Source organism: Salmo trutta, chromosome 40, assembly GCF_901001165.1.
Source record: "Salmo trutta chromosome 40, fSalTru1.1, whole genome shotgun sequence".
NCBI classification, from domain to species: domain Eukaryota; kingdom Metazoa; phylum Chordata; class Actinopteri; order Salmoniformes; family Salmonidae; genus Salmo; species Salmo trutta.
In genome coordinates this window covers 14,470,270-14,541,040 of record NC_042996.1, presented here as the reverse complement: position 1 = coordinate 14,541,040, position 70,771 = coordinate 14,470,270, and the positions used below count along the sequence as shown (strand labels likewise).

General features: G+C 43.9%; 4 protein-coding genes across 6 annotated transcripts in view; 2 read left to right on the top strand and 2 right to left on the bottom strand.

Moving 5' to 3' along the window:
- Positions 1–12,923, bottom strand: part of LOC115180313 (inter-alpha-trypsin inhibitor heavy chain H5) — a 13,690-nt gene extending 767 nt beyond the window's left edge. Inside the window, exons 1-14 of one of the 2 annotated variants that reach the window (XM_029742313.1) lie at positions 12,685–12,923; positions 12,531–12,575; positions 11,776–11,939; positions 11,052–11,162; positions 9,770–10,044; positions 8,014–8,183; positions 7,412–7,528; positions 5,874–6,045; positions 5,264–5,576; positions 3,554–4,236; positions 3,350–3,403; positions 877–993; positions 384–761; positions 1–241 (exon numbers count right to left, since the gene is read on the bottom strand). The exon at positions 1–241 is cut by the window's left edge and continues 767 nt beyond it. In XM_029742313.1, the coding sequence (XP_029598173.1) occupies positions 1–241; positions 384–761; positions 877–993; positions 3,350–3,403; positions 3,554–4,236; positions 5,264–5,576; positions 5,874–6,045; positions 7,412–7,528; positions 8,014–8,183; positions 9,770–10,044; positions 11,052–11,162; positions 11,776–11,939; positions 12,531–12,575; positions 12,685–12,816 (2,972 nt within the window). In that variant the 5' untranslated portion in view covers positions 12,817–12,923. The remainder of the gene's footprint in view (positions 242–383; positions 762–876; positions 994–3,349; positions 3,404–3,553; positions 4,237–5,263; positions 5,577–5,873; positions 6,046–7,411; positions 7,529–8,013; positions 8,184–9,769; positions 10,045–11,051; positions 11,163–11,775; positions 11,940–12,530; positions 12,576–12,684) is intronic. The other variant, XM_029742314.1, reaches the window with a different exon arrangement.
- A 4,357-nt stretch (positions 12,924–17,280) lies between these two features.
- On the top strand, positions 17,281–27,897 carry LOC115180379 (inter-alpha-trypsin inhibitor heavy chain H2). Its single transcript, XM_029742429.1, has 20 exons — positions 17,281–17,712; positions 17,996–18,025; positions 18,617–18,655; positions 19,620–19,792; positions 19,922–20,026; positions 20,243–20,405; positions 20,574–20,810; positions 20,928–21,044; positions 21,253–21,421; positions 21,622–21,747; positions 21,928–22,109; positions 22,311–22,496; positions 23,195–23,334; positions 23,508–23,680; positions 23,860–23,994; positions 26,326–26,439; positions 26,519–26,720; positions 26,872–27,044; positions 27,218–27,329; positions 27,527–27,897. The coding sequence occupies exons 1-20, from the start codon at positions 17,620–17,622 to the stop codon at positions 27,675–27,677; spliced, it is 2,820 nt and encodes a 939-aa protein (XP_029598289.1). The 5' UTR covers positions 17,281–17,619; the 3' UTR covers positions 27,678–27,897.
- Positions 27,898–27,901: 4 nt separating this feature from the next.
- Positions 27,902–33,988, bottom strand: LOC115180380 (DNA/RNA-binding protein KIN17-like). Its single transcript, XM_029742430.1, has 12 exons — positions 33,749–33,988; positions 33,353–33,447; positions 33,135–33,178; positions 32,892–33,014; positions 32,611–32,795; positions 31,268–31,316; positions 31,086–31,143; positions 30,838–30,955; positions 30,607–30,726; positions 28,765–28,864; positions 28,536–28,636; positions 27,902–28,393 (listed from the first exon to the last, which is right to left on the bottom strand). Exons 1-12 carry the CDS (start codon positions 33,860–33,862, stop codon positions 28,331–28,333), a joined length of 1,170 nt encoding a protein of 389 aa, XP_029598290.1. The 5' UTR covers positions 33,863–33,988; the 3' UTR covers positions 27,902–28,330.
- Positions 33,989–34,052: 64 nt separating this feature from the next.
- LOC115179991 (ATP synthase subunit gamma, mitochondrial) lies at positions 34,053–38,565 on the top strand. 2 transcript variants are annotated; one of them, XM_029741822.1, is made up of 9 exons: positions 34,053–34,146; positions 34,748–34,782; positions 34,966–35,097; positions 35,510–35,717; positions 35,851–35,994; positions 36,195–36,259; positions 37,214–37,369; positions 37,657–37,753; positions 38,354–38,565. In XM_029741822.1, exons 1-9 carry the CDS (start codon positions 34,106–34,108, stop codon positions 38,355–38,357), a joined length of 882 nt encoding a protein of 293 aa, XP_029597682.1. In that variant the 5' UTR covers positions 34,053–34,105; the 3' UTR covers positions 38,358–38,565. The 2 variants fall into 2 exon arrangements, with proteins under 2 accessions (XP_029597682.1, XP_029597683.1); XM_029741823.1 differs by lacking the exon at positions 38,354–38,565 and having other exon boundaries at positions 37,657–37,757.
- Positions 38,566–70,771: the final 32,206 nt, after the last annotated feature.

The following is a 70,771-nucleotide window of genomic DNA, read 5'->3' as shown; positions in this document are numbered from 1 at the left end:
AACAGGTGTGACACCACATAGTCCTCATACTGTCCGTCGATCAGCTTGGCTGCGTTGTTCCTGGCGAACCAGCAGTCCACGCTCTGACGTCCGCTGTAGATACGCCGGGTCTTCTGGACCACCGGCACTGAACGCCCTTTGACCTTCAGGATGGGTGACCGTGAAGACGTGCTGTGGTCTCCTGTTGCTGTAGCATTGCCAGAAAGCTCTGCGAGTCCCACTTCCTCATACAGGAACTGACCTGGAAGTTGAATCACAGAGGGTCAGAATGGAACAGAACCACAGAGCTATAGGAAAACCAATGGTAATCCTCACTAGGGCCTAATTCCATTTCGGCTCAAGCCCCCTTCCCCCACCTCCCACTAGTAGTTTCTGATACCTACCCAGTAGTCCATGACAGTCATGTGACAGCCCTTTGCTGTTGGAGATGTAAAATCCCAGGTGGTTTCTCTGATAGGGAGCAGGGTTCTTGTACTGATGCACCAGTATGACAAAACTAATGGTTCCTCCTATGGTTACGGTCACGTTGGACTTTCCCACTATCGTCACCGCAAGCCCGCCACTCTCCACGGAGACTGTGGTGTCACAGGGCAGGACCAGGCGGTCCTGTCCATCCAGGATGACCTTCTTGGGGGTGACCTCGATGTAGGAACGTTTAGGTCGGTTCACCACAATGGTAATGGTGCTGAAGTATGTCCTCTGCTGTTTGTGGCTGCCCGCTGGCGCCGGGGCGCCTATCAGCTTACCGTTTACGGTCACACCTAGACTCACATACACACGCACGACCGCACACACAAATAGACCACATGAATCAAATGAAAACACATAACCGAACATCTAACATAAAGTCAGAATCTCTTGAGAGGACAGTCTTACCAGAGTGCTTGTGGTCAGATACCATTCTGAGAATGTGTCCTGGCTCTCCGTTGATGTTGAAACACACAGTCAGTTTACTGAGGGGGAACTCCACCACAAAGTGGGGATCGCCGTCCGCTGTGTCAAGGGAGTTGGTGTGAGAGAGACGGGTTAGAGAGTATTGAATATGAGGAAGTAGTACATCTATGCATACCTGGATTCAAATACATGTGTATTGAAGTATTTGTTATTTAAATAATTGTTTTTGTGTATTTGAGTATTTTCAAATACACACCCAAAACAAGTACTTTTATTTGAGTATCTGAATGGTTATTAAAACCAAATAGTCGACCAAATTGTATTTGAAAGTATTTTAAAATACTTATTTAAATGCTATTTTCAAATACCTGGGTTAAATGCATGGGAGTATGTCTGAGTCAGTGTATTTGACAATCTGAATACTTGTTTGGAAATGTATTGAAAAGTAGATGAAATACATGAAATAGTATTTGAACCCAGGTCTTTTAAATACAAGTTTCTGTATATTTCTGTGGGTGTGAAGCACAAATGACTATACTGTATGTATAATCAGATATCACCACGTACCAGTGTCGGCAGTTAGTTGTCGGCAGTTAGCTGTCGGCAGTTAGCTGTCGGCAGTTTGTTGTTGTAGGCAGTTAGTTGTCGGCAGTTAGCTGTCGGCAGTTAATTTTCGGCAGTTTGTTGTTGTAGGCAGTTAGTTGTCGGCAGTTAGCTGTCGGCAGTTTGTTGTTGTAGGCAGTTAGTTGTCGGCAGTTTGTTGTTGTAGGCAGTTAGTTGTCGGCAGTTAGCTGTCGGCAGTTTGTTGTTGTAGGCAGTTAGTTGTCGGCAGTTAGCTGTCGGCAGTTTGTTGTTGTAGGCAGTTAGTTGTCGGCAGTTAGCTGTCGGCAGTTAGCTGTCGGCAGCTTGTTGTTGTAGGCAGTTAGTTGTCGGCAGTTAGCTGTCGGCAGTTTGTTGTTGTAGGCAGTTAGTTGTCGGCAGTTAGCTGTCGGCAGTTAGCTGTCGGCAGTCTGGACAAGAGGAACACCTATGTAAGAATGCTGTTCATTGATTACAGCTCAGCATTTAACACCATAGTACCCTCATTAAGCTTGAGACGCTGGGTCTCGACCCCGCCCTGTGCAACGGGGTCCTGGACTTTCTGACGGGCCGTCCCCAGGTGGTGAGGGTAGGAAACAACATCGCCTACAGAGAGGAGGTGAGGGCCCTTGGAGTGTGGTGTCAGGAAAATAACCTCAACGTCAACTAAACAAAGGAGATGATCGTGGACTTCAGGAAACAGCAAAGGGAGCACCCCCCTATCCACATCAACGGGACAGTAGTGGAGAAGGTGGAGAGTTTTAAGTTCCTCGGCATACACATCACGGACAAACTGAAATGGTCCACCCACACAGACAGCGTGGTGAAGAAGGCGCAACAGCGCCTCTTCAACCTCAGGAGGCTGAAGAAATTTGGCTTGTCACCAAAAACACTCAAACTTTTACAGATGCACAATCAAAAGCATCCTGTCGGGCTGTATCACCGCCTTGTACGGCAACTGCTCCGCCCACAACCGTAAGGCTCTCCAGAGGGTAGTGAGGTCTGCACAACACATCACCGGGGGCAAACTACCTGCCCTCCAGGACACCTACACCACCCGATGTCACAGGAAGGCCAAAAAGATCATCAAGGGCAACAACCACCCGAGCCACTGCCTGTTCACCCTTCTATCATCCAGAAGGCGAGGTCAGTACAGGTGCATCAAAGCTGGGACTGAGACACTGAAAAACAGCTTCTATCTCAAGGCCATCAGACTGTTAAACAGCCATCACTAACATTGAGTGGCTGCTGCCAACATACTGACTCAATCTCTAGCCACTTCAATAATTAAAAATTGGATGTAATAAATGTATCACTAGTCAGTTTAAACATTGCCACTTTATATCATGTTTACATACCCTACATTACTCATCTCATATGTATATACTGTACTCTATACCATCTACTGCATCTTTCCTATGCCGTTCGGCCATCGCTCATCCATATATTTATATGTACATATTCTTATTAATTCCTCTACACTTGTGTGTATAAGGTAGCTATTGTGAAATTGTTAGATTACTTGTTAGATATTACTGCACGGTCTGAACTAAAAGCACAAGCATTTCGCTACACTCACATTAACATCTGCTAACCAGATGTATGTGACCAATCAAATTTGATTTGATTTGAGTTAGTTGTAGGCAGTTAGTTATTGCAGTTAGTTGTTTCCTGCGTTGAGTGGGCCTGTGAGAGCTGAGCTAAGTAAAGATTCAGGAGATGAGAGAGACACAGTAATGACAGGGTCATAGATATCATCTCACATATCTCCTTTAGTCTACTGACCTCTCTCAGTCTCAGTCTCAGTCTCAGTGTGTGTGTGTACAGTACCTTTCTCCAGTCCCCCTCCCTCTAACAGAGCCTCAGAACCACTAACCTGATGTTTTGGAGATGGTTACAGATTTTCGTGCTGGCCTCTTCACAACTTTACCTATAGACAAAACAGACTTGGATTTGTACAGGTTTTCAGTGGTCCAATACTTCCTCTCATTTTCTATTTGTTGGCGTTGGCATCGATAACAGGACGCATTTGATCAAACGGATTAAGTCAGAAACAAAAGCCTCAATCAAGCCTGCTAACCCGTTGTCTTGGTAATTCTGGAACTCTGTCCGCCTGGCTGGTCTTTCTTCAAGTGCAGGCTCTGGGACGTGTCTTCCTCCCCTTCGGTCTCATCCGACAGGTCATTGTCTGAAGCATCCTTCTTATATGTCTCTGTGGTTACAGGGGTGGGGGTGGGTGTGTCCTCGGCCATGGTTCCGTCGGCCAGCACCTGAGGTTTTTCCACCATCAGGGAGGTGAGGGGCGTGAGGAAGTGATAGGTCAGGGAGAGGTCAGTCGCCTGCTGGGTATGTCCCTCTCTCTCCCTGCTGGTCTGGCTCTTCAGCCTGGACCTCAGCCCCTCCTTCACACTCAGGAAACCCCATACGCGCTCCACGAAATCATCCGCCACTGACCCTGTCGTGCCCGCCCCTGTGACCCCTGACCCCACCCCAGCCGCCGCCTCCTTCACGTGCCTCTCCGTCTCCACCTCCCTTTGCCGTAACGCCACGTCTGTCTCCAGGACGATGCTCTTGTCGCTGTTGCTGGCGGTGACCTGGACGTGCAGGGAGTCTGCACTTTGATTGGTCAATTTGCCGGCGATGACGATCTCTGAGCCGTTGAAATAGTTGGTGAAGAGGTGCTGGGTGACGTACTGGACCGAGTCCTCTGTGTAATTCACCCTGATATCAGAGAGCAGTGGAGTGCCTATTTCATCATAAAACCTAGAGGAAGAGAGAGGGAGGGAGGGACAGAGAGAGAGAGAGAGAGAGAGAGAGAGAGAGAGAGAGAGAGAGAGAGAGAGAGCGCGAGAGAGAGAGAGAGAGAGAGAGAGAGAGAGATATGGAAGAGTGAAAGAGGGAAGTGTTACCATGTTATAATATGTTTTTAATCTAGCACCCAGTAGAGGTCTATACCTCAGCTACTTCACTGCATCATGGACACAAGAATCAAGACATTGTGTGTGCTACTCTCTGATATGCTCTAGGGGCCTCAAGTGTCTGTGTGACTGTGTACACACACTCACCCCCCAGAGATCAGGTTAGGGACGGTGATGTATTAAGGAGAGTATGCCTGCGTCCCAAATGTCACCCTATGGTTCCTGGTCAAACGGAGTGCACTATGTAGGGATTAGGGAATGGGGTGCCATTTTGGACAAAACCTGTGTGTGTTTGTAATCTGTTGGTTTTCCAGCCAGGCCTTGAACCGTAGCACAGTAAACCTCCTCACCTCTTTAACTGTGTGCTGGCTCCACTTGGTTTCGCCTCTGTGATTATCTCAGGAGGCTATCAATTAACCCCTCAGACATACCCAGACGGCCCTTTCACAACACAGTCACACACATTCCTCCCCTCACTACTAAACAAACACTTCAGAAAAGTGTCCGGTAAGAATGTCGCCGAATGTGTGTGTGTTTGGTTTGGTTTGAAAGATTGCAGTTCAAGACTCTGAAGAGCCTTCTCTCAGTATGTGTATCATTTGTTATTCTTTCACTCATTCCAATTCCTTTATCTCACCCCCTGACGTTCTCTATACCATTTGATTATAATGGATTATAATGAATCAATTCTAACCACTTCTGCCTTCCCCTCTGTACTAGCTGTATACTGGACACCTCTCTCTCTCACACACACACACACACACACACACACACACACACACACACACACACACACACACACACACACACACACACACACACACACACACACACACACACACACACACACACACACACACACACACACACACCCTTTGAGCATGGTGCTGGCGTCTGAATCCTCAGGTATCCTCCTCATCATCCCACAGTTTTCCAGGGCCATGCGTTCCAGAAGCCTGTAGTCCACATCGTTCCCCATCCCGATGGTGAACACGCAGAACTGCTCATTCACCGCCGTCCGCGCGTTGCTGAGGATGCTGGGAGACTGCAGCTCGCCCACCGTGGGCCGCCCGTCTGTCAGGAAGATGATGAGAGACACACTGTTGTGGTTGGCGTCCGGATCGGCGTTCAGATAGCCGCTTAGCAATGAGGAGCCCGTCTGTATGCCACTGTTGATGTCGGTGCCTGGTAGAGGAGGGATGGAGAGTGAGATTGATCTTGGGAAATAGTGATTAGTACCAGATATATATGTAACTATGCCTTTAAGCAAGGCATTTAATGGTGACCCTGACCGTGACCCCACTCCCTAGGGCTGTCTCGGGGAAAGTTGGAAATGCAAGAAACACATTTTCATTACACCCTTGAAGAAGTGTGTAACAGGACAAATATAAGCACCCCTAAATGACTCTGATTAGGCCTAGTGGTGAAATAACTCATCTTCCCCTATCCCAGAATGCACTGCTGTGTCTCTATCTCCCTCACCTCCAGTGGGTTGGAGCATGTAGATGAACTTCTTGGCATCTCGGACGTTGAGAGGCGTGACGGGGACCAGGCGGTTGGGCTGCCACACCTTGATACGGTTGGAGAAGCTGACAAAATTAAACCGGTCGCCTGGACGCAGGTCCCTCAGGATAGTGAACAGAGCATCCTTAGTCTGAGAGAGAGGGGCGAGAGAGAGAGAGAGAGAGAGAGAGAGAGAGAGAGAGAGAGAGAGAGAGAGAGAGAGAGAGCGCATTTTTGTTTTACTTTCATCAATAGATCAAATGACATCATTGTAATACCTTTGCCATCGTGCAAAATCATTCTATTCAGTTGTGTTTACACGAGCGAACCAAACAGGCCTGGAAAACTTTGCCCCAACAGGAAGAGACACCTTGTCACACAAAAGGCTATTATAACACACATGGTCATGGTTTCTGTTAGCACCAATACTGTGGTAATCACCAAGATGTAATGTTTTAGTCATGCTTTTTGGGAGCAGTATTGTTGTCATGCTAATAACTCTGTAATGGTTGGACTTAACCTGATGCTGCCACTCAAAGACCCAGCCCTTTGGAACAGCTGTGAGATTCCATTTCCTTGGTCCAGAAACTCTGTGTCTATCACTCCCTCAAACACACACAAATGCACGTAAAACACACACACCACAGCTATTTACCGTATCCATGCTACAGCTTGTTTCTCGACTGTACTGGGGTTTAGAAGTGGCACAGAACGAAAAGCCTACTAAATGAATAGTGAATATGAAATCTGGAGTCGAGTGGGTGTGATAGAGTTAGAGGGGTTACCAGATGCCTATAGACTGTAGGGGGCAAGGGTCAAAGCCATAGACAGACTGAGTGCTCTATTGTAGGGAGAGATCAAAGCCCACTTGTTCACTACAGAGTGGTCCACTCGGGGTGGAGGGGAACGGGGGAGGGATCAAGGGGTGATGATGCTGCCATCTGGAGTGTTTACATTGCGCCAGAGACAATGCCGTCTCTCCTCCATAGCATTCAATTCAATACGACTACAATAGTGAACTTTGAGCATGTTTCCAGCATTTCAGAGTATGCATCAATCAGTTTCTCTTGTCTGTTTTTGCCACTCTAAGTCTTTGGGTTTCTGGATCTGCAGTGGAGCAGCTGCTCAGATGAAGTATCAGATGATACCAGCGGGATTATAACGCGATCACCCAGAAGGAAGGATCTGATTTTGATATTACCAGACCAGTGTGGGAGTATTGCGCCAGAGACCGGAGAGGGGGCGGACTGGGGGTCGTATTCATCATCCGCTGCTACACTAACTCAGGATCTCTCAGGATCTTAACAGCTTGATCACAGAACTGTGAATGACTAAAGTAAAACTGACGTTGACTCCACCTGGAATTTATTAAAACTCACAGATTCCCCATAAGCTATACAGTATATATTTTTGATCATTGTATTCAGAAGGAATCAATGTTTAACAACAACAACAACAAAAGGAGAACGAGAGACCCTATCTGTTGTGATGAGAAGGGTTTGACCGTAACTGGTTACCTGTCTGATCTTGGTCCCCAGCATAGAAGCGCTGGTGTCGATCACGAACACCACGTTCTTGGGCACCACCGGCAGATCCTTTGGGGCGAAGTAGTGCACAAAATGGCCGTTCAGAACCTGAGAGAGAACCAGAGAAAAGTTAGACAGTTCTCAGTAGCCATGAGCAGTAAAACAGAGCCCACCAACACAGTGTCCACAGGGCTGCTGGACTGGCGGTGTGGTTGTAGAGTGACCCGGGAGGGGGTGGATATGGTGCTGGAAAATGTATGTGTTGACGGTGGATGAAGGCTATGGGACCAGGATGTGTGAGAGTGTGTGTGAGAATGAGAGAGATGTGCATTTGTCCTGTTTGATCCTTGATTAATGCATGCAGTTTTCATGTATACTGTGAAGCGGAGATACATAGTTTAACATGTTCATATCTACCATGTCTGGACAGGCCTGGTCACGGCATGACACATTTACACTAATCGCAGGAGCGTTGGATGTGTGTGTGTGTGTGTGTGTGTGTGTGTGTGTGTGTGTGTGTGTGTGTGTGTGTGTGTGTGTGTGTGTGTGTGTGTGTGTGTGTGTGTGTGTGTTTTTGGTGTGTGAAATCTGACCTGTATGTCTCCTATCCCCAGCTCTCTCTCCACGTCATAGTGCACCACAAACTCTCCCAGCATGCCGCTGGTGGTGATCTTAGCCTGCTGAACGATGTTGGGGCTGAAGGTGATCCTACAGAACGTCTTATTTTGTTTGATCACCGTGGAAACAGGAAGAGAAGGCTTGGCTGGTGGGAGGGAAACATTAAGTGTGCGTGAGAAAAAGCTTGGAAGTGTGTGTGTGTGTGTGTGTGTGTGTGTGTGTGTGGGGGGGGGGGGGGGGGGGGGGGGGGGGGGGGGGGGGAGGGTGTGCTGAACTAGAGATGCTCAACATTGCCCATAGGAAGGTTAAATAGATTGGAATCTGTTGGAATCTGAAAATTTGAGCATTGGCCAAGCATTTTCAGAGGTGGCAATATCGCTGCAGAACAATTTCTAATGTTAGATACAGTGCATTAGGAAAGTATTCAGACCCCTTGACTTTTTCCACATTTTGTTACATTCCAGCCTCATTCTATCATTTATTAAATTGTTTTTTCCCTCATCAATCTACACACAATACCCCATAATGACAAAGCAAAAACTGATTTTTAGAAATTATTGTAAAGTTATAAAAAATTAAAAGCTGAAATATCACATTTACATAAGTATTCAGACCCTTTACTCAGTACTTTATTGAAGAACCTTTGGCAGCAATTGTAATCTCGAGTCTTCTTGGGTATGACACTACAAGCTTGGCACACCTGTATTTAGGGAGTTTCTCCCAGTCTTCTCTGCAGATCCTCTCAAGCTCTGTCAGGTTGGATGGGGAGTGTCGCTGCACAGCTATTTTCAGGTCTCTCCAGAGATGTTTGATCGGGTTCAAGTCCAGGCTCTGGCCCGGCCACTCATGGACATTCAGAGATGAAGCCATTCCTGCTTTATCTTGGCTGTGTGCTTAGGGTCATTGTCCTGTTGGAAGGTGAACCTTTGCCCCAGTCTAAGGAACTGAGCACTCTGGAGCAGGTTTTCATCAAGAATCTCTCTGTACTTTGCTCCGTTCATCTTTCCCTCGATCCTGACTAGTCTCCCAATCCCTGCCTCTGAAAAACATCTCACAGCATGATGCCTCCACCACCTTGCTTCACTGTAGGGATGGTGCCAGGTTTCCTCCAGACGTGACGCTTTACTTTCAAAATCTAGTTTCTCATGGTCTGAGAGTCCTTTAGGCGTCTTTTGGCAAAGTCCAAGCAGGATGTCATGTGCCTTTTACTGAGGAGTGGCTTCCGTCGTGCTACAGAGATGGTTGTCCTTCTGGAAGATTCTCCCATCTCCACAGAGGAACTCCTGAGCTGCTCTTGGTTTTTGCTCTGACATGCACTGTCAACTGTGGGACCTTATATAGACAGGTGTGTGCCTTTCCAAATCATGTCCAATCAATGGAATTCACCACATGTGGACTCCAATCAAGTTGTAGAAATATCTCAAGGATGATCAATGGAAACAGGATGTACCTGAGCTCAGCTTGATAGCAAACGGTCTGAATACATATGTAAATAAGGTATTTGTAAAAACCTGCAAACATTTTTAAAAACCTGTTTTCGCTTTGTCATTATGGGGTATTGTGTGTAGATTGAGGAGGAAAAATATGTATTTAATACATTTTACAATAAAGATGTAACGTAACAAAATGTGGAAAAAGTAAAGGGTTCTGAATACTTTCCGAATGCACTGTATATTACACACCTAGTATGGACTAAGCACAGACTCAACACATCCCACACTCAAACTGTACCAGGTGTCTTCGCTGCATTGGCACCACTGGCAACTGCCTTGTTGCTCTTTCCGTTGCGCAGTGGCAGCACCTCCAGGTGGGTGATGGTGGAGTGATCCACAATGGTGACGTCCACACTGAGACGGCTGACCAGCTGCAGAGGTCTCAGGCTGGTCACATGCTCATACCTCCCCAGCCTCCGCTGGAGCAGCTCCTCATAGGTCAGCATGAACATGGCCCGGTTACGACCTGGGATACTGGCCCCCATCCGGAACACCTCCACCTCTGGTGCGCTACTGAGGGAGAAGAGAGGAGGGGAGAAGGAGAGAGAGTTGGGGGAGGGGAGGAATGGAGGAAGAAATAAGAAGAATATAGAGGAAAGAAAAAGGGAGAGAAATAGTTGGGGAAAGAGGAGGAGTAGGGAATGAGTCATTCCAAGTAGTGACATCATCAGTGTGGAAGGGCAGTGACTGCCAGGAGCTGTCCTCACTGGACTCAGCACTGGACTAACCAATAAACATTTCCATTCCTCTCTACATTCCTCTATCTACCTATATATCTCCCGACTTCTTTATTTTCTCCCTCCCATTCTCCTTTATGCTTTCTATCACTCTCCTTCTCTCCCCTCTCTGTGAAAATGTAATACTCTCTATGTAAATCTGATTTCATTTTAAAATTGTCATTTTATGGACTGGCAAGTAGAAGCATGATGTAATTTCTTCCTGTCAGAGACTGGTCACAGATTTATGTGACAATAGTTCTTCATTTCCAGTCTCTGGAGCTATGATCCAGCCCTGCTGCTCAACTCCAGGCAGGTCAGAAACCAATGTTCCGTGGTCAGGCTGGTGTTTGAAGTTGCACTCTAGTCTCCTTTTCACCTCATTTAACACCTGATTTACTTAACAAAAGGCACAGAAGCCTTTCCTCTTTGGTTCTCCATTGCTCCTCTATTGTTCCCAAAAACAAGGTGGAGGCCAATGACAACAGAGGGCATCATCAGATCAACTCATTGAATGGCCTTACTCCATTAAGTTTTCACTTGTGACAAAAAAAAACCCATTTTTTTTTTACCATAAGTGTGTGTAGATTAATATATTTATATGTGGATTTTTGTATTTCAACATGAAAAGTTCAAAAATAGCCGGAGTGCATCTTTAAAATAGGCTTTTATATGGGATATGAACCTGTTTCTACTGGCAGAGTAGTAGCTAGTGATTCTAGAGGACTCCAGAGGTTGTGCTGGCAGACAAGGTTAGACATTGGTGACTGGCCACACACACACACACAAGCACACACACTTTACCTCTGTTCACCTTTCTCCTTGTTCTTGGGTTTGACCTCACCCCCCTTCCCCTGTTTGACCTTCTTCTCCTTGGGCCTGACCTCACTGGGGTAGACACGCCCCCCAATGATCCTGTGTTCAGGGTAGAGGTCAGAGGTTAAGAGTGGAGATGATGATTAGGATCACCCTAGTAAGTAAACCTTCCAGTGCAAAACTCCGTCCAAGAATCATTGGGGAAACCCTAATTTCATTGTGTTAGGCCTATATTACTGTGATACATAAAAGTAAACAGGCAAGCATTTCACAGGCTTCTTCTGAGGCTTCTGGACTATGTCTCTCATGGTCCAGTGAACAATCTAGTAAATGTAGACGAATGAAGGCTTGTGACCACAACACAGTAAATTACCTCTGCACCATTGAACAGTCACAGGCCCCACACTAACCTCTCGCGTAGCAACAGAGCCCTCATAAACCCATACAATGATTGACTGGCCACAATGGCATGCCATGGGAAGAGGGAGAAAATGGCAAACGAGGAGTCACACAACAATAAAGTGAGAAAATAAACAAGATATCAAAATAAATTGAGGGGGAAAGATACATTGTAGTTCACTTGCAACACGTGTACACAATCTGAACCATATTAGACTCAGACTGACATGATCTATTACCCAGAAGCATCTAGGCTACAAGAAAAAAAAAACACCAATGCGCAATTACGCATCTGTTGCGTTTTGGCGCTTACATGGTAAAGTTCGAGACATAGGCGTTCTTGGGGATCAGGAACTGGAACACGCCCTCGGCGGCGGCGGAGTGCCGGTTGAGCATGATGCACGACACCGCCGTGAAGGCGTATCGGGAGATAATGGTGGTCTTCACCGACAGCTCCTGGATATGCGGTTTGGTCTCCTACACGGTTGGACATCAACATGTTAGGGTCATGTTTATTGCTTATACCTTTGGTTTGATTGGTTTGCAATACATTTGGTTAATTTAAATCTGGCAGTGATTGATGTTTTTCATGTCTCGTCGATGGGACAGCACAGCACTGCGTTCACGCACACACACATGCTGCGCATTGGCCACTGTCCTATTCCGTTCATTTCCAATGGCATATCGTTCCAAACTCCTTATCACCACGTTGGCGGGATATCTTTAATATTTTGGATTGTATTTCTGGATAGGACGTCCAGCGATTTCCACGTATCTGCAGTACAGCCCGGTGAGCTTGGCAGGTCTTTGCGTATCACACCCAAGGAGAGTTTTCGAGGATGACAAACTGCAGTGCTGTACTACCCATCCATCTACTCTGCTTTTACACGAAATACTTTTTGTGACATATTCTTCAATTGTTATCAATGAACAACAGTATGCAACATGCAGATCTCTGAGAATGAATGTGGATTATATTTAGTCTACAGTAGCCTAGGCTACACACACAATGACTCAAAAGATGCATAAGGGCAGAAATGTCAAGACATTCAACTTTGTAATCTTTACCTTAGTAAGCATGGATTTCACCTGGCGAGGCACTCTACGGGGAGACTGAAATGGGAAACAAACTAGATTTGTTAAATAGTGCTCCAATGAAGCTCTCAAAATATATATATCAACGTTGCCAAATGAAATAGTTCAGAGTTGAAATGACACTCACAATATCCAAATCAAAGTCGGTCAAGTCGGGAGAAAGATCCTCCTCCATATTAATATCCTCAAACAGTCCAAAAACATACGGATTGTAACACATCAGTAAAGTCAAAAACAGCATGTTTACGTTCATATCCATTTACAGTATTAACTAACAAGAGCCTGCGGGTCGTTCGGATCAGAGTGACCGAATTCTGAGACGATGGATGACTCAGGACACTTGACTCGCAGCGGCACGCCCACCTCTCAGAGTCTTCGACCTCGACTGGATTAGTCGCGTCGGGGCTCCGGGGCCGCGGCTGAGGGAAAAAGCGCCTGACCCGGATCACACACACACAGCTATTACAATGTGTACGCCACTCCAAAGCCCATCAATTACCTCTATAGTCTTCGTTCACTACTCGCCTTGAAGTTGAACCCACTTCCACCCCAACAAATCACTTGGACTTCAAGGGCAATGTGGTTCATTTAGCCATGTGTCACTGTCACGTTTGAACTCTCAAGACGGTTAATTGTTTTGCTTATAAACTGCATTTATAAAAACAAATTGCGTACACTTAAGCAGTATGACACAAAGGCAAAATTATTTAACCTTAAAAGGGCAAACTGGGGTAAATTGAGCAAAACCTCATAATTTCGAAACCGTTTTGTTATCCTTCTGAAAATGTATGACTTTGTCAAGCAACTATTTACAGACAAAAAACACTACTTACTATGATTTCGGTGTCAATATGGAGGAATGGAGGAATGTATACTAGTGGTGTGGCTAAGATGAAAATGTAGACTCAATTGGGCACTTTGTGATAGAAGCACCAAATTTGGCACATAGGTAAATTAATGTACCCTGGAAAGATATAGATATGGAGCCGCCCCAGATTTTGCCCTTGGGGACCTGGCAGCCACTAAAATAAAAAGTTACTCCAAAATATGGGCTAGTAATCTACGCACAACAGTACCGGTACCAGAACGAATCAGTTGGAAAGGGATTTGATTTCTATAGGCGGGCCCATTTTTTTCACAGGACCTCCTGTGTGCACACGCTTGTGCTTGCACAAATTTGTCTAATGGGTGTTATAATAAAGACCATAGGCAGCTTGTGAGTTCAAAGTTTGGGGAAGCTTACAATTTCTCCAATTTATCCTACCATTTCTACCTATCTGTGTGCCAGATTTGATTATTTGAATATGCATATTTTCATGGAACAGTTTCATTTCAATAATAATGTTTTAGTTTAAAAAAATTATTGTCATGTGGTTACTCTTAAAAATCTTAATTAAAATGATACAAATCTAAAAGATAAATTACATTTATGCAAGAGCACCAGAAATTAGCACATGGAACTCAGAGTTAGCCTATCGGCCAATGCAGTAGTAGGCCTGTAACTTCCATCATCAACTAAGTAAAATACATAGGCCTAAAGCCTATGGGGTGGCAGGTAGCCTAGTGGTTAGAGCGTTGGGCCAGTAACCAAAAGATTGCTATATCAAATCCCCGAGCTGACAAGGTAAAAGGCAGTTAACCCACTGTTCCTAGGCTGTTGTTGTAAATAAGAAATTTGTTCTTAACTAACTTGCCTAGTTAAAAAAAAGCAGACAAATAAAAACACAGAAAATATCCTGATTAAAATACAGGTTTCAATCACTTTAATCTCTCTACTCCCTTTCTAATTGTCTTGACTTGAGCTATTGCTAGGGAACTGCAACATTGTATCAACTCAGAAGGTTGGTGTGCTGAGGTCGCACACACTCCCTCAACGCTATTAGGATAGAGAAACAAACATTGACAAAACTCCTAAATGATTCAGCTCAACTTTATTATCCCACCAGGGGGAAATTCATTTGGTCATAATACACAATAGAATTCATTCAAAGTGCTATAGCCACACATTTAAAGTGAAAGTGCAACATACTGTATACTTGAGGAACCAACAGACTGTCTATTATACAACCTAATGGCTGTTGGAATAAAAGAGTCCCCATATCTATCTGTTTTCATTTTCTTTCCGTTTGTCCGGCTGCTGCTGTGACTGAATTTTGAGTGAAGGGGATGAGTACTCTCCTGTTAAATGCTTTCAAGTTTTGTGTACAGGGTGGAAGCTGAATCTTGAACTATATTATACCAATTATTCTACCCGCCGTCTTAATCAAGGGCTGAATCATTTCCAAACATGCATATCACACCAAAGGACAGCACACTCTGCAGGAGATTTATAGAACATTTGTAAGATATGGCGGTTTACATTTAAAATGGTTCAGTTTGGGTAAAAAAAAAACATTCTCTGTTGGTTATTTTTATTTGTATTTATTTAACTAGGCAAGTCAGTTAAGAACAAAATCCTATTTACAATGACAGCCTAAACCTAACCCAGAAGTGGCTGGGCCAATTGTCAACCGCCCTATGAGACTCCCAATCACAGCCTGGAATCAAACCAGGGTCAGTAATGACACCTCTAGCACTGAGATGTAGTGCCTTAGACCGCTGTGCCACTCTGGAGCCCTACGCTATGAAAGAAACCAAAACCTGATTCTCACAAGTGTAGCAGGTTGTGAATTTTGCTAACAACATTCCACTCCGAGAATGAGAACCGTAAATGACTGTAATGCATGCATTAAGAGTAATGAATGTAACCAAATGACGGGGATAAACACTACATTTACTAGGTCTACTGGTTACATACAGCGAGGGAAAAAAGTATTTGATCCCCTGCTGATTTTGTACGTTTGCCCACTGACAAAGAAATTAGCAGTCTATAATTTTAATGGTAGGTTTATTTGAACAGTGAGAGACAGAATAACAAAACAAAATCCAGAAAAACGCATGTCAAAAATGTTATAAATTGATTTGCATTTTAATGAGGGAAATAAGTATTTGACCCCTCTCAATCAGAAAGATTTCTGGCTCCCAGGTGTCTTTTATACAGGTAACGAGCTGAGATTAGGAGCACACTCTTAAAGGGAGTGCTCCTAATCTCAGTTTGTTACCTGTATAAAAAAAACAGTGTTTTTCTGTCTCTTTCTCAAGTGCTTTTTATCCTCGAACAATTTGCATTGACATTTCTGAATCAGTGGAAAACATTTCCGAACGCATTTCAGCGGACATTGAAGTAGAACTTCGATGGTGAAATAAACCTGTATATTCTTGACATTTATTCCTTAGGTTCATGTTTATTTTTTTGGATCACACAGTTCCTCTGTAGTTCTACAGGAGTCGTGGCTGAAGAACTGGTCACGTCAGATAGAGTGGTTCATCTCCCAGTACAGCCAGCCAGTACCTGGCAGGGGATGAGTAGTCCACTCTGGTCGGTATACAGAGGGAAGTCAGGCTCAGAGCTCTGATTTTCATTAAACTGTCAGACAAGCAAAAGCCCCCCATGGTCAGGGAGCGCTGTAAAACATGGAAGAGGCCAGGAATTGGAGCATGTGAAGGCACCCCCACGGGGCAAGTGGCATTTGACCTCAGAAGACCAGATGGCAGCAGCCATGACCATCCTGTGTCTTTTTGATTGATCATGTGAATGAACTGTGTCTACCAGGGTTGGGGTCAATTCCATTTTAAATCAGTCGATTCAGGGAGTTAACTGAAATTCCAATTCCAATTCCAACTTCAATTTATCTCACAGAAGGCAGTAAGGAAAGTTGAAAATGAAATGGAATTTCAGTTTACTTTCTGAATTGACTCAATTTAAAAGGAATTGACCACAACACCGATGCTCCTAATTAAATCAAACGATAAGATCAGATTACTATTTTAATTCACATTTAAATATAATTATAAAATTGTGGTGTGTGTTTTTTTAATTGAGATTTCTTTATTGGAAAATACTAATGTATATGTACATTTTCAAACATTTGTGTACTGTATAATACTGGGAGAAAAAAAATAAATATATATAGTAGCATTTTATATTGCTATGTTACAGTGGTGCATGTCCGAGACAGAGGTCTGGATGGTAAGGTGTGTCCTCTCAGATGTAGTAGTCTCAGCACCACACAGCACCACACTCAAAAACTAAACCCAGCTGCATGATTCCCCCAGAGAGCTTGCGAGAGACTCCCTATGATTGGTCAATTAATAATTCAGGAACAGTGTTTCCACCTTAAAGGAATAATCCACTCAAAAACGATTTTAAAAAATGCATTAGTCCGCTGTTGATACAGTCCCAAAGTGTTTTGCATGTCAGCAGTCAAGCGATTTGCATTATCATGATGATGTGGCAAGTTACAATGTGCTTTTTGAAAGTCCCATATCTTGAAAACTTGATTGCTCACATGCAAAACATTTTGGGACTGTATCAACAGTGGACTACAAATACCAAAATATTGTTTTTTAGTGGATTATTCCTTTAATGCAGTGTACACCCAGCATGGTGCCAAAGGTCCATTTTTCCCCTCTATTTCTGTTTTTGTTCTATTGTTATTGCACAGCAAAAAGGGAATTGACGTGACCTCACAGTGATTGCCATGCAAAATGGCCAAATATGGCGCCAAATGGAATGTTTGAACTCTGTCTAAAGTCCAAACGTTAGCTCCACTGCACGTGGCCAATCCACAGGTATTATTATGATCACATAGAGAGAGGAAACTACTGCTACAGCATGCCAGCATTTAAATCTGTACATACCAGCATTGGAAACCCAATTCTGATTGTCTGTGCGTGTTGCAGACTTTAGGCCTACATAAATCAACGAGAAATACAGCCCTAAACCGAACCTGTACGATCCCAAATATGCTGTATTTACCCTCCTGCACAGCAGGTCAAGTTTCAAAGTTTCCCTCTCTGGGTTACGTGAAACACAACAAATATTGACTGGGGCCACGCTTCTATCAGCACTCAGTGGATTTTTAACTCTCATTTTGGGATCTCTCTGCTCCCTCTTGGGTCCCGGCTGAAGGACTATATCTGAGAGTGCTAAACCTCAGGCACCACATACAGGCCTGGAACCATGAGACGCCTGGCTCTCCTCCTAGGCCTGCTGGTCCTACACCAAACCCACTGCTTTGAGTTTGTGGTCGAGGGAGAGTGGGAGACAGAAACGGTGAGTTCATGTTTTTCAATATCAACTGTTATACGATAACGAGATTGTTTTATAGATGTGTCTTAATTGCCTTAATGCTGATGGTCCCCAGGAAGAGTAGCTACAGCTAATGGGGAACCTTAAAAATACAAATACAAATGTGTGTAGATACAGCCTTCTCTCTATCAAATGTGTTTTTTGATAACGTTCCTATAACAGAACAATATTTTATGTGACGTCCATGTGACTGATTAATGTACAACTTTTATTCTTTATTTTACAAACGGCCCTTTTGTTCTACCAGTCATTAGAGGAACAACATGGACGATTTAAGGTGAGATGAAACTCTTCTTTTCTTTTTTCAAACAATTTGTCTGAATTAATGTTAAATAATGTCATAGTTTACTATTCACAATCGTTAATAATCTGCATTTCTTATATTCAATATGACATTGATTCAATAATGCAACAGATTATGAGGGAAATTATCCTGTCTTGAGGTGGTTTTTGGTTTTGCCCAGTTACAGAAATAGAATACCAACAACATGTAAAAGCAAGCGATCTGCTTCATTGACCTCTGAACTATTGATAAAGGGGTTACGTAGAGGTCAATGGATTGAACCCAATGACAGTCCTATAAGGTCAATATAGGCTTACTGACAATTCAGCATTTTTATTTAGAATGTCGATAGAATTGTTATGCCATTATCACCTACCTATAGTTACTGTTACATATGAAACATTTTCTTTCTGAGGGCAGTATGGGACAGTACAGATACTTCTGCATCCGCGTTGCTTGCTATTTGGGGTTTTAGAATGGGTATCTGAAAAGCCTTTTGTGACAACTGCTGATGTAAAAAGAGATTTATAAAAGACATTAGCTTGATTGATTGGTACAGAGCTGATTGTTTCGATGTGTTTCCAGAGGGCGATATTGACCAGTGAGGAGCAAGAAGACTTTGAGGTAGGTTTCTCTCTCTGGTCTCTGCTTGATGTTCGACCCCTCTGTCTACTGTGACAGAGTTAAGTCCTCTTATCTACAAATCAATGGTCCTGTTTGATGAGAATCCGCTGACAGACAGGTTATTGACTTCACTCTGCAGTTGCTACATCCATTTAACGTTTCTGTGGTAAAATGTGTCATTTTCTTTCTCAGAATTCTCAGCCTGTTATACACTGAGTATAGCAAACATTAGGAACACCTTCCTAACATTGAGTTGCACCTCCTTTTGCCCCCAGAACAGCCTCAATTCATCATGGCATGGATTCTACAAGGTGTCGAAAGTGTTCCACAGGGATGCTGGCCCATGTTGACTCCAATGCTTCCCACAGTGGTGTGTCAATTTGCCTGGATGTCCTTTGGGTGGTGGACCATTCTTGATACACACAGGAAACTGTTGAGTGTTAAAAACCCAGCAGCGTTGCAGTTCTTGACACTGCTGCGCCTGGCACCTACTACCATACTTCGTTCAAAGGCACTTAAATATTTTGCTTTGTCCGTTCACCCTCTGAACGGCACACATACATAATCCATATCTCAATTGTCTCAAGGCTTAAAAATCCTTTAGCCTGTCTCCTCCCCTTCGTCTACACTGATTGAAATGTATTTAACAAGTAACATCAACAAGGATTTCACCTGGATTCACCTGGTCAGTCTGTGTCATGGATAGAGCAGGTGTTCTTTAGGTTATTTATACTCAGTGTATAAGTAGATACTCCAAAGAAACATGTTTCCTATCCATTTTTCAGTCAGATATTTAGATTTTTAGATGAAGAAAAAAAATCTGTGCCCCGAAACCACTTGTTTTATGTGGTTTAGATGTAAAGATGTAGAGAGTTTGACTCACAATTCATATGCAACGGCACTCATCCCTAGTCGATGACATCACAGCCAAAGTCAGTCTCACGTGCTCCACCTCTCTCTGTAGGCCATCCGGGGTGATGACATCACAGTTAAGAGCTACAAGGTGGAGAGCCGCATCACGTCGCGGTTCTGCCACACCACGGTCAAGAGCTCTGTGGTCAACTCTGGTCCAAATGCCCAGAGCATTGGCTTCAACGTCCAGATCCCCAAACGAGCCTTCATCACCAACTTCACCATGTGAGCCAACCGTCTCAATCACAATAAAAATCACAATCTCAATTCTCAGTCACAATGTCACAATCACACTGAAATACAATCCTCGACTTAATGGAAAGAGCTGGAGACTATGTTGCGTCCTGTTTTTAGGAACGTGAATGGGATCATGTTTGTGGGCTCAGTGAAGGAGAAGACTGTGGCTAGGAACCTCTACGCTCAGGCTAGAGCCAGAGGGAAGGCCGCTGGCCTCGTCAGGTACCGTACAACCCACAATGCACCATCGCTATGGTATTTAGTGTAGCTATACTGAAAAATGACATCTTGGACAATACAGGGAAATGGGTTCCCACCCATATTTTGACCATTATGCCATTCATAATGGTCTACGCTGTGTGTAACAAACATTGTTGTTGCATAAGACCTTTCTAGTGTCCTGTAACTGACTATAGAGCTGGTAATGCTACACCACAGGGCTAACTCCCAGGACATGGAGACCTTTAAGACGGAGGTCCACGTGCCTCCTGGCAGTAAGATAGAGTTTGAGTTGCACTACCAGGAAATGATGCAGAGGAAGCTGGGCTTCTATGAACACTCACTATACCTGCAGCCTGGACGACTGGTGCCCCAGTTCCAGGTGAGAAAGCTTACCTGTGTGTGTGTGTGTGTGTGTGTGTGTGTGTGTGTGTGTGTGTGTGTGTGTGTGTGTGTGTGCGCGTACCTGTGTGTGGTATTTAACGACTGTATTTGATAGGTCAGTGCCTCTGTGTCAGTGTATTTGAGCCTTCTCCCTGTCTCTCTGCAGGTGGATGTGTATATCTATGAGCCCAGCGGCATCGCCTCTGTGGAGACACCGAACACCTTGGGAGAGCATTTCAGCGGCATGGCCAAACTCACCTCCTCGAAGGACAAGGCTCACGTGGTGTTCAAGCCTTCGCTCCAGCAGCAGAGGAAGTGTGAGAACTGCACCACCAGCGCTATCGATGGCATCTTTACCGTCAAATACGACGTCCTGAGAGACAGCAACGCCGGGGAACTGCATGTGGGTACACACACTGACAGAAACACACCCAGTAACACAGTCTTTGTGTCACTTCACTTTGTAACAGAAATGTAATACAGGAAGTATTGGTCACTGTTATTTCACTGTTTCTCCTAGGTTTCTGACGGGCATTTTGTGCATTTCTTCGCCCCGGCCAATCTCTCCCCCCTTCCGAAAAACATTGTCTTCGTCATTGACGTCAGTGGATCTATGTGGGGAGTCAAGATGAAGCAGGTGTGTGACGTAACCATAGAAAAACTCACAGGGGTCAATCTGTGCCCCATCAGTCGCACATCTCTCTTCTCTCACAACCGGGAGAGTCTGCCTGACAAATGCAACACTGCCCTCATGTGGGTATTCTGTGAAACTGCACTGAAATGACTGTCCAATCTAATTTATGACTTTATCTCTCTCTCTCTTGCTCTATAACTCTCTCTCTCAGACTGTGGAGGCTATGCAGACCATATTGGATGACCTGACCATGGATGACTACTTCAGCATTGTTGACTTCAACCACAACGTGCGCTGCTGGAGTGAGGAGCTGGTTCCAGGCAGCACCATACAGGTGGCTGAGGCCAAGAAATACATCCAGAACATCAAACCCAACGGAGGTGAGAGAAGGACGGAGAGAGAAAAGGGAGGGATGAAAGAAAGGGAGCGACAGAGAAAGAGAGAAATGTGGAGGAGAATGAGGGTTGGATGGAATTAAGTAATGGGGAGAGACAGAGGAAGAGAGGACAGAGTGGTGGATAACGAAAGGCTGTCTGGATGTGTATCTGATTGGCTCTCACTGCCCTTTGACACGATCCAGGCACCAATATCAACGAGGCATTGATGAGGGCGGTGCAGATGCTGGTGAAGGCGTCCAATCAGGGCATGATCGACCCACGCTCTGTCTCCATGATCATGCTGGTGTCTGATGGAGACCCCACTGTCGGTGAGACATCATACCGCTGCTGATCTCAAAACGGACACTGACTGACTTTTCATCACCCACCTCATACCACTTCACCCCCCTTTATTTTCACCCTCACGCCCCATCTAATAACCTCTAGTGGTGTACTGCCTTTCATAATGTTGAGCTACTGTCATCCACCATCTCTCCCTCTCTGTGTAGGAGAGATCAAGCTCAGCGCCATCCAGAAGAATCTGAAGAAGGTCATGAGGGAGGAGTTCTCTCTCTTCTCATTGGGCATCGGCTTCGATGTCGACTACGACTTCCTGGAACGCATCGCCATGGAGAATAGGGGAGCGGCCCAGAGGATCTATACCAGCCACGACGCCTCAGATCAGATACGGGTACGACAGACCCCTGTCCCTAAAACTCCCATTCATCCTTCTCTCCCTAATCCTGCATACAGTTGCATCACTACTCCTCCTCCATCCATGTATGACTACTTCTCCTCTGAATTCTCCTCCTTTTCTTGTGTAAACACTCTATCTTCACCGCCTCTTTCACCCTGCCATCTCTGACCTCCCTCCTCCGTTAACCCCCTCCAGCGGTTCTACAGCCAGGTCTCGTCTCCCCTCCTGAGGAAGATCACGGTTCAGTTCCCAGAGGACTCTGTCTCTGACGTCACCCAGAACCACTTTGACAAGTACTTCAGTGGCTCAGAGCTGGTGGTGGCTGGGAAAGTACTGCCCTCTGAGTCCACTACTCTAAACAGCTTCACCACCGCATTCGCTGTGAGTCATACATACACATGCACGCATGCACACTCATACACACAGTGGTGGAAAAAGTACCCAAAAGTCATACTTGAGTAAAAGTAAAGATACCTTAATAGAAAATGACTCGAGTAAAAGTGAGTCACCCAGTAAAATACTACTTGAGTAAAAGTCTAAAAGTATTTGGTTTTAAATACACTTAAGTATCAAAAGTAAACGTAATTGAAAAAATATACTTAAGTATCAAAAGTAAAAGCAAAAGTATAAATCATTTGAAATTGCTTATATTAACCAAACCAGATAGCCGGGGGCACACTCCAACAATCAGACATAACTAACAAACAAAACATTTTTCTTTAGTGAGTCCGCCAGATAAGAGGCAGTAGGGATGACCAGGGATGTTCTCTTGTAAGTGGGGGAATTGTAAATTTTGCTGCCCTGCAAAGCATTCAAAATGTAAAAAGTACTTTTGGGTGTCAGGGAAAATGTATGGAGTAAAAAGTACATACTTTTATTTAGGAATGTAGTGAAGTAAATGTAAAAGTTGTCAAAAATATAAATAGTAAAGTAAAGTACAGATACCCGAAAAAACGACTTAAGTAGTACTTTCAAATAGTTTTACTTAAGTACTTTACACCACTGCATACACACACACACGCACAGGTACACACACTCACCTGTGTCCTACCCTCTCTCTGTCCCCCTCTTCTTCCCAGGATCGTCTGGACCTGTCCCTACAGACTGAAGCAGACTACCTGGAGCTAGACGCTGCGCTGGCCCAGCAGCAGCATGCTTTCACTGGCTTCGCCAGACAGATGTGGGCCTACATTACTGTCAACCAGCTACTGGCCGAGAGGTGAGAGAGAGGGAGAAAGGGAGAGAGAGCGAGTTTAACACATCGTTATTTTCAATCTAAGGAGTGAATAAAAAGCTTGTGCTGTAAATTGCCAGCACTTTGATACAGACTATAGAGCCTGATTAAACATACAGAGTAACGTTTTGTGAATGTTATATCTCTGTTCCCTGCAGGTCCCTGGCCCCCACTGCTGGTAAGAAGAGGAAGATCACCCAGAGGATCCTGACCCTGGCTGTGGAGCACCAGTTTGTCACGCCCCTCACTGCCCTACTGGTGGAGAGTGAGGAGGCCAAGGAGAGGCTGCTCGCTGACTCCCCTAAGGACCCCAAACAGGGCTGCTGTGCAGGTTCCTGATCCAAAATCACTTGAGTCCCCCCTTTTTTGGTCTTGTAAATGTACATGAGTGCAAGAGAGTGAATGAAGCTATCCCAAACTCGCTGTGTGTGTGTGTGTGTGTGTGTGTGTGTGTGTGTGTGTGTGTGTGTGTGTGTGTGTGTGTGTGTGTGTGTGTGTGTGTGTGTGTAGGAGGATCTGGTATGGCTGCTCTTGGAGGAAGGACTCCAGTGCAGATGGTTCACAGCATCCCACCCTGGGTCCAGATGACCACCCCTGCCCCCCCTAGCCACGCCGAGAGGCCCCTACCAGATCACATCACCATAGGTGACAATAACAACACACACACACACCTCTATAAACATATGTGCTACAGTATAATACTTCTCTACCTGTCCATATCACCATACTTAATAACACACACATAGCCATACACTGTGTTTTAAAGGGGCAGTGCGGACAAAAATGTGAATTTCCTGTGTTTTATATATATTTCCACACTATGAGGTTGGAATAATGCTGTGAAATTGTGAATATTATGATAATGCACTGTTAGTGTAAGAGCTGTTTGAAAAGTCTGCCTGAAATGTCAGCTTGTTTTGCTGGGTGGGGTTTTTGGACTGCCTGGTGACATCACCAGGTGATATAAGTCAATAGACCAATAACAAAGAGAGTTTGCACTCTTCTCTGCCTATAACAGCTGTTTTCAGGTTACACATCCCTCCCATTAGGCTCCTCCAATTAGGCCCCTCTCTCAGACCACTCCCAGACAGTCCTAGCTAAATTCTTGCTGGTTAAATTGCATTTTGCTAAGAAACATTTTATTTTACTTCAGTGTTGTGATGCAAAGATTCTAGCAAAGTGCATAGTGCTTAGAATTAAAAAGGTATTGTGGGATATTATTCATCCTAATCAGACAGGTTTTTTATGGACGATACATTGGAGATAATATAAGACAAGTACTGGAAACAATAGAACACTACGAAAAATCTGGGAAACCATGCCTTATATTCATAACTGACTTTGAAAAGGCTTTTGATAAAGTACGACTGGAATTTATATATAAATGCCTGGAATATTTCAATTTTCAACCCTAGGTGTGAAATAGTAAATAATGTCTACTTTAGAAAAGTTTTAAACTGTCAAGAGGAGTAAAACAATGGCCATCGAAACGAAATCCAGGGCTTAAAAACAAAGGTGTCATTGTACGCTGATGATTCATGTTTTCTTTTAAATCCACTATTTGGATCTCTCCACAGTCACAAAGAGGATCTAGATACTTTTTTTAACCTCTCTGGATTACAACCAAATTATGATCACATACTTGGTATTCATATCCCGAAAGAAAGAAATTATCTCATTACAATGCCTTTTAATAGAAAGTTAGCAAAATAGATAAGATCTTGCTACTGTGGCAAGGAAAATACCTTTCTATTTGTGGAAGAATCACCCTCATTAACTCTAGTCATATCCCAGTTTACCTATTTGCTTATGGCCTTGACTACTGTACACATAGCAACTTGTTTTTTAAATTATATGAGCAAAAAATATTCCATTTTAGTTGGAACGCAAGCCAGACCAAATTAAACGGGCCTATTTATATAAATAATATGAATTCAGAGGACATTAATGATTAAATATTAAAGCATTAGACCTCTCACTAAAGGCTTCAGTCATTCAAAAGTTATACTTCAATCCGAACTGGTTCTCTAGCAGATTAGTAAGGATGTCTTACCTCATGTTCAAGAATGGCCTTTTTCCCTTTATTCAGATTACAACCTCTTACTTTCGGTAATTTGGAAATGAAATAATCTCCAAAATATCGCTATTTTTAAGCCAAGCCATAGAAAGATGGTTGCAATTTCAGAAAAGACAGAACAAATTGAACAACAAATATTATGGTTAAATTCAAATATACTAATTGATTAAAAAAATATATTTTTGGAAAGAATGTTTAAAAAAGGTATAGTCTTTGTAAATTATATCCTAAATAGGACTGACGGAGTTGTCACACATGCAGCTAACAAAAATATATGGAAATGTCTGCTGTACTCAAAATTACAACCAAATAATTGCAGCATTACCACAAAAATGGCAGAGGCAAGTGGTAGGGGGAGGAAGTAAGGAACTTGTCTGTTGGCCCTGCATTAAAGACCAAAATTGTCTAAAGAAAATTGCGATACATAAAAAAGTATACCAGTTTCATTTAAGGACCCAAAAAATGACAGCTGTGCCATATAGATTTGCAAAATAGTTGGGAAGAGACTTTCAAAAAACAACTGGATTCAAAACTTGATTTTTTCAATTTAAATTACTATACAAAATTCTTGCAACCAATAGAATGTTATACATATGGGGGATACAGCCATCCCAGTACTGCAGATTTTGCTGCAAAGAGACAGAATCTTTAGATCATTTGTTTTGGTACGGTCCATATGTAACTATTTTTGTTTCTTTTTGACCATTTTAATTGAGAACAATCACAGTAAGTTCCTTAATTGTTACCCAGAAATGATTTCATATTGAGATAAAAACAGCTGCATTGGGCCATCAACATCACCTACCTCCCTACCTGGCAATTTTGCAGTGGGTAATATTCTCATGTCCATTGTGTCACTATAGTAACGGTTGTCTGTCTGTGTGTTTTCTGTGGGACAGTGGAGAATGACCCTCACTTCATCGTCCACCTGCCTAAAAACAACATGGACGTCTGCTTCAACATCGACTCAGAGCCTGGACACATCCTCAATCTGGTGTCAGACCCCGGTGCAGGTGTGTGTGTGCATGCAAAAATGTGTGTGTCTGTGCTTGTGTCCTCTTACCTCTATCCTCCGCCCTCGTTGTCCTCTAGGTGTGGTGGTGAATGGCCAGCTGGTTGGCTCTAAGAGGGTGGAGGAGAAGGAGAAGGTGAACACGTACTTTGGCATCATCTCAGTGTTCTACCAGCCTGACGGCATCAGGGTGTCAGTCAGCACCGACCGTATCGACCTGACTGACGGCAGGAACAACCACTCCTTCACCTGGGGAGCCACGGCCGACATCACCCAGGACAGGTAGGAACATGCACGCCCGCACCACATAGACACACACGAACCGCTGGTCAGGCACCATCAGCCTGTTTTACTGTGGTAAGGTAAAAAAAGGACATTGAAAAGTACACGGTTTCCTGTTTTAACCACATGCTATGATCTCTGTGTGTTTCAGGGTGAAGGTTTCCATAGTGAAGGACTCCAAGGTGATGGTGACGGTGGATGACAAGATCACTGTGATGGTGCTGCTACATCGTGTGTGGAAGAAACACCCAACCCACGTGGACTACCTGGGCCTCTATATCCCCAGCAACAACCAGTACTCCTCTCAGGCCCACGGCCTTATAGGTAGGTCACCAATAATACAATAATGTTATAAGCTAATTCAATTAGTTGACATATAGAGGCAAGATACCTTACATCACCCTTGTAGTGAATCCTGCAACAGTATCCCTATATTTAATCGCAGCCTACTTCACAAGGTTTCACTGACCTGTGTGTGTGTGTGTGTGTGTGTGTAGGTCAGTTTGGCCAGGAGCCAGAGGTGAGGGTGTTTAACCTACACCAGGGAGCTGACCCTCTGAAGAAGGAGGCCACCATGGAGGTGAAGGGCAACAAGCTGGTCGTCACCAGGTAAGAACATCCCTGCTGCCCGGTAAACCACACACCATTACAGGAAAAACATCAGTACATCACACATACTCAGTCAGTAAACCTCATCTCTGTTCAGGTAATCCTTCCGCCATATCACACAGCAGGACAAAGTGCATAGGAGCGCTAACACAATGAGGTTTGTAGACGAGGTTGTAACTATTGGATGTGTGTGACAGGGGCTGGCAGAAGGACTACAGACGGGATAATAAACGTGGATCTGATGTCTTCTGCTGGTTCATCCACAACAGTGGCAAAGGCTTCATCGATGGCCATTACACCAACTACCTCGTCCCACGACTCGACAGCTTCCTGCCGCTCCCGCTCTGAGCGACCAATCGCCAGGCACACAGGGGTACCACGTAACCCAGGCAGTCAGACAGGGCGTAGTTATAAGGGATATCTTATTCCACAGGTACAGGAGACGCACACAAATGCAGCCAATCTGACTAGACACATATCTGTTATTACCTGTTTTCATGTCACATCTCTGTCTGACAACTCTCTCTCTCTCTTTCTAAAACGTTATAAAAAGCGGTATCAGTATGTATAGCTGTGTGAATGTTTCTTTATTTTCACGAAGACTACACTGCCGGCTTTGAACTTTATGTACACCCACAGACTTCTTAACCAGAACATTCCAATGACTGTTGTATTTCACAGACCTCATCTTACATGGCAAAATACACATGTTTTTCAATCAATCATTGTATCAAACAATACATAGGTCAATTGTGTTGTAATATTACAACATTAAAATGTATTTGTAGAGAACCATTTTAATAACAATACAAAATAAAAATATAACTTTTTTTCCCACCTAATCATTACTCTAACTCAGGAAGTGATACCTCCATAGAAAATGCATTCTGGGATATTTACAGAAAGTAACTCTGACACAGTAGAGTCCCTCGGCCGATGGGCCTCAGTGGAAGGGTAGGGGCTCTTGGGTTACGCTGTCATGTAACGAAAGTCATGATAGATCAGGCCATTTTGGAGAAATCCTCGTAGGCGATCCCGTCCACCCTCCTCCCTTTCATCCGACCCTGAGGAAGAAAACACACCCTTGTATGAGAAAATAAGAACCATTCATATCATCCCAAAGCAGTTGCTATACCAAATATCTATTACATCACCAACCGGTAGAAACTGACGCATGACGAGAGCCATTTTGTGCCTGGTCCTTACCGAGTCAAGTGTGAGGGTGGCACTGAACTTTCTCTCGTCTATGGAGGCCAGTAGGGCCTCTGTGTCTCGGTACACACCGTTCAGAACCAGGACCCGTTTACCTGTGGGACAGATGAGTTAGATTTGATTATTCGATTTCGCCAGAATACAGATATCCAGTCAAATGTACAGTTTGCAAATGATCAATTTCCTGTGGACGTGTGTGTAACCGTGGCGAGAACTGGGTTACCTGGTGCAGGGATGACCGTCTCCAGGTGACTCTGGTCTAGTTTCAGTTTGTCCCCTGAGTCAATCATCTTCACTACAGCCGTGTATTTATCCTGCACCTCCTACAACACACAACTGTTAGCCTAAATACATACAGTTGAAGTCAGAAGTTTACATACACTTAGGTTGGAGTCATTAAAACTCGTTTTTCAACCACAGTTTTGTCAAGTCGGTTAGGATATCTACTTTGTGCATGACACAAGTAATTTTTCCAACAATTGTTTACAGACAGATTATTTCACTGTATCACAATTCCAGTGGGTCAGAAATGTACATACACTAAGTTGACTGTGCCTTTAAACAACTTGGAAAATTCCAGAAAATGATGTCATGGCTTTAGAAGCTTCTGATAGGCTAATTGACATCATTTAAGTCAATTGGAGGTTTACCTGTGGATGTATTTCAAAGCCTACCTTCAAACTCAGTGCCTCTTTGCTTGACATCATGGGAAAATCAAAAGAAATCAGACAAAACCTCAGAAAATAATTGTAGACCTCCACAAGTGTGGTTCATCCTTGGGAGCAATTTCCAAATGCCTGAAGGTACCACGTTCATCTGTACTAACAATAGTACGCAAGTATAAACACCATGGGACCACGCAGCCGTCATACCGCTCAGGAAGGAGACGCGTTCTGTCTCCTAGAGATGAACGTACTTTTGTGCAAAAAGTGCAAATCAATCCCAGAACAACAGCAAAGGACCTTGTGAAGATGCTGGAGGAAACAGGTACAAAAGTATCTATATCCACAGTAAAACATGTCCAATATCGACATAACCTGAAAGGCTGCTCAGCAAGGAAGAAGCCACTGCTCCAAAACTGCCAGAAAAAAGCCAGACTACGGTTTGTAACTGCACATGGGGACAAAGATCGTACTTTTTGGAGAAATGTCCTCTGGTCTGATGAAACAAAAATAGAATTGTTTGGCCATAATGACCATCATTATGTTTGGAAGAAAAAGGGGGAGGCTTGCAAGCCGAAGAAAACCATCCCAATCATGAAGCATGGGGGTGGCAGCATCATGTTGTGGGGGTGCTTTGCTGCAAGAGGAACTGGTGCACTTCACAAAATAGATGGCATCATGAGGAATGAACATTATGTGGATATATTGAAGCTACATCTCAAGACATCAGTCAGGAAGTTAAAGCTTGGTCGCAAATGGGTCTTCCAAATGGACAATGACCCCAAGCATACTTCCAAAGTTGTGGCAAAATGGCTTAAGGACAACAAAGTCAAGGTATTGGAGTGGCCATCACAAAGCCCTGACCTCAATCCTATAGAAAATTTGTGGGCAGAACTGAAAAAGCATGTGCGAGCAAGGAGGCCTACAAACCTGACTCAGTTACACCAGCTCTGTCAGGAGGAATGGGCCAAAATCCACCCAACTTATTGTGGGAAGCTTGTGGAAGGCTAAGGCAAACGTTTGACCCAAGTTAAACAATTTAAAGGCAATGCTACCAAATACTAATTGAGTGAATGTAAACTTCTGACCCACTGGGAATGTGATGAAAGAAATAAAAGCTGAAATAAATCCTTCTCTCTACTATTATTCTGACATTTCACATACTTAAAATAAAGTGGTGATCTTAACTGACCTAAGATAGGGAATTTTTACTAGGATTAAATGTCAAGAATTGTGAAAAACTGAGTTTAAATGTATTTGGCTAAGGTGTATGTAAACTTCCGACTTCAACTGTATGATATTCTTCTATTGGCTACAAACCTCTTATAAACTACTTAGAACACAAAACTGGCCCAATCACCCACCTTGTATATGATCATTCATGTGTGAAACTAATGTGTTACCTTGACGACTCCTTTCTTCTTGTGGTATTTCTCCCCCAGTCTCTTGGTAACAACTTTGATTACGATGCCGGGGTGCAGCCAGTGGTCCGCTCTCACAGACCTCTTCTTCTGCTCCTCCATCTCAACGTAACACAGTACACAAAGGGTTACACGCACACGTGTTTAACACAGAGTTTACTTGACAGTGCATCAAGTTAGATCTGAGAGGGAGAACTGGAAACACTACCGTACCTCCATGATCTCATCCAGGGCTGACTTCTTCTTCTTCTCTTTGGCTTCTGAGGTGGAGGGCGCATCTTTCCTTTTCACTGATCCTGCTGCCTTCAGGGCACTGGGACCCAGGGCCACACTAAGGGGAAGAGGTAGACACAGTGTTAATCTGAGTGAAAGAGTGAAATCCCCACAGTCATTTACTTTTGCTGTTTTGCATTGCCATTGATGACGGTGAGTCATTCTTACTGAGCTTCAGATTACTGTACCTGGCTTTAGATGGGCCATCCGCAGAGGAACAGGAGCCCTTGGCCAGATTGAAGGTAACTGAAATATAATCACAACTATAACCAGCGAGAGATGAGCGGACGTAACGGTGTAATCAGCATCATTTCTGACCAAACGCATCATGAGTTATCTATATAATAAAAATAAAATAATTAAAACATACCTTTCTCTTCTTCACTTTCTCGTTTCAACTCAGTGAAAACCGGTGCTTCCTGAAAAAAAGAGGGACAGATTGTTTTGATTCCATGACATGTCATAGGTAAACAGTATCTTTGCTGAACAGTAGGGATGTGAAATCTGTCGGAGACTACATCTCTGAGCTGTGTGCGCGTGAGAATGATGTATGGTGTGTGTGTAGGCGCCAGAGGGCAGACTGAGCATCTATCACTATCTGATTAGGAGAGGAATTTATGCTTTTTGTTTATGCTTTATTAATTTGTCGTTTTTTTGCTAGTAAAATGTCTATATTTATCTTTACAAATGAGCTGAAATAGCAAATTAATATAACGCAGCTTTGGATTTCACCCCTGTCTCAAAAGCAAATGGTTGTGAACGTTTGGAACTTTACACAGGAGAGCTGCTCTTCTCCCGCTCCGACCACAGGCCTACATTGCAGCTTGCAAAATGTTTATGAAATTACAACTTTAACCTGTTCATGTAAAAATGACAAAAAGCACTGATTGTTTAAAGCAAAACCCCCAAAACTATTTCTTAAGGTGAACCTGGCAATTGAAAAGCCCCAATCAGAAGTTAGATGTGCAATCAGAAAGATGTGAGTTGTGTCCACTCTGGTAGCCTATACAACTCGAGTAAAAAAATCTACAGTGCATTTGGTAACAAAGACCCAAGAAATTATATTGGTTGTCACCCAACTAATAAAGCCTAAGATTTGACAATGCGAAAGCCATTTTACAAGCATTTGAATGCTGATTGTGCAGCACAGATATACGAATATTAGATCAGGGATAGGCTCTCGTTGGTGCGAGCTGCTCTGTGCGCAGTTGTTATTTTTTTTATTAAACTAGGCAAGTCAGTTAAGAACACATTCTTATTTACAATGACGGCCTGGGAACAGTGGGTTAACTGCCTTGTTCAGGGGCAGAATGACAGATTTATACCATGTCAGCTCGGGGATTCGATCTAGCAACCTTCCGGTTAACGGCCCAACGCTCTAACCACTAGGCTACCTGCCGCCCCGTTATCTGACTTGGAGATCAATGACTGTCATATGAATTGACATGCTTAGTTTGTCAATTGATAGGCTAGGAAATGACACAAATTCAGTCACAAAAGATTAGAGGTCTTTTTGGAAAAACGTTAGTGAACTGGGGGTTTGTAACATTTTTAATTGATTTTATGACACACTGTATCTTAAACATTTGTGCCGATGCGTATCAGTGAATCCTTACATCCCTAGTAAACAGAACCCTTGGCCAGTCCCTGTTCAGCAGACAGAGTGTAATATGACCTCCTAGTCAGAGGAGGGCAGTAGTGGTACACTCTCACCTCTGGCTCCCTGCCTCCTTGGCCCCGGCGGACCTGCTCCTCTATGAACTTGGCACTGCGCTCCTGGTCATCAAGGTCCTGCTTCTTCTTCCTCTCCAGCTCCTCCTGCCTCCGGATGGTCTCTGGGTCGCGGTCGATGTACTGGATGTACCAGCCTTTGGGCGTTTCGTCCACCTTACAGAAACCTGGGAGAAGTCATAAGACACAACAATGTCAGGGATCAGACAGACACAGACAAACACACATAATTTCTGTTCTAAAGGGTATGAGTGTGACAGTACCCTCTTTCCCCAGCCACTTGGTGAATTCAGTGAGAGTCTCCCACTGGGTGGAGTTCATATGGACATGCTCTCTGTCATTGATGTACTCGTTATAGACAATGTTGTTTTGCACTCGCTTGGTTCCTGGAGGGGAGGGAGAGAGATTCAGTCAGGTTGAGGTTTGTCTTACAGTCTCTTTATAAGTAGCTAGTGTAATATTGCATGCACATATAATATATAGTTTCAGAAGAAATCAAATATTACCAAAGCGTCTTCTGATCAGCTCAATAAAGTCATTCTTGAACTCCCTTGGTGAGAGGAAGAGTGGAGAGAGGAGAAAGCAAATAAGTCCACTGGTGGAACACCTCCCCTGACTCATCATCACACCATCATTGACATGTCATTTTAACATTTTTTTTTAGACAGTGTTATAGAACACGACATACCAACAGCCAGAACTAAGTAAATGCAGATTGACTCACTGTGAGAAGTTGTCCATGATCTTGTTGGGGTCCTCCGAGGCCAGCAGCAGCTGTCTCTGGTGGGACTCGGACATGCAGTGGCATTTGAAGCCATTCTAATGGCAGAAATGGAAAGCTAGTTCAACCTAAACTAACTCTTGTCCCGGGCGTTACCGTTAGTGTGCAGAGCCTAACTTCTGACATGCCTGATCGAGATCTAGCTAACGTTACTTTCCTGAGGACAATACAGTCTATCTATCTAGCTCACTAGCTAACGTACATGGTTAATTTACATTCTGTCCCAGCGAGTAGGTCGTTTAGGACGCTTGCAACATTTTGCTTGCACCTACTAGCAAATATGCCAAACGTTACGCTATATAACGTTAGATAGCTAACTTAGCTAGCCATCTTTCTTACCTCGTCTCGACATTGTTTCTGGCACATTTGACAATACCATCGCAATTTTTGAAGACCTTTTGCTTTGATCCTATTCCCGATCGCCTTTGGGCTTAGAAAACCCTCTTTCCCCATCTCAAATAATAATCGTCTACATATAAATATGCAAGACAATTATTGAAATTCGAAATAAGACTCGAACACGTTCAGATGTTGTTATGCTCTTCTCCTTCCTCCTAAAAATCTACCGCTTCCGTGGGTATTTCGTCATCAATTTACGTGTACTTTGAAGTAACGCGAGGTTTGTTTTTTCGTTCACATTTTGCCATTTACTTGCGCTTGCGCAGTCCTGCGAGTCTGACCTTCATCGAAGTAATAATGTTCGCCAGGACCAGCGCGTTGGTGTTCCTCCCACAATGGTAACGTTTTATTAGCAAATTTACGTATATTTCACAACATGATTTTGAGCATTGTGCTGTCGTACACATATATAACAAATATGTACGCCGTATGCGTTGACGAGCCATGTAAAACATTGCAAGGGCGCGCTAACCCGCAGGCCGCAGATGGTGTGTGGTGCAGAGTGAATGGTCAAGTTCAGCCGGTGCGGTGGCTAAACTGACATTAGCTTGTTAACCATGTCATTGAAGTGTGTGACAGCTAACTAACGTTGATTAAATAGTCCTTTTAGTAATTCGTACGATACCAGATGTTTTCAGAACAGCGTTCAGTTCTTGTCAAATTCACTGCCCCTCCCGCTAACTAAGTTAGCTTGCATTATCTGGATAAACCTAACATGCTAACGTTAGCTAACTGTTAGCTGGTGACATGAACTCTAGTATAACGTTAACTGATTGCTAGTATAGTTGTACAAACAACATTTATTCGCTTATAGGTAGCTAGCTATTTGTATTGGGAGGCAAATAGTTTGTAATCCATGAATTGAGGACGTTCACGTTATGTTGCGAATATGCAAAGATAATGTTTCTAATTTACCTAGCTAATTTTGTTTATTTGTAGTGGGCAGGTCAGGAACATGGCTACCTTGAAGGACAGTAAGTATTTACCTCGCCATCTCTTTAACTACTCTGTGTTACATAAAACTCACCCTTGAGCTTCCTCTTTAAAGTTTTATGCACAAGTGAAACTTTTGAATCATGATATTGTAGCTGTTTTTCTCAATATTATTGAACCGCAAATGTTTAGTCAGTCAGTGGCATCCATCTTTCCCATTCTAGTCACCATCCGTTTGAAGTCCATCAAGAACATCCAAAAGATCACCAAGTCCATGAAGATGGTGGCCGCTGCTAAGTATGCCCGCGCTGAGAGGCAGCTGAAGCCCGCCCGCGTCTATGGAAATGGTGCTTCGGGTATGTCATTGCTCACTCTGCATGTTCTCTATATACACACACACACACACACACACACACACTAAAGTCTAAGGGAATGGATGGTTTCTATGTGAAGTTCATCACTGTCTGTTATTATGGTCCTCTATTAGGACCATAGTGAGAAGGTAGGTCAGGGCCTGTATTCATAGTCTCAGAGTAGGAGTGCTGATCTAGGATCAGTTTAGCCTTTTATATCATAATGAATAAGATTACATGGACAGAGGGGACCTGATCCTGAATTAGCCCTGGTACTGAGGCGCTTCTTGAATACCGTCCCTGTACTGTCAGGGTTGTTTCACACACATTTATTGGAAATGTTTTTGTGGTGTTTGCCAATGGCGTTCAACAAACCTGTTGATGGTCCCTCTTCTCTTGCCTGTGTGTCCTCCAGCCCTGTACGAGAAGGCTGAGATCAAGGCCCCGGAGGGAGTGGCCAACAAGCACCTCCTGATCGGTGTGTCGTCTGACCGTGGTCTCTGTGGCGCCGTCCATTCCAACGTGGCAAAGGCCATCAAGGCCAAGATTGCCAACCTCACTGGCGAGGGCAAGGAGGTGATGGTAGTCAATGTGGGGGACAAGCTGAGGAACATCCTGCAGAGGTACAGAATGATAATCAAGAAATACAGCCATTTTACTGTATGATGCCCACAGCAACAGGTCCAGTCTAGTGGTTTCCTTTGGAATTTAGTTTATTACCATGACAACAGTGTTCCCTCCCTCCTCGTAACCCAGGACACACGGCAATTACCTGCTGCTCAGCTGCAAAGAGGTGGGCCGCAAGCCCCCCACCTTTACTGACGCTTCCATCGTCGCCACAGAGCTGCTCAACATGGGCTATGAGTTTGACCAGGGTGCTGTAATCTACAACAGATTCAGGTATGGATGGACTCCTTCCACATCCACATTTCAGTGTCTTGTCTCCTCCAAATGGTTTCTTAGTTGAGCCACTATAAGGAGATAAAAACTGTTTGTATGGGAAGATTCACATCAAGTATAGTCCCATCCTTATCCTTCAAAGTACATAGCCAATTATCAGAACAAGTCTTGAATGAATGTTATTTTCCCCCCTCATTCAGGTCTGTGATCTCCTACAAGACTGATGAGAAGCCCATCTTCTCCATTGATACTGTTGCTAATTCAGGTACAACACCGTTGGTTTGAAGGTCGCTTTAATTCTTTAATCTAAGTTGTTGCTAAGCTGACATATGGAATTGTTTTAAGATGCTCATACTATGGATCATTTAGCTATTTGATTTTAAATTTTAAGACCCCTTTAGGTTTCAAAAGAATGTATACAAATAATATATATTTTGGCCTTGACTATTAAAGCCCATGGAAACGCATTGAATAACACATTCATACATGGCAAAAAAGGACATTCCAAAAATAAATCATAAGCAACAAGGTTTTGAAGCAGATATATATAAAAAAAAACTTGTATGTTGGTTTTTTGGGGGGGGGCACAAAACTACCTTTATACTTCCGTTTGTTTTTTAAAACTAGTACCGGTTACTTTCAGATGAGTCCCGTGACACTTGTGGGGGTCGTAGAGCAAAACGGAGAACACCATTGTGTTTGTGAGAATCTCCTTTCAGCAGTGGGGGTCCTATTAGTTTGTTGTCCAAACGGTTTGGACGCTACCAAACAGAAGTTGGCACATCGACAGTACCGACTTCATTGCGAGTCTCCTGACATTTGTGGGGGGGGGGTGGGGGTGAGGAAAACGAAGACACTATTGTGTTTGTGAGAGTCCCCTTTCCAGAGTGGTCATAATAGTTTTTTAGGCCAAACCGTTTGGAGGCTACAGACGTTTTCATGAGAATAACAATTTTTGGGATGTCTCATGGTCCACTACCTTTCACTGCAAATGTGGAAGTGCTACATCGGCGGATGCGGTGGATTGAGATGCATCCAGTGCAAAAAAAACATATCCAACTTAAACTGACAGATTTTGATGGGGATGTTTTTGGTTAATTAGGTTGACGCACCGGTGCGTCAATCGACTAGGGGGATAAAAATCGACAGACTGATTTAAGATGTATGCCCCACAAAATGGCCGACTGTCATACGTCTTCTTTTTCAATTTCTGTAACAGAGAACATGGGCATCTATGATGACATTGATGCTGACGTGCTGAGGAACTACCAGGAGTTTGCCCTGGTCAACATCATCTACTTTGGCCTGAAGGAGTCCACAACCAGCGAGCAGAGTGCCAGGATGACCGCTATGGACAGCGCCAGCAAGAACGCCTGTGAGCATCTTCCTCTGCCTCTATAACAACTGGCTTATTGCTCATCTTCCTCACTTGTCTTTTAAGTCGTAGTCTTCCTGCCTGCCTCATAGCACACACAGTAGCTGTCGTCCTTTGATTATCTTCCTCAGTCTCCCTCTGCTGCTTGATTGACCTAGTTTAATGCCTCTAGGGTTGCCATTGATTTTATAATATCAGCTAATCTGGTTACCAGGTCTGTGTGCCTGCACTGTGATGGCTTTGTTCTCAGATTCATATCAACCCTGGCTCTGTTCTGTCCCCTCCAGCTGAGATGATTGACAAGCTGACCCTCACCTTCAACCGTACCAGGCAGGCTGTCATCACCAAGGAGCTCATTGAGATCATCTCTGGAGCTGCTGCCCTGTGAGTACTGTTCACACTGTCAGCTTCTTTCTGCCCATCTCGCCCTTTCTCTTTCACTCTTTGTCCCTCTCTCTCTCCCTTGGTGTTTAATCTGTCCCTCTCAGTAATGTTTTTTTCCCCCCCACACATTCTTAACCTTGATTGGTTACCTATATCTTTGAAAATATCCCCAACTTGACTCCTTGCATGAGCCCACCCATTGTTTGTCATTAAACATTTTAGTTATTTTTAAGTTTGTTCACTAACCATTATTTTGTCAACCTTTTTACTCCACTCCAACCCCTCATGTTGGAATCAGGACCTAAATCATGTGATTGTAGGTAACAGCCCCTAAGATGCACAGAAAGGAAGAAGATAACGTGCTATGCTCAAAGGAGACTGCTAGTGCTTTTTAGTCCAGGACTATGCGGAAAACCATCCCACTGTAGTCTAAGATGGAATAGCTCCCTCTAGGGCCTAGTGTGTTCGATCATGTATCCTGTGTTTTGTTAAAAGCAGAATAGAAAGCCTGTTATTCCCCCACATTTACTGTGATATTTTGTTGGGTATTTTGATTTCATCCCGTTTATCTGAACGCGTGTTTGTTCTGTGTGGTTTCAGATAAATGGACGAGGTCCTACTGCCATCCATCGCCAGTGGTTCTGGCATACATGCTTCTAAGTACTTCAAACGGCTGTCGTCGAGAGTTTATGAACATTTGTGCTTCTATTTGTAAAATATACGGGGAAAAAATAAACCTCTTACAGAGAAACATGTTCCTTTCAGATGTCCTAGTTCTACTCACAATAAATCCTACTTGAACCCATGAAAAAGATGAGTGTTGAGATGTTTGAACATAAAGCTAGGCTACAATTTTACATTGCTGTTTTGTTTTCCTTCTGCCTGAACAATGGAAATGCACTTCCAAATATAGGCTATAGTCTATGGCAGGTATTCCCAAACTGGGGTACGCAATGCTGTCAGGGGTATGCCAAATAAAAATACATTTCCAAAAAATATTTTAAACTTTTATTTCCCTTCATTTTCAAACAGTCCATGTATACATTTGGGTGATTTTTTTTTTTTTTTTTTTTTTTTTTTTTAGATTTTTTTTTCTCGCCTGAGTAGCCTCGTTTCACTGCCAAAAATAAAATGAAACCATCTAGTCTTCAGTGAAATGACACAATGTCAAACAATTAACATCCAATCACATTAACCGTTACTCTCGCGGGAATTTCACTAACGGTCCGTATGTTGCTAAACGTAGCTGCTGTTCTTTCCATTTGCTCGAAAATTTATAAAGTAAGGTCCGCGTTCATAGAGAAATACCAGCTCTACTGGTAGTATTGCTACTACCAGCAGTACTGCACCTGTCGACGACGCAAGTTGTTCTGCTTCTTCGAGCACATCCAATGCTAGCATCAGTAATTCTACATTTGTTGTTAGCCCAGCTAGCATGGACACTGACAGTTGTGAATCTGATGCAGCCAAAGAGCTACTGCCCCCTAACCCGGGAAAGCACCGAACAACAGACAGGCACGTTGAACCATCGAAGAGGTGCAAATATGATGAGAACTACATTGATTTGTGGTTCACTTATATTGTTCAGTGTGTGTTATGTGCAAAAGTACTATCACAACTCATTGATACCTTCACCCTTGCGTAGACATTTAGAAACAAAACAAGGCAATTTGAAAAATAAGCAATGGTTTTTTTGAGTGAGAATTAAGACACTTATAAAAGCAACAGATACCATTAATAAGAAGGGGCTAGAAGCGTCTATGGCCCAAACTATTCTGCTGCTGGGGGAAAAGGCTCAAAACACTATACAATGCCTTCATCAAACGACACTGTTTCACAAGGCATCAGCGACATGGCAGGAGATGTTTTGAAACAATTAATGCTTCACATACAAGCCAGTGAATTCTATGCATTACAGCTGGATGAGTCAACAGATGTGGCGGGCCTGGCACAGCTTCTGGTATATGTCCATTACATTTATGGGGGGTCAATTAAGGAAGACATCCTCTTCTGCAAACCACTGGAAATCAGGACAACAGGAGAGGATATTTTTAAAGTACTGGACAGCTTTGTGACATCAAATGGACTTTGGTGGTCAAGATTTGTTGGTATCTGTACTGATGGCACAAAAGCCATGACAGGAAGACAGTGGAGTGGTAATGCGCGTGCAAGCAGTTGCTCCCGACGCATTGGGTACACTGCAGCATCCACTGAGAGGCTCTTGCTGCCAATTGGGTGCGCAATTACGCAGGTACTTTCCCGAAACGGATGACACAAACAACTGGATTTGTTATCCCTTTCATGCCCTGCCTCCAGTCCACTTACCGATATCTGAACAAGTGTTCCTCATCAAAATTTAACAAGCGGTTCTGTGACAATATAATTTAATCAGAAGCCACTGCCAAATTTCTGGATTGGGTTGCCCTCAGAGTATCCTGCCTTGGCAAATCGCGCTGTCAAGACACTGATGCCCTTTGCAACCACATACCTATATGAGAGTGGATTCCCAGCCCTCATTAGCATGAAAACTAAATATAGGCCCAGACTGTGTGGAAAAAGACTGAGACTCTCCAATACAACCCAATATTACAGAGTTATGTGCATCCTTTCAAGCACACCCGTCTCATTAACCTGTGGTGAGTTATTCACAATTTTTGATGAATAAAGAGCAAAATTATTGATTATTATTATATTATTAGTCTTCCCTGTGGCTCAGTTGGTAGAGCATGGTGTTTGCAACGCCAGCATGGTGTGTGCAACGCCAGGGTTGTGGGTTCGATTCCCACGGGGGGCCAGTACAAAAAAATGCACGAAATGAAATGTATGCATTCACTACTGTAAGTCGCTCTGGATAAGAGCGTCTGCTAAATGACTAAAATGTAAAATGTCTCCTGGTCCTATAAGAGCTCTTTGTCACTTCCCACGAGCCTGGTTGTGACAAAAACTCCCCCTCATTCTTATGTTTAATAAATGTATCGTATAGTGTGTGTCTGGCAGGCTTACAATGATGGCAAAAAACAACATTTGAGAGTGCGCTGACCCTGGTGCTAGAGGGGGTACAGCAGCTGGAGGTTGAATGTTTGAAGGGGTACGGTACTAGAAAAAGTTAAATGTAGATCAATGTATCACTCAAAAGGTTATCATTGCACTCAATTCCTTTGAAATAAAAGTTATGGTATTTGGCTCTTAGTATTCTACACTGAAAAAATGTATAAATGCAATCATTTCAAAGATTTTACTGAGTTACAATTCATATATGGCAATCAGTCAATTTAAATAAATAAATTAGGCCCTAATCTATGGATTTCACATGACTGGGAATACAGATATGCATCTGTTGATCACAAACCCTTAAAAAAAAGAAGGCATCAGAAAACCAGTCAGTATCTGGTGTCTCGCCTCATGCGGCGAGACATCTCCTTCACATAGAGTTGATCAGGCTTTTGATTGTCGCCTGTGGAATGTTGCTGGACATTGGCGGGAACTGGAACACGCTGTCGATCCCGAACATGCTCAATGGGTGACATGTCTTGAGTATGCAGTCCATGGAAGAATTGGAAAACGTTCAGCTTCCTGAAATTGTGTACAGGTCCTTGTGAAATGGTGCCATGCATTATCATGCTGATATATGAGGTGATGGCGGCGGATGAATGGCACGACAATGGGTCCCTGAATCTCATCACAGTATCTATGCATTCAAATTGCCATCGATAAAATGCAATTGTATTTGTTGCCTGTAGCTTATGCCTGCCCATAACATAACCACACCGCCATCATGGGGCACTCTGTTCACAACATTGACATCAGAAAACCACTTCCCAACATGATGCCATACATGCTATCTGCCATCTCCCTTGTACGGTTGAAACCGGGATTCATCCGTGAAGAGCACACCACTCCAGCGTGCCAGTGGCCATCGAAGGTGAGCATTTGCCCACTGACGCCGGTTACAACGCTGAACTGCACTCAGGTCAAGACCCTGCTGAGGAGGACGAATACGCAGATGAGCTTCCCTGAGACAGTTTCTGACAGTTTGTGCAGAAATTCTTCGGTTGTGCAAATCCACAATATCATCAGCTGTCCGGGTGGCTGGTCTCAGATGATGTTGCAGGTGAAGAAGCTGGATGTGGAGGTCCAGGGTTGGTGTGGTTTCGCGTGGTCTGCCTCACGCCTGCCAAATTAAACCTTTATAAAGGGTTCTCATTATTCCTGTTAGTTCAAGAGTTTTTGTTGTTGCTGTAGTAGGTATTGCAAGCAGTGTTAGTTTAGTGATATCAGATGACTCCTGCTTAGCAGCAGAGTCTCAGCCCAACGTCTTAGAAAAATAAAGCCTGATGCTATTTCTTGTCTGTGTTATTTTTACACCTTTAAAACTGTGTGCAAAAGGTGCTCTTAAGAGCTTAGCGCCAATACTATGCTAACACATACATAAGAGTTTATATTAACCAGTGTGTGTCTGTCCCACTCTATAGCTCCTATTTTGAGTGTAACCTAATCTGAGTGGGGTTTCTGTGTCTGCCTGTCTCGGTCCAGACAGGGCTAACCTGTGTGTCACTGCCTGCCGTGTGTAAGTCTGTCTGTGTATACCTGTTACAGTGTGGGTATTGGGATGTGTCCTCAGGAGTCCAGGAGGGTTCCGGAAAGAAATGCAAGGGTTCGCCAGTCGCCATGGTAGCAGACTCTATTGCCAACCCTATTTGTCATGTCTTTAGCCGGAGCCTAAAGGAGTGTTTGTGTAAGCGTAGAAGGAAGCTAAAGTAATTCCACTACCTAAAAATAGTGAAACCCCCTTTTGCTGGCTCAAGCAGCTGCCCAATCAGTTCAAATCAAATCAAAATGTATTTGCCATGTGCGCCAAATACAACAAGTGTTGACTTTACCGTGAAATGCTTACTTACAAGCCCTTAACCAACAGTGCAGTTCAAGAAGAAGAAAATATTTACCAAGTAGGCTAAAATAAAAAGTAATAATAAAAAGTAACACAATAAGAATAACAATAACGAGGCTATATACAGGGGGCACCGGTACCGAGTCAGTGTGCAGGGTACAGGCTAGTTGAGATAATCTGTACATGTATGTAGATGGGGGCGAAGTGACTATGCATAGGTAATATTCAAACAGTGAGTAGCAGCAGTGTTCAAAAGGGGGGTCAATGTAAATTGTCCGGTGGGGATTTTTATGAAATGTTCATCGGTCTAATGGCTTGGGGGTAGAAGCTGTTGAGGAGCCTTTTGGTCCTAGACTTGGCACTCCGGTACCGCTTGCCGTGCGGGAGCAGAGAAAACAGTCTATAACTTGGGTGACTGGAATCTCTGACAATTATATGGGCTTTTCTCTAACACTGCCTATTATATATGTTAATGGGGGCCTGTTCGGCCCACCTTTTCCTGTAGTCCACGAACAGCTCCTTTGGCTTGCTCACATTGAGAGAGAGGTTGTTGTCCTGGCACCACACTGCCAGTTCTCTGACCTCCTCCCTATAGGCCGTCTCATTGTTGTTGGTGATCAGGCCTACCACTGTTGTGTCATCAGCAAACTTAATGATGGTGTTGGAGTCATGCCTGGCCACGCAGTTGTGGGTGAACAGGGAGTACAGGAGTGGACTAAGTACACACCCCTGAGGGGCCCCAGTGTTAAGGATCAGCGTGGCAGATGTGTTGTTGCCTACTCTTACCACCTGGGGGCGGCCCACCAGGAAGTCCAGGATCCAGTTGCAGAGGGAGGTGTTTAGTCCCAGAGTCCTTAGCTTAGTGATGAGCTTCGTGGGCACTATGGTGTTGAACACTGAGCTTTAGTCAATGAACAGCATTCTCACATTGGTGTTCCTTTTGTCCAGGTGAGAAAGGGCAGTGTGGAGTGCGAATGAGATTGCGCCATCTGTGGATCTGTTGAGGCAGTATACGAATTGGAGTGGGTCTAGGGTGTCCGGGAGGATGCTGTTGATGTGAGCCATGACAAGCCTTTCAAAGCACTTCATGGCTACCGACGTGAGTGCCACGGGGCGGTAATCATTTAGGCAGGTTTCATCGCCTCCTTGGGCACAGGGTCTATGGTGGTCTGCTTGAAACATGTAGGTATTACAGACTCGGTCAGGGAGAGGTTGAAAATGTCAGCGAAGACACTTGACAGTTGGTCCGCGCATGCTTTGAGTACACGTCCTGGTAATCCGTCTGGCCCAGCGGCTTTGTGAATGTTGACCTGTTTAAAGGTTTTGTTCACATCGGCTACCGAGAGCGTTATCACACCGTCATCCAGAACAGCTGGTGCTCTCGTGCATGCTTCAGTGTTGCTTGCTTCGAAGGGAGCACAAAAGGCATTTCGCTCGTCTGGTATGCTCGCGTCACTGGGCAGCTCGCGTCTGGGTTTCCCTTTGTAGTCAGTAATAGTTTTCAAGCCCTGCCACACCCGACGAGCGTCAGAGCCGGTGTAGTAGGTTGGTTCGTCTGAAGGCATAGCGGGATTTCTCATAAGTGTCCGGATTAGTCTCCCGCTCCTTGAAGCGGCAGCTCTAGCCTTTAGCTTGATGCGGATGTTGCCTGTAATCCATGTGTTCTGGTTGGGATATGTACGTACAGTCACTGTGGGGATGACGTCATCGATGCACTTATTGATGAAGCCGATGACTGAGGTGGTGTATTCCTCAATGCCATTGGATGAATCCCGGAACATATTCCAGTCTGTGTAGCATCCGCGTCATCTGACCACTTCCGTATTGAGCGAGTCCCTGGTACTTTCTGCTTTAGTTTTTGCTTGTAAGCAGGAATCAGGAGGATAGAATTATGGTCAGAATTGCCAAATGGAGGGCGGAGGAGAGCTTTGTATGCATCTCTGTGTGTGGAGAAAAGGTGGTCTACGATTATTTTTCCCTGGTTGCACATGTGACATGCTGGTAAAAATTTGGTGAAACTGATTTAAGTTGCCTGCATTAAAGTCCCCTACCACTAGGAGCGCCGCTTCTGGTTGAGCATATTCTTCTTTGTTTATGGCCTTATAGAGTTGGTTGAGAGCGTTCTTAGTGCCAGCTTCGTTTTGTGGTGGTAAATAGAAGGCTACGAATAATACAGATGAGAACTCTCTTGGTAGATAATGTGGTCTGCAGCTTATCATAAGGTACTCTACCTCAGGCGAGCAATACCTCGAGACTTCTTTAATATTAGACATCGCGCACCAGCTGTTATTGACAAAAAGACACACACCCCCACCCCTCGTCTAACCAGAGGTATGATCTCTGTTCTGCCGGTGCATGGAAAATACCGCTAGCTCTATGTTGTCCGTATCTCTGTTCAGCCATGTCTCGGTGAAACATAAGATGTTACAGTTTTTAATGTCCTGTTGGTAGGATAATCTTAATAGTAGGTCATCAGTTTTATTTTCCAATGATTGCACGTTAGCAAGAAGAATGTAAGGCATTGGGAGTTTACTCGCTCTCCTCCGGATTCTCAGAAGGATCCCAGATCTGTGTCTCCTTTTCCGGCGTCTTTTCTTCACTCAAAAGGCTTGGATCAGGGCCTGTTCCAGTGAAAGCAGGATATCCTTCTCGTCGGACTCGTTAAAGGAAAAAGTTTCTTCCAGTCTGCGGTGAGTAATCTATTTTCTGATGTCCATAAGTTATTTTCGGTCATAAGAGACGGTAGCAGCAACATTATGTACATAATAAGTTTAAAAATAAGTTACACAAGACACAAAAAAATAACAAAATAGCACAATTGGTTGGGAGAATGTAAAATGTCAGCCATGTTCTTCGGCACCAGTTTCCTGCCTGTTCTTGGTAAACTGATGGAGAAAATTGTGTTTGAACAAATACAATGCTATTTTTCAAAGAACAAGATACCTACTGACTTTCAGCATTCATATAGGGAAGGGCACTCAACTTGTACTGCACTGACTCAGATGTCTGATGATTGTCTAAAATAAATGGATAATAAGATAGTTGGAGCTTTATTGTTAGATTTCAGTGCAGTCTTTGATGTTATTCATCATCATTTGTTATTGAGAAAACTCACTTGTTATGGCTTTACATCACCTGCCATCACATGGTTGGAGAGCTACTTCTCCAATAGAACTCAGACTGTTCTTCAATGGAAGTTTCTCTAATATTAGATATGTACAGTGTGGTATCCCTCAGGGCAGATGCCTTGGGCTGTCACTCTTCTCTATTTTTACAAATGATTTGCCACTTGTCTTACACGAAGATAAAAGGACTTTGTTCGCTGATGATTGCACACTCTACACATCAACACTTACAGCCAGTGAGCTCAATGAGACTCTTTGCAAGGAGTTACAGTCAGTGCCAGAATGGGTAGTTAAATACATCAAAAACCAAAAGCATTGTATTTGGTTCAAAGCAGTCTCTTAGACCTAAACCTCAACTGGAGTTGTGCATAAAGCATGTGACTATTGAATAAGCTAAAACCCCTAGGAGTAACATTGGGTGGTCAGTACTCATGGTCAAGTCATATCGACCAAAGGTGTTGTGAAGATGGGGAGAGGTCTGTTATAAAAAGATGTTCTGAATTTTTGACACAAAGATCAACTGGACTAATTGTTCAGGCTCTGATCTTGTCCCATCTTGATTACTGTCTGGTAATATGGTCAGGTGCAGCAAAGAAAGACCTAGCAAAGCTGCAGCTGGCTCAAAACAAAGCAGCACGCCTTGCCCTTAATAACTGCACACAGAGAACTAACATCAACAACATGCATGATAGTCTTTCATTGTTGAGGGTTGAGGAGAAATTGACTATTTCTCTTCTAGTCTTTTTAAGAAACATTTTGGTGTTGAAAATGCTGAACCACTTGTATAATCTATTTGCATACAGTTCAAACACACATACATACATACTGTACATACATACGCCACTCTGGGTTTCTTCACGGTACCCAAACCAAAAACAGATTTAATGCATCGTTCAGTTATTTGTAGAGCCATGTCATCGTGGAATGCTCTGCCACCTGAAGTTATTCAGGCAAAAAGCAAGTTTAGCTTTAAAAAACAAATAAAGCAGCACTCCTTTTTCTAAAGTTCATATCTAACTGTACTGTATATACGAATATGAATATGTATACAATGCCTTCACAAAGTATTCACACCGCTTGACTTGTTCCACATTTTGTTGTGTTACAGCCTGAATTTAAAACTGATTAAATTGAGATTTGTTGGTCACTGATCTACACACAATACCCCATAATGTCAAAGTGGAATTCTGTTTTTCCAAATGAACAAAAAATGAAAAGCTGAAATGTCTCGAGTCAGTAAGTATTCAACCCCTTTGTTATGGTACGGCTCAATAAGTGCTTAACAAATCACATAATAAGTTGCATGGATAATAGTGTTTTAACATGACTTTTGAATGACTACCCCATCTCTGTACCCCACACATACAATTATCTGTAAGGTCCCTCAGTTGAGTTGTGAATTTCAAACAGTTTCAATCACAAAGACCAGGGAGGGTTTCCAAATGCATTGCAAAGAAGGGCACCTATTGGTAGATAGGTACAAATAAAAAAAGCAGACATTGAATATCCCTTTGAGCATGGTCAAGTTATTCATTACACTTTGGATGGTGTAGCAATACACCCAGTCACTACAAAAATACAGGCATCCTTCCAAACTCAGTTCTTGGAGAGTAACCGCTCAGGGTTTTCACCATGAGGCCAGTGGTGACTTTAAAACAATTACAGAATTTAATGGCTGTGATAGGAGAAAACTGAGGATGGATCAACAACATGTAGTTACTCCACAATACTAACCTAATTGACAGAGTGAAAAGAAGGAAGCTTGTACAGAATAAAAATATTCCAAAACAAGCATCCTGTTTGCAACAAGGCACTAAAGTAATACTGCAAAAAAGTGGGCAAAGCAAATAACTTTTTGTCCTCAATACAAAATGTTATATTTAGGGCAATACCAATACAACACATTACAGAGTACCACTCTCCATATTTGCAAGCATAGTGGTGGCTGCATCATGTTATGGTTATGCTTGTAATTGTTAAGGACTAGAGAGTTTTTCAGGATAAAAAATAAACGGAATGGAGCTAAGCACAGGCTCATTCTTAGAGGAAACCCTGGTTCAGTCTGCTTTCCACCAGAAACGGAGAGAAAAATTTACCTTTCAGCAGGACAATAACCTAAAACACAATGCCAAATCTACAGTGCTTACCAAGAAGACAGTGACAGAGTTACAGTTTTGACTTAAATCTGCTTGAAAATCCAGGTGTGGAAAGCTCTTAGACACTCACCCAGAAAGACTCAAAGATGTAATCACTGCCAAAGGTGCTTCTACAAAGTATTGACTCAGGGGTGTGAATACTTATGTATATGAGATGTATCCATATTTCCTTTTTAATACATTTGTACAAATTTCGAAAAACATGTTTTCACCTTGTCATTATGGGGTATTGTGTGTAGATAGGTGAGAAAAACATATATATTATCCATTTTGAATTCAGGTTGTAACATAACAAAATGTGGAATAAGTGAAGGGGTATGAGTATATTCTGACGATACTATATATGAGTAGTGTGTAAACAGTATTTTTGTTGTCTCTTGGTGTCTTTCCAATAAATAACTATTAAAAAATGTAATATCTTATGTTGTTCTTGTCTACAACCGTTTTGCACTTTGTCATGTATTTGTAAGTTTTATGTGGACCCCAAGAAGAGTAGCTGCTTCATGTACAGTAGCTAACGGGGATCCTAATAAACTAAACTAAACTCCCCACGTCTCCGTAAGTAAAAAAAGTAAGCCTTGTCCGAGTTAGAATGGCCCACATGTCCTTAGGGTGGACATTATAGCATGGTTGTGTGAAGTGTAGGAAGAGGATGTTTGTGTGGTCTTCTCAAGTTCTGATTTGCCAGGACGCCACACAGCAGGATAGAGAGGTGTGGTATTGGTGGTGGTGGGGGCCCAGTCCAAACGGACAGAAAGGTGTGTGTTATGTGTGTGATGTAAGGAGGGTGTGGTCCAGACCGGCAGGATGGCAGACAGTGAGAGTTAACTGGGCCTGGAGCCAGGACTCAGCTGGGTGTCTCTCTCTACTCTACTCCACTTCCACTGCTCTCTGACTCAACCTCCTGCAGTTCAGACAATGTCCAGCGGCTGGCGCTATTTGATAACAAATGCGTGCCTTCCATTAATGTATAGAAGCAAGTTAGCAGAGTTCTGATTCAACAAGGCTGTCAGCAGAACATTAGTATATCTCTGATTCAACAAGGCTGTCAGTAGAACATTAGTAGATCTCTGATTCAACAAGGCTGTCAGCAGATCTCTGATTCAACAAGGCTGTCAGTAGAACATTAGTACATCTCTGATTCAACAAGGCTGTCAGTAGAACATTAGTAGATCTCTGATTCAACAAGGCTGTCAGTAGAACATTAGTAGATATCTGATTCAACAAGGCTGTCAGTAGAACATTAGTAGATCTCTGATTTAACAAGGCTGTCAGTAGAACATCAGTATATCTCTGATTCAACAAGGCTGTCAGTAGAACATTAGTAGATATCTGATTCAACAAGGCTGTCAGCAGAACATTAGTAGATCTCTGATTTAACAAGGCTGTCAGTAGAACATCAGTATATCTCTGATTCAACAAGGCTGTCAGTAGAACATTAGTAGATATCTGATTCAACAAGGCTGTCAGTAGAACATTAGTAGATCTCTGATTTAACAAGGCTGTCAGTAGAACATCAGTATATCTCTGATTCAACAAGGCTGTCAGTAGAACATTAGTAGATCTCTGATTCAACAAGGCTGTCAGCAGAACATTAGTAGATCTCTGATTCAACAAGGCTGTCAGTAGAACATTAGTAGATCTCTGATTTAACAAGGCTGTCAGTAGAACATCAGTATATCTCTGATTCAACAAGGCTGTCAGTAGAACATTAGTAGATATCTGATTCAACAAGGCTGTCAGCAGAACATTAGTAGATCTCTGATTTAACAAGGCTGTCAGTAGAACATCAGTATATCTCTGATTCAACAAGGCTGTCAGTAGAACATTAGTAGATATCTGATTCAACAAGGCTGTCAGTAGAACATTAGTAGATCTCTGATTTAACAAGGCTGTCAGTAGAACATCAGTATATCTCTGATTCAACAAGGCTGTCAGTAGAACATTAGTAGATCTCTGATTCAACAAGGCTGTCAGCAGAACATTAGTAGATCTCTGATTTAACAAGGCTGTCAGTAGAACATCAGTATATCTCTGATTCAACAAGGCTGTCAGTAGAACATTAGTAGATATCTGATTCAACAAGGCTGTCAGCAGAACATTAGTAGATCTCTGATTTAACAAGGCTGTCAGTAGAACATCAGTATATCTCTGATTCAACAAGGCTGTCAGTAGAACATTAGTAGATATCTGATTCAACAAGGCTGTCAGTAGAACATTAGTAGATCTCTGATTTAACAAGGCTGTCAGTAGAACATCAGTATATCTCTGATTCAACAAGGCTGTCAGTAGAACATTAGTAGATCTCTGATTCAACAAGGCTGTCAGCAGAACATTAGTAGATCTCTGATTCAACAAGGCTGTCAGTAGAACATTAGTAGATATCTGATTCAACAAGGCTGTCAGCAGAACATTAGTATATCTCTGATTCAACAAGGTTGTCATTAGAACATTAGTAGAGCTCTGATTCAACAAGGCTGTCAGTAGAATATAGTAGATATCTGATTCAACAAGGCTGTCAGTAGAACATTACTAGATCTCTGATTCAACAAGGCTGTCAGCAGAACATTAGTATATCACCGATTCAACAAGGCTGTCAGTAGAACATTAGTAGATATCTGATTCAACAAGGCTGTCAGTAGAACATTGGTATATCTCTGATTCAACAAGGCTGTCAGCAGAACATTAGTAGATCTCTGATTTCTGATTCAACAAGGCTGTCAGTAGAACATTAGGATATCTCTGATTCAACAAGGCTGTCAGAGGAACATTAGTAGATCTCTGATTCAACAAGGCTGTCAGTAGAACATTAGTAGATCTCTGATTCAACAAGGCTGTCAGCAGAACATTAGTAGATATCTGATTCAACAAGGCTGTCAGCAGAACATTAGTAGATCTCTGATTCAACAAGGCTGTCAGTAGAACATTAGTATATCTCTGATTCAACAAGGCTGTCAGCAGAACATTGGTATATCTCTGATTCAAGAAGGCTGTCAGCAGAACATTAGTAGATCTCTGATTCAACAAGTCTGTCAGTAGAACATTAGTAGATCTCTGATTCAACAAGGCTGTCAGTAGAACATTAGTAGATCTCTGATTCAACAAGGCTGTCAGTAGAACATTAGTATATCTCTGATTCAACAAGGCTGTCAGTAGAACATTAGTAGATCTCTGATTCAACAAGGCTGTCAGTAGAACATTAGTATATCTCTGATTCAACAAGGCTGTCAGTAGAACATTAGTAGATCTCTGATTCAACAAGGCTGTCAGTAGAACATTAGTAGATCTCTGATTCAACAAGGCTGTCAGCAGAACATTAGTAGATCTCTGATTCAACAAGGCTGTCAGTAGAACTTTGCCCCACCTCTGGATTACCGACCTCTGCCTGTCCTGACCCTGAGCCTGTCTGCCGTCCTGTACCTTTGCCCCACCTCTGGATTCCCAACCTCTGTCTGACCTGACCCTGAGCCTGTCTGCCGTCCTGTACCTTTGCCCCACCTCTGGATTCCCAACCTCTGTCTGACCTGACTCTGAGCCTGTCTGCCGTCCTGTACCTTTGCCCCACCTCTGGATTCCCAACCTCTTCCTGACCTGACCCTGAGCCTGCCTGCCGTCCTGTACCTTTGCCCCTGTTGCTGTAATAAACATTGTTACTTCGACATGGTCTGCATCTGGGTCTTACCTTGATATCTGATCGTAGTACCAGGGACATAAACAACCCTAACAACTGAACCTAAAACACACTAGTGATTTTTTCCCTCATAACAGCTGATGTAAGTTCAGCATCGGTACATCCGTTACTAGAGCCCTAACCTTGACTATTATAAGGGACAGACCACAAACCAGTTAAGAGGGCTTAATGTACTTACATACGTCTGTGACCTGTGTGACGTTAGTGAGCCTGGATAAATGTTTCTCCTTGGCGTCGCATTTGTGTGTGTGTGTGTGTGTGTGTGTGTGTGTGTGTGTGTGTGTGTGTGTGTGTATGTGTGTGTGTATGCGCCCAGCAGGTCTTGTTTGTCTATTGTGTTTGAGCTTGTTATTGTTTACTCCTGTGGGAAGGAGAAGCGATAGCATCTGAACACTGAAATTACAGCGATGCCAGTCCCTGATAAATGCGGAACACAGCCTGACATCTCCCCTCACAGGCACAGCCCGACGGTCCCAGATCACATAGGAGGCACTCTGGAATTCCGGGTTTGGGAATTTTGGTACCGTATTGGGAACTCTCCTCCTCCTGCCTGGGCTCGGGGTTTTGGGTGTGAAATAGAGGAAGGACTCAGAACTGTTGGGATGTGTAGGGATCTATAGTAGTTTGTCTCACGCTACAAAGACATACAGAACATTCGCCACTGTGTGTGAACATTCAGATATGAACATGTCTTGATTAGCTCAGTGTGAAGGGGTGTGTGTATGTGTGTGTGCATGCGTGCGTGTGTGCTATGTAGAACCTGCATGTGACATAATTATGTGGATGAATATCTGTGTGTGTGTGTGTGTGTGTGTGTGTGTGTGTGTGTGTGTGTGTGTGTGTGTGTGTGTGTGTGTGTGTGTGTGTGTGTGTGTGTGTGTGTGTGTGTGTGTGTGTGACGGTGCGAGTGAAGACATCTGAACGTTGTTCGGGGCCCTGCTCCTCTCTCTCTATTCAATTCATCCTCGTTATCATTATCACCCTCGTCTCATTGTGGCGAGACGGAGGAAAATGATTAGAGGAACAGGTGACAATGGAGGGAGAGACTTCTGCCGTTACTCCGGGCACTGGCACTGTCAGGTGCAGCAGCATTACACTCACAAGAAGAGAGAAGAAGAGAGAATGAATATAAAAGGGTCTCTTCAGAGAGGAGAATGGCTTTCGTTGGAGCCAATCGACTTTACATCTCTCCCTCCTTTCTTTCCTCCCCCTCTCTCCTCCCTCCCCCCACTGGCTCAGGGGCAATCGCAGAGGTAGAGGGAAAGAGCTTAGTGCTGAAAATACACATCGAAGAGAGAGAGAGACCTCACCATTCCTCTCCTCTCGTCCTCTCCCTTACATATCCTTTCCTCCTTTCCCTTCCTGCCTTGCTATTCTTATCCTCTACCTTCCCTCTTTCCCTTTCCTCTCTGCTCCTCTCCTCTTGATTTCTCCTCTTCTACTCATCTTAAATCCATCCCTCCTCCTCTCTATTCCCCTCTCTCCCACCTATGGCCAGACCCCATGAAAGAGAAAGAAGGAGAGACTCAGGACTGGGCTAGTTCCCATGGCGACAGATGGTGCTAGTCTGTCTGTGTGTTTGTGTGTGTGTTTGCGGTTGTGACACTGACTCTGATGTAGTAATGCCAGAGCATTATCTCATTCACCCCGTTATCTCAATGCATTCCCCTCCCTCCCCCACAGCCCTACACAAAGCTATCTGTTCGCCTGACTTTTTGGACTATTTATGTCGGACAAGGTCACAATCGTTTAAACTTGCCTGCCTCGCTCAAGCCCTGCAGATGAGATAGCAGGGGAAGAGGAGGAGGGAGAGGCAGAGATCGATCCACCCCACTCAGATTTATCCCTTCTCCCTTTTGTTTTTTTAAACTTTTACCATCACCGTGGTAACCGGGCCTTATAATTGAGGCTCCTGCGGCGGCTGCCCCATCAGTCTCTTTAACGTGGCGCGGCGTGTGAGAAGACACTCAGGACGTTTAAAATACAGTAGCGCTTTTAAACGGGCCACTTTTCTCTGCCTCTCGCCCGGTCCAAATGAGAGAGCCTTCACATCAATCTGAAGGTTCTGTTACCGCCCCGGCTCTGAATAGCGAGGCCTGCTCAGAGACTCATTGAGCTGTCTTGAGAGAGAGAGAGAGATAGAGAGAGAGAAAGAAAGATAGAACAAGTGAGAGAGAAAAGGGGAATATCAGTCTTTTAGTGGTTTTACAACTAAATCCTGGATCAGGGTAAAGACATGGCTGTGGAATGGCTGGTGAGGTATGCTTGCGACTGAGGGTGTCTGTAAGTGTTTTAGACGGTATGCGCGCGCGCGTGTGTGTGTGTGTGCATGCAAACATGTGTGTCTGTGTGATCCCTGTCACTCAGGGCTTGGGTTACTGTGTTCTGGCTGTATGATAGATGGGCCAGCCCAACCTCAACGACCCCGCCTCAACCACAGGAGATCGTGTCACAACCAGTTTCCGCTCTCTCTGTCCGCTGCCTCACTATGTGTGTGTGTGTGTGTGTGTCTGCTTGTGGGGTGGTGGGATGACCCCCCTCTGCAACAGGATAGGTGGGTTAGGATGGGCTGAGCTGTGTGTGCGTGTGTGTATTTGTGTGCACTTGTGTGCTTGTGTGTGTGTGTGGGGTGAGCTGACCTGGGCTGTGTCCTGCTGAGTTTGTGTTGGCCCCAGCCACTTCCTGTCCAGACCACACTGCTAACCAGAACCCAATGTGGTGGTGTTACACCCCACACCACAAGACGCGGTTCACTCATTCATATTTCTCTACCTTTCATCTCTCTTTCTCTCTCCCCCCTCTCTTTCTCTATTCCTCTCTTCACTCTCTTTCTCTCTCTCTCTCTCTCTCTCTCTCTCTCTCTCTCTCTCTCTCTCTCTCTCTCTCTCTCTCTCTCTCTCTATTCCTCTGTCTCCCTCTCTAATCCTCTCTTCTCTCTCTCTCTCTCTCTCTCTCTCTCTCTCTCTCTCTCTCTCTCTCTCTATTCCTCTGTCTCTCTCTCTCTAATCCTCTCTTCTCTCTCTCTCTCTCTCTCTCTCTCTTTCTCTCTCTCTCTCTCTCTCTCTCTCTCTCTCTCTCTATTCCTCTGTCTCTCTCTCTAATCCTCTCTTCTCTCTCTCTCTCTCTCTCTCTCTCTCTCTAATCCTCTCTTCTCTGTCTGTCTGTCTGTCTGTCTGTCTGTCTGTCTGTCTGTCTGTCTGTCTGTCTGTCTCTTTCTCTATTTCTTTCACTCTTATGATGTTATGTTCTTCCATTTTTCATTTGTTCTCCCTCTTTTCCTCTTTTCCTGTTAATGCATGGACTCGTCAGATTGCCCTACAGATATGTATCTCAGCTTCGCAGTCCACATCCTTTACTCTAGCTCTTACAGATACAATGCTCTCAGTATAAGCAGGTGGACCACTGACAGGAAGCAAATGAATTTTACATTGAGGAGAGGAAAATAAGATCTAAAATCCTTCCATATTTTCTTTCTTTTTCTTTCTCTTCTGACCAATACTTTTAGAGGAATGTGTAGTAGAGATTATACCATAATAACAAGAACGCAGTCTGATACCATATCCGCTCTGAATTACAGATCAGCCGTTTTAAATCATATTTTAAAGACTTTTCACAGGGTCTTATTTCATTGTTGTTACAGTAGTACTGTATTTATCTGAGAAATGGTGGTATGATGTATTTAAATGAGAACGGGAGGTTTAGATACTGCCTTCTTGCCTTTGGAAAATCCCTCTGTTCTTTTGAATATCTTCTTGGTAGAAATAAAAGGAGTAAAAAGTGTGTTAAAAGGACAGAAATGAAGGAAGCTAATTAGCCACAATGTCTTGTGGCATGGGTGTATTAAAGTTAGATACATGCAAACATTTTTTTTCTGTTGCTTTATAGCTGTTCCTTTGATTCTTCCTGCAATGTGGGTGTTTGTTTTATGACCATGCAAGGATTTAACTTTAATGGTTTTTCAATGCTCATGTATATCTTTATTGGCGAAAGGAGAGAGCATGTTTTTGTGGCTGTGGTGTGCCCACAGGCTGCAGTACCTTTGCTGACCTGCTAGATGGTGCTGTTGCTCCAGTGATCCTTAGCCTGTAAGGTCCCTCTGTCTCCTGTTCTTTGGCTGAGCTCTTTGTGTTCTGGCGTTTCATGATGGGATTCTGTGGAGAGCAGTGGATAGAGAGAAGTACTCCTTCCACCTCACGCCTACTCCTCTCTCTCCCTCTTTCCCTCCTTCCCTCTCTCTCTCCTTTCCTTGTTGTAATGCTTTCTCTCTAATCAAAACGGTTCTTCCACCTTCCCTGCTGGTTGTTGACTTTGTATGGGTTTGTGATGGGAAATGAAAATGAACTGGAAACTGAATCATATTGTAGTGTTTAGGGCAATTCTCTTTAGTGTCGGACTTCAGTTGGACGCAGTGGTTGAATCATAAGTAAATTACTCTTAATTGCAGTCACACACACACACACACACACACACACACACACACACACACACACACACACACACACACACACACACACACACACACACACACACACACACACACACACACACACACACACACACACACTGCCCATTATGATCTTGTTTGTTTACGGTATCTGAGGGGAAAGTATGTAGAATGGGCCCTGGGGAGGGAACAGAGCCCGGGGGTTAAACAAACACTTTCTCCAGTCTCACCCCCTGCCAGTCTCACCCCCTCTCACCCCCTTCTTACCCCCTCATTACCCCTCCTCAACCCTGCCTCCAACTACTTCCCTCATTCCAGCAGTGTGTGGATAGTGGAGGAAGATTGAGCCATCTTTAGGCCAATATGTGTCTTTTATCTTGGCCGCCATGGGCAGTTTTCTGAGGAAGTTGGGAAATGGTCAGACACCGTTGTTGGTGTTGAGAAGCCTTTTTTCAGTCTAATGGTTTTCACGTCTAATGAACCCGACTTCCCCTCAACTCTGTGTGTGTGTGAGGGTTGTTCCCATAGACATTACAGTCCGTTATGTTCTGCCAGGGTATTATTGTGTGTTTGTTGTTTCTGGAGTGTTTGTGCGTGGGTGACTACGTTAATGCCACCATAGGAAGTGATTAGCTAATGAGGCAGCTCATAGAAGGGCTGAGATTGGCATGAAGAGAAAGACAGAGAGAGACAGACAGAGAGAGAGAGAGTTAGAGAGAGAGAGAGAGAGACAGAGACAGAGAGAGAGAGTTAAAGAGAGAGAGAGAGAGAGAGAGAGAGAGAGAGTTCAGGGTCAGTTATGGAACACCTCCGTTTCCCCCCAAATGTGTCAGTGAGAAGCATTATATTTATTGCGCCAGCTTGCTTTATTTGTGGTCACGCTTTATGTGTCATCAGATTCAACAGAAACAAATGGGTTTCAATAGGAATAGAGGATGTTTGTATTAGAGAGGGCAGACTAAGTGTGGTTTACTGAATGTGTGTGGGAATGTAGACCGTGCCATGTTTGTCAGTCTTACGGTAACTGTGGTGGTGTGTGTGTGTATTTCATTGACCCCTGAGTGTCTTCTGTCTCCATGATGACTTCACCTCATCACAGAACCACAGTAAGCTAGGCACCTCCTCCCTTCCACTCTTTCATTCTCCATCTCTCACCTTCACCCCGTTCCCTCTTTCCGCTCCATCCCAGTCCATTTCTCTTCTCCTCTCTGACACCTGTCCCTCACCCTTTCCCTGCCTTCCCTTTTCACGCTCCTTCGTTTTCCCTCCCTTCGACCTCCCTCCGTCCTCTCCTCCTCATCTCCATATTCCCAGCTCCGTGTCAGCCTTCCCTCTAGCGTCGGCGGCATTCCGAGCTCCCGTTCTCGCGTTCTCTCTCTCTCTCCGTTAAGTGGACTGGATTCCCATCCCTGTGTGAGAGAGCACTCCGAATTACTCTGCCCATTATTTTAAAGGCTGCCATTAGGAATTTCAATTTCACTCCTTCCTTTTGTACCTTCTGTTCACTAGCTACTGCTACGGCAGGGGAGGTTATACACCTAGAGAAAGAGTCTGTGAGCGTGTTCAAATTGGATGGGGTGGTGCTTTCACTAGGCGCACAGTCATTCTTAAATGTTTCACATAGTAAAGATTGGGTTCATTCAAACTATGATCTGTTGTGTTACTCAATGTGTTTAGGAGTACAGCAGTTGGATGTGTCTCTGTTTAACATCCACGCCTTATTCTCATAGTGCCACTATGCTGTTTGTACTGCAAATGAAACAGGTGTATTCATGACCCTGTCTCTCTAGTGAACGTAATGACCTGCACCTCTGGCTCTGAACATTCAATTACCCACTGTGACCTCTGTGTGTGGGGCCTAATGCTCTGTCTGACCGGCCAACCATAACCAAGGGCCGGTCTTAAACACCTGCCCAAAGCAAACCAGGTCACAGGTGTGTGTGCTTTCTGTGTGTGTGTGTTGGTGTGTGTGTGCCTGTGTGCGTGTGTATGTCGGCCCATAAAACCTGTTAACAAATAGTTCTCCCGTGATGTCATTTCCAGGTAGGAGACCTGTGTTTTTGGGGACGTAGGTTTATTTCTAAGTGAGTGTGTTTTCTCAGACTGCTGTTATTTTTACCTGTGCTTTCTTTTGCTTTCAGCACTATGCCTACGTGCCTTTCCTTTCAGAGTAGCCATGTCTATCAACGAGGTGTGTGTGTGTTTGAGTGTGTGTGTGTTTAGAAGCAGTGAGGCGGCAGCGAGTGTGCAGCCATCGCCAGTAGTGATTGAGTAATCAGTAGCCACTTAGCTTGTGCTAAAACAGCCGCAACGGTTCCCAGCGCTGCTGAATGACTGAGTTAGACAAGACTGTGACAGGTGGTTTTCCTGACCACCTACCCTCCCGGCCCTAGTTATAACCCTGCATATGGCAGTCATAGAGCTACACAACAAGGGTTAATTAACGGGGTGCCATAAGGCAGTGTATGACCAGGTTTAGCTTGAGACAATTTCAATACACGCCAAAATGCCCTCCTTTTCCAGAATGACAGCCATTTTGAAGTCGAACCTCAGAGCCCCGACACAGAACCTGTGACTCCCGCTCTGCCATTCTCAGAGTTGACAGAGTGTGGAAATATATAATTGCTTCATGAAACATAACGAGATGGTATGAATAATCTGTCAGAGAGGGAGCCGACCCAACTTCACTACCAATCACCCCGGCGGTGTCCCTGTGCAGCGGAGCGTGTCGGAAGCCGTACCTGTCCATCCGGAAAAAAACGGGAAGAAAAGATCCCGTATTTCCGTATCAGGCCGTCAGCTTTCCTTACCCTCCTCGGCCTGTTATCAGACAGGGGATGGAAGCTGTTTCTATAGATGAGGTAGTATAGAATGGAGACCAGTGGTATAGTTAGACTCTGTACCACCCAGACCTAGTCTGCATCAGATAGAGAACACTGTGGGTAAAGTTTAGCTCTGTGTGTGTGTGTGTGTGTGTGTGTGTGTGTGTGTGTGTGTGTGTGTGTTATCGGGTTAAAGAGTCACCCATGCTTATTTATTGGTCTGTGTAGTTGTAGTCCCCTTTTCAACACTACTCACGATTCTCTTTCGACAAAAGAGAGGGAAGTGATGGAGGATGAGGTGGAGAGAGATCAAGAGAAACTGGACACTAGGCACAGACATGGAGAGAGAGAGAGAAGGAGGAGTGAAAGAGGGAGATATTTGGTGAGGAATGGCGAGAGAGAGTGAAAGGTAAGGGTTGAGGTGAGAGAAAGAGAAGGAAGGAGAAAGAGTGTCAGACTGTGGCGTCTGCTGAATACCAACAGGGAGTGAGAGGCTGAGACTGGCCCTCTGGCACCAGCATCAGGAGAGGAACACAGCTGATAAATGCACTGATAACACACACACACGCACAGAGACACACACACACACACACACACACACACACACACACACACACACACACACAATCAAAATGGAGGAGAATGACCGAGGTGGATGGAAGGAGACATTTTGAGGGAGAAAGAAGAAATAAAGTTTGAATGGCTGGAGTTAGAGATGGAAAGATGAGACAAAGACATGAGGGCACAGTCCAAATATACTCCACTTCTTCACTGGCTTCCTTTCCTAGTCTCCTTTCACTTATGACCAATGACCTGTGAGGACATGATAGGTTAAAGCAATATTGTGTTAACTTATCCAGTCCTGTCACCTCTCAGTGACCTCTCTATTCCAAGTAAAGACTCCAGAGTTCAGGCTGAGCTGTCCTTTAGGCCATTTTATATACTGGAAGCCAGAAATGGTTTGGAATCGTATATACAATGCATCGCCTTTCACTTTAGACATGGGAAGACATGAGTAGAGCTCTAATAATGTTCAAAGGTGCTGTCACGTCCTGACCAGGTAAAAGGGTAATTTGCCATAGTAGAATGGTCAGAGCGTGGCGGGGGGGGGGTTGTTTTGTGTGTTTTGGGGTTTGTTGTTTCTAGGGGAATTTGTTCTAGTTTTTTATTTCTATGTTTCGTTTTCCATGTTTGGCCGAGTATGGTTTCCAATCAGAGGCAGGTGTCTTTCGTTGTCTCTGATTGGAAGCCATACTTAGGCAGCCTGTTTTCCTTTGGGTTTTGTGGGTGGTATTTTCCGTTTAGTTGTTGTACCTGACGGAACTGTTGGTCGTTTTTGTTATTTTGTAAAGTGTTCTTCATTAAAGAATTAAGAATGAGCACTATCCACGCTGCGCCTTGGTCTATTCAATACGACGCCTGTGACAGGTGCAAAGCTTTAGGTAGAATATACTGCCATGCTATATATTGTCAAAGCCTTTGAGATATTTCCCCCTACACTCTCTTGCCATTCTTGAATCTCCTTCAGTCTCTCTCTCCTCTCTCTCTCCCCCGAGTCCCTCTCTCCTCTCCCTCCTCTTTCCTCTCTCGTTCGTTCCTCATATAAACCCAACTCACACTCCAGCCTCCTCACTGATCTTATCGATGCTTTTTCATTTACTAAGCTGAACTGACCTGCCCATGTCATTAAAGAGCACACACACACGTGCGCCGAGCACGAGTGTCTGGTTGAGATATGTTAGTGTGTGTGTGTTGGTTTGTAAAGTGTGTGTCTGGTTTGCAGTATTGGATGGTGTTTCAGGTCATGGTTTATTGGTGTGGGTGGGTTTGGTGATTGTGTATTAGTGTGCGTAGTTGTGTTGCATTGGTTTGTGCGTATGTGTTGGTTTGGTTGCGGTGTGTGTATACTGTATGTGTGCGTGTTGGGTTGCAGTGTGTGTGTGGATCCACCCACCAGGGAGCCAGGCCCGGCCAATCGGAATTCGTTTTTCCCACAAAAGAGCTTTATTACAGACAGAAATACTCCTCCGTTTCATCAGCTGTCCGGGTGGCTGGTCTCAGATGATCCCGCAGGTGAAGAAGCCGGATATTGAGGTCCTGGGCTGGCGTGGTTGAACGTGGTCTGCGGTTTTGAGGCTGGTTGGACGTATTGCCAAATTCTCTAAAACGACATTGGAGGTGACTTATCGTAGAGAAATTAACATTAAATTATCTGTCAACAGCTTTGGTGCACATTCCTGCAGTCAGCATGCCAATTGCACGCTCCCTCAAAACTTGAGACATCTGTGGCATTGTGTTGTGTGACAAAACTGCCTTTTAATGTCCCCAGCACAAGGTGCACCTGTGTAATGATCATCCTGTTTAATCCGATTCTTGATATGCCACACCTGTCAGGTGGATGGATTATCTTGGCAAAGGAGAAATGCTCACTAACAGGGATGTAAACAAATTTTTGCACAACATTTGAGAGAAATAAGCTTTTTGTGCGTATGAAACATGGAACCAACACTTTACATGTTGCGTTTATATTTCTGTTCAGTATATGTGTGTTTGTGTGCGTGTGTTGGGTTGCAGTGTGTGTGTTGTGTTTGGTTATGGTGTGTATGTTTTCTGTGGTATTTGTTTTATCTGTGATCTTTAAGCTGGGTCATGTGTTGTTGCTTCACATTTCATCATCCTGCCCTCTTATCTGCTGTTGTCATACACAACCACAGTCGTAATTCTGTTAGAACACACACGCACGCACACGCACGCACACACACACACACAGTAGTAGGAGTCAGTAAGCGAGAAAAGGGAGAGATATTGGGAGTGAAAATGCTAGAGAAGGAGAGAGAAATGGTGAGATTGAGAGACAGAGAGCGAGAGAAAGAGAGGGAGGGAGAGGGGGAGAGAGAGAGAGAGGGAGAGAGAGAAAGCGAGAGAGAGAGAGAGAGAAAGAAAGAGAGGGAGAGGGAGAGAGAGAGAGAATTCAATTCAATTTGAAGGCTTTATTGGCATTGGAAACATATGTTCACATTACCAAAGCAAGTGAACTAGATAATAAACAAAAGTGAAATAAACAATAAAAATTAACAATAAACATTACACTCATAGAAGTTCTAAAAGAATAAAGATATTACAAATGTCATATTATGTCATATTATCTCTCTCTCTCTCTCTCTCTCTCTCTCTCTCTCTCTCTCTGTCTCTCTCTCTGTCTCTCTCTCTGTGAGAGTGCTCATGTACAGGTTGACCCATGGCAGGTTGCAGGGGCAGGAAATCCCAGTACTTAGGCCCATTAGATAACCACAAGGGTCAGCGCAGGGTTAAACTCAGCCTGGGAAGCATAGTTTACTTCACATCAGCACAGGGTAGGGAGAGTTACATGGACTGTACTCACACAAACACACACACACACATCTGAGTATTTCTGTGTGCTGAGGACAGAACTTGTTTCTTTGTGTCAGACTATCTTTCCGTTTCTGTTCCCGAAATGGTGTCTATGTACGAGTACATGTGTGTGTTTATGTACAGTACGGTGGGGATGTGTCAGGTTGTTTTCGTAGCCTAGGGAGAGGTTCACTGGGTGTGTGTCTAGTTCTCTAGGAGCGTGTGTTTATGTTTCAGGGTCAGGCTATGTTGTGACTGCACTTATTGTCAAGTAGACAGGGTGGCTGGTAATGGCTTTAGCATTCCACATGATGATCACGTTCAAATATTCAACATCATCGCCACACTATAGAGATGTCGTTGTTAAGGGACAAGACATAGAGGTGGTGGAGGAGTAGAAACACCTGGGCGTTGTACTTGACCGCAAGCGACAATGGGGAAAGTGTATGTATAAGAAAGGACAGCAAAGGTTCTACTTTTTGAAGGAAACGGCGCTCTTTAAATGCTGACCGTGTTCTATTGTCACTGTTTTACATATCATTCATTGAAAGTGTCTTTATAATATTGTATCATCTGCTGGTATGGAAATGCTAATGTCTCGGAGAGAAATAGGTTCAGAAGAATAGTTAGCTCTGCTAGTGACGTGCCAGGGGTCAATCAGACTGGTCTGGAGGTCATTTAAGATATAAGAGCCCTCACAAAAGCCTGCGAGGTACTGATGGACCCCGGACATCCTCTATACTGGGAGTCTGAGCTACTCAACTCAGGGTGACGTTACAGGGCAGCACGGGCAGAAAGGGAATAGTGCCAAACGATCCTTTGTCCAGCAGTAAGGCTCCTGAATGTTTTAATCCAGCCGTAGGATCAGCGGGCTGGCCAACAGCTAACATAGTAGTTAACAGAGTGCACTGATGTGTATAGTGTATATAGTGTACAGATTATCATGAATCACTCATTAACTGTACTTTCTACCTGTATTTACTGTGTCCTTTGTCTATCTTTCATTGTGTTTTTATGTATGCACAGAGCCGCAACCAACATTTCCCCATGGGGATAATAAAGTCATTATCTTAATTGATATATTTGTATTCTTTAACGTTCCATTTATACGCTGGGTCCAATCAGATGGCAGCTTAGAGTTTCAAAGTTTATTCACGTGTGCACAGGATACAACATGTATAAAACAGTACAGTGAAATACTTATACAGGTCAGTATCTTATTCAATGTGCAGGGCTACTGGAGTGGTTGAGTTGGGTTTATACATAAAAAGTGACTGGTAGCGGGATATACATGTAAACAGGGCTGAAAAGTGACTGGTAGTAGGATATACATGTAAACAGGGCTGAAAAGTGACTGGTAGCGGGATATACATGTAAACAGGGCTGAAAAGTGACTGGTAGCAGGATATACATGTAAACAGGGCTGAAAAGTGACTGGTAGCGGGATATACATATAAACAGGGCTGAAAAGTGACTGGTAGTAGGATATACATGTAAACAGGGCTGAAAAGTGACTGGTAGCAGGATATACATGTAAACAGGGATGAAAAGTGACTGGTAGTAGGATGTACATGTAAACAGGGCTGAAAAGTGACTGGTAGTGGGATATACATGTAAACAGGGATGAAAAGTGACTGGTAGTAGGATATACATGTAAACAGGGCTGAAAAGTGACTGGTAGTGGGATATACATGTAAACAGGGCTGAAAAGTGACTGGTAGTGGGATATACATGTAAACAGGGCTGAAAAGTGACTGGTAGTAGGATATACATGTAAACAGGGCTGAAAAGTGACTGGTAGTGGGATATATATGTAAACAGGGCTGAAAAGTGACTGGTAGTGGGATATACATGTAAACAGAGCTGAAAAGTGACTGGTAGTGGGATATACATGTAAACAGGGCTGAAAAGTGACTGGTAGTGGGATATATATGTAAACAGGGCTGAAAAGTGACTGGTAGCAGGATATACATGTAAACAGGGCTGAAAAGTGACTGGTAGTAGGATATACATGTAAACAGGGCTGAAAAGTGACTGGTAGTAGGATATACATGTAAACAGGGATGAAAAGTGACTGGTAGCGGGATATACATGTAAACAGGGCTGAAAAGTGACTGGTAGTGGGATATACATGTAAACAGGGATGAAAAGTGACTGGTAGCGGGATATACATGTAAACAGGGCTGAAAGTGACTGGTAGTGGGATATACATGTAAACAGGGATGAAAAGTGACTGGTAGCGGGATATACATGTAAACAGGGCTGAAAAGTGACTGGTAGTGGGATATACATGTAAACAGGGCTGAAAAGTGACTGGTAGTGGGATATACATGTAAACAGGGCTGAAAAGTGACTGGTAGCAGGATATACATGTAAACAGGGCTGAAAAGTGACTGGTAGTAGGATATATATGTAAACAGGGCTGAAAAGTGACTGGTAGTAGGATATATATGTAACAGGGCTGAAAAGTGACTGGTAGTGGGATATACATGTAAACAGGGCTGAAAAGTGACTGGTAGTAGGATATACATGTAAACAGGGATGAAAAGTGACTGGTAGTGGGATATACATGGAAACAGGGCTGAAAAGTGACTGGTAGTAGGATATACATGTAAACAGGGCTGAAAAGTGACTGGTAGTGGGATATACATGTAAACAGGGCTGAAAAGTGACTGGTAGTAGGATATACATGTAAACAGGGCTGAAAAGTGACTGGTAGTAGGATATACATGTAAACAGGGCTGAAAAGTGACTGGTAGTGGGATATACATGTAAACAGGGCTGAAAAGTGACTGGTAGTAGGATATACATGTAAACAGGGCTGAAAAGTGACTGGTAGCAGCAACATATAAATACTTATTGTATTCTCATGGCAATATATACATGTAACAGGAGTAATAGTGACTGACCAGTAGCAGGATAAATAGATAGATACTAATGTAATTGCAATCAATAATCAATGAACGGCAGCTTAATGGAAGTAATAAATATAATATAATTTTAGCAGCAGGGTAGGTGTGAGGGGGTGTGTGCGTGTGTGTGTAAGTGCGTGGGGTCAGTAATGAGTGTGTGAGTGAGGGTGTATGTGAGTATGTGTGTGTGTCTGAGTGGGTAGAGCCCTGTGGAAGGGCGTAGAGTCCATGTGGATCGTCTGTGGGAGAGGTAGAGCAGTAGTTGTTAGCCATTTAACAGAACAGTGCTCCGCCCAGGAAATGGAACACCAGCTTCCTGTCTAAGTCATCCCAGTTCCCATTATATTTTTCCACACGTTCTTCCCGGCCGTCTCCAATCCCCGTTCCATGGAGCTTTTCCTCAGAAACATGCAGCCCGGGAGCTGATTGGATGATGAGTGTGTAATCGTCGGGGGCCAGGGTTATTTTTGTCAGGCAGGGAAGGATGGTGTGGGCTGAGGAGGTGCGTAATTGCTTCCGATTTCGGGGAGGAAACGAGATGTAAATGAGCTAATTATGTGTCCTTAACGAGGGCAAACAACAGTGACATTCTAGCCCTGGTAACCGGCGGTTACATTTATAGCCCATAATATCCTGAAGTGGGACTGGCTTGAAACGTGGTCGAGGGAATGGGTGCCGTCTGAACAACGCTGCTGTTGTTTTGGTAAGGGTGTGTTTTAGAATAAACGTGTTTGACTTGGATGCTCTGAAGAGAGCTAAATATTAGAATGAGGCGTATTGACACGGCGGAGTGGCAAGAATGCGGGTTGGCCCAGCGGGCATGTGTTGAGTGTGTTTAACCCCAACGATGAGAGGTCAACCCCGCTTTACCAGCTAGATGGCCAGGATGGAGACAGACTCAGAGGACTCAGAAGGGATACATGTATAAATATAGGAGAAAATATTTTCACTCATACATTTTACTCTTTGTTGGACTAGTTAGTCTTAAAAACAGAGTTTTTAATCAGTTATCATCACCCAAGTGAAAATAAAGAGAGAGCCGGACACCTAATAGGGTTTCAGTGTTCTTTGGCTTGCTGGAGCATGTTCTTAACGCAAACTCTGTTTCTCTGTGAGATTGAACTTAGCGTGTAACGGTTCCCTTGTTTTAAAAACAGAAAACGGTTTCAAATCAAAATGGGTGAAATGAAGTGGAACTTGCTACACGGAGGGATGGAGGCCAATGGGATTGTGGGTAAATGTTTTGCCATGAGTATTGTGCCATGCTCAACAGAAGTACTGATTCTGATGGAGTAAGCAGGAAGGGTTTTGGGAATTCGCAGCTCTTTCCAATTCTCTCTCTTTAACACAGTCATTTATTTCCTCTTAAGACTGTTTTCTTATGCTGGTATGGGCCAATAGGGTAATCTGACTATAGCTTTGGGGAACAGTAGAGACAGTAGAGTCCAGTAGGGAGATAGAGAGAGATTCATTTGACGGAGCGCTCAAAATTGTGTGAGGACCCTCCATTTGTACAATAATAATACAAAAAATAATATCAATTGTTCATAACACTGCATAAAAATACATCAGTTCAGCTTTTACAAAGCCCTTATTTCTGTACAATATGTGTGATAGTGGCATTGATGAGTAAGCAGAACTCACAAACAGGCGCCATGGGGAGTCTGAATTGTTACTCAGCGTTAGTCAGTGGAGTCAACCCAGTTAGAGAGAGGTCACCATGTTAGTGAACCATATCACAGTTAGCCGAGTCACGGTGGTGTTCGAGAGGTCAAAGCATCGCCACTGGCGTCACTCCAAGAATTCTTTACCTGGTGCCTTCCGTAGCAAGGTGATGGGCTGGCTACTGCACACACCCCCTCCTTCTTTTGTTTCGCTCTCTCTATCTCTCTCTGTCTCTCTCTGTCTCTCTCTCTCTTTCTCCCTCTCTGTCTCTGACGGCGCTCAGCCGTTACGTTCTCAGGGGAAGGGCAGACTGCTGGCGCCGAAGTGTTTGGGCTCTCCCTGCCCACACACACACACACACACACACACACACACACACACACACACACACACACACACACACACACGCACGCACGCACACACACACACGCAGGTAGCAACTCGGACACACACCCACTCACCTACATTAAATTAAGCGTATTGTTGTGTTGCCTCAGCCACGGAGGGGAAAAAAATGTCTACCCTTTTGTACACGTCCACATGTGGGTACGGGCCACCAGCAGTTACTTCTCCTTTCTCTCCCTCGTTCTTCCCTCGTTTCCTTTGTACTCAGGGGGGTGAGGAGTTCACTGATTGAGCTAAAATGGCACTGCTGTCACCAGTCCTACCACTCAGGTGGAGAGAACCGTACATGGTCACAGTCCGGTTCGACAATGAATTAGCTTAGTCTGTTGTATGTAAAAAAAATGTATAGTGTAATTACACAAACTACAAAAATAATTTGTTCTTAACTGACTTTCCTAGTTAAATAAAATACAAATATAAAAAATTGGATTTGACTATTTCAGCCATACCCGTTGCTGATAGGTGTATAAAATCGAGCATGCAATCTCCGTAGACAAACATTGGCAGGAGAATGGCCTTACTGGCCGTGTTATTGTGATGTGGAAACTTCTAGGATCAGCAACATCTCAGCCGCGAAGGAGTAGGCCACACAAGCTCACAGAACGGGACCACCAAGTGCTGAAGTGCGTAGCATGTAAAAATCGTCTGTCCTCGGTTGCAATATTCACTACTGCGTTTCAAACTGCCTCTGGAAGCAACGTTAGCACAAGAACTGTTCTTCATGAAATGGGTTTCCATGGCCTAACAGCCACACACAGGCCTACGATCTCCATGCGCAATGCCAAGTGTCGGCTGGAGTGGTGTAAATCTCACCGCCATTGGACTCTGGAGCAGTGGAAACGCTTTCTCTGGAGTGATGAATCACGCTTCACCATCTGGCAGTCCGACGGATCAATCTGAGTTTGGCGCATGCCAGGAGAACGCTACCTGCCCCAATGCATAGTGCCAGGAATAATGGCCTGGGGCTGTTTTCATGGTTCTGGCTTGGCCCCTTAGTTCCTGTGAATGGAAATCTTAACGCTACAGCAAACAATGACATTCTAGATGATTCTGTGCTTCTAACTTTGTGGCAAAAGTTTAGGGAAGGCCCATTCCTGTTTGAGCATGACAATGCCCCGTGCACAAAGCGAGGTCCATACTCGAATGGTTTGCAGAGATCGGTGTGGAAGAACTTGACTGGCCTGCACAGAGCCCTGACCTCAACCCCATCGAACACCTTTGGGATGAATTGGAACGCCGACTGCGAGCCAGGCCTAATCGTCCAACATCAGTGCCCGACCTCACTAATGCTCTTGTGGCTGAATGGAAGCAAATCCACGTAGCAATGTTCCAACATCTAGTGGAAAGTCTTCCCAGAAGAGGTTGGCTGTTATAGCATGATTGTGGAATGAGACGTTTGTCGAGCAGGTGTCCACATACTTTTGGTTATGTGGTGTAACATATATATATTATTCTACATTTTATTTTCTAACTCGTTTAGGGGCACAACCAGCCAATAAGTAATTTAATTTCCATGTCTGGATATTTGTTTTACCACAGCTCTCAAGTTTGTCTGTCTAGAGAGGTATAGAATGAGTGAGAAAAGAGAGGAAGGAGAGGAGAGAAATTCTTGACACTTCAAGTGACCTTCAAGTGAATTTAAATCCCTATCAGTTGTACTGCCAGAGAGTGTTTTTCTGATTTGTAAGGCTTATTTTACTTTTGACAATAAGTTTAAAGTACCATGTTTATAGAGGTAAAGTAGGATTATTTTTCCAGTCTAATTTGAAGCAGTAGGCTCCCCCTCTCACTCCCCCTTTCTCTATCTCCCTCTCTCTCTGTTTCCCCATTCCCGCTTTTTGTCCATTTCTTTCTCTGTCTTTCTCTTTCTTCCCCTCTCGCCACTCTCTCTCCCTCCTCCCCTCTCTCCCTCCTCCCCTCTCTCCCTCTCTTTTCTAATAGTAATCCATAGTAATCTTGATCAGAGGCAGACACCAGAATTAGATGGAAAATTAAACAAATAAACACTGGTGCTTTGGATAACGTTCCCCTTTTATCGACCCCACCCCCTGACCCCTAGACACTCTCACAGGGGTTATGACCTCGCCGTGACCCCACGGGAGCTCGCAGTCACATGGACCTCCCAATGTTGGTTTGGCCTCCATGTCCCGACCAGAAAGAAAACATACAGAATCCAATTATATGGTACGCATTATCAAAACACTTCATATACTACATGTGATTATAGTACTCATTGTGTGTGTTTATATCTATCTGTATGTGAGAAATACTGTATTACAGTATTGTACTCACGTGCAATCCCATTGGGCAAGCGATGGTGGTGCAGAGAAAGTTCCAGATGTGACCTGATGATAAAAGTACATACTACTGCTACTTGATATGATGGGAAGTGCCATCACTGTGCCAAGTCATTGTGTCACTTTGTGACTCTAAGGAGAATTCCAAATCTGTCCCTCATTCTATTTCTCTAAATCCAACCTGGGTGCTAATTTGCATATGTCCATACGTAATGACGTGTGTACTGTGCATGTTTGTGTGTATTCATTGTTGTATACATGTACCTTGCTGTCTTTAGGCCTACATTGTCTGTTGCTGTGCTGTGCTGCTGTCATTTACCGGTTTTCACCATCTCTCCTCCCCATCTATGTAAATCAACCCTGTATGGAACAACCGGCAACCTGAGGACATCAGCCGGTACCGGATTGACCAGCTCTAACCGCTACCCGTTAATGGCGGCTTCAGAGTCCACTTATCCCCGCTAGAGCAGAGACGAGGTCGGACGCGATACGCCACTGCAACACATACGTGTTCTCCCCCTTATCTTGTTTATTTGATGGAGTTTTTCAAACGCAAACATTTTCTTTAGATGGCACTGTGGAACACCGGGGAACGATAAGCATCGGATGGAGACTTAATTGCCTGAGATAGACGCTTATTACTTCCATTAGACGGGCGTATAAGGCCGGCCGTGCTCCCTGGCTCTCTCTCCCTCTGCCAGACTCTCTCTCTCTCTCTCTCTCTTTCTTTCTGTCGTTCCCTCTGTCCCTGTCTCTCTCTCTGTCACCCTTTTGATGTGGAGATGAAGGGGGGAAAGCAGGCAACCACAGTTTAGTCCTGAACAGTTGAAAAATCTGGAAACAATTGAAATGCAATGAAATCGTTTGGAGGTCTTTTTCCCTGATGTGCTTAGCTAATGATTTTCTTACAAGTTGTTTTATGTGTACGTGTGTGTCTTTGAGCCACTGTGTGAGTCTCCCACTGTGTTACGTGCCTGTCTTTATGTGTGGGAGTGTGTGTATGCGTGCGTGTGTGTGATTAAAAGTTTGTAATTTTGCGTCATTTATTTTATGTCCAATTATCTCTTTCCCTTTCTGTGTCTCTCTGAGCTGTGATTGGCTTCCAGCTGAATGTGACCCCTGTATTGACCAGGTGAACGGTGTGTGTCTGTGTGTGTCTGTGGGTTTTCTGTGTGTGTGTGTGTGTGTGTGTGTGTGTGTATTCCCTTGTTGCTTGGTGTGTATTCCTGCGAATGTGTGTG

Bases quoted from the DNA above. Each gene is read 5' to 3' on its own strand.
- LOC115180379 (XM_029742429.1), top strand. From the start codon at position 17,620: ATGAGACGCCTGGCTCTCCTCCTAGGCCTGCTGGTCCTACACCAAACC. The intron at 21,748-21,927 runs GTGAGACATCAT...CTCTCTGTGTAG, and splicing joins TGATGGAGACCCCACTGTCG to GAGAGATCAAGCTCAGCGCC. The intron at 23,995-26,325 runs GTGACAATAACA...TCTGTGGGACAG, and splicing joins ACCAGATCACATCACCATAG to TGGAGAATGACCCTCACTTC.
- LOC115180380 (XM_029742430.1), bottom strand. From the start codon at position 33,862: ATGGGGAAAGAGGGTTTTCTAAGCCCAAAGGCGATCGGGAATAGGATC. The intron at 31,317-32,610 runs GTGAGAGTGTAC...TCTTTTTTTCAG, and splicing joins AAGGAGGCAGGGAGCCAGAG to GAAGCACCGGTTTTCACTGA. The intron at 30,727-30,837 runs GTACGGTAGTGT...TGTTACGTTGAG, and splicing joins CCCTGGATGAGATCATGGAG to ATGGAGGAGCAGAAGAAGAG.
- LOC115179991 (XM_029741822.1), top strand. From the start codon at position 34,106: ATGTTCGCCAGGACCAGCGCGTTGGTGTTCCTCCCACAATG. The intron at 34,147-34,747 runs GTAACGTTTTAT...GTTTATTTGTAG, and splicing joins TTGGTGTTCCTCCCACAATG to TGGGCAGGTCAGGAACATGG. The intron at 35,718-35,850 runs GTACAGAATGAT...CTCGTAACCCAG, and splicing joins CTGAGGAACATCCTGCAGAG to GACACACGGCAATTACCTGC.